The sequence below is a fragment of the Hyperoodon ampullatus genome (assembly GCF_949752795.1).
Source record: "Hyperoodon ampullatus genome assembly, chromosome: 7".
In the NCBI taxonomy this organism is placed as follows: Eukaryota; Metazoa; Chordata; class Mammalia; order Artiodactyla; family Ziphiidae; genus Hyperoodon; species Hyperoodon ampullatus.
In genome coordinates, this window is record NC_136920.1 from 110,519,275 (window position 1) to 110,580,476 (window position 61,202).

Sequence of the window (61,202 nt, forward strand, 5' to 3'; positions counted from 1 at the left end):
AGAGTTTCTGATTCAGTAGGTCTTGATGGGGCCCAGGAATTTACAAATCCCCAAATAATGCTAATGCTGCTGGTCTAGGGGCCACACTTTGAGAACCCCAGTCTTACCACCATCACCTCTTGCCTGGACACCAAGCAGCCCAGCTGGTCTCCCTGCTCGCACTCACACATGTCCACAGCAGCCAGTTTTCCTTTTAGACACGTTGGATGCACTGTGGTGCGTATGCTCCATCCCCCCACTCCCAGCGCCTCCCATCACATGGGGAGTCTGGTGCAGGAATCCAAGCCCAGCCGAGATTCCCCCTGCTGCCGCTCTGACCCCTCCACCACGCTCCCCACGCTCACTCTGCTCTGGCCTCCTACTCGCTCCTGGCTCCTCCCCAGACACGCCAGACTCTACACCACCTAAAGGCTTTGGTAGCTACTGTTCCCTCTGCCTGGAATATTCTTCCCCCTAAATACTGATGAGACCCACTTTCTCCTTACATTTAAATCTCTGCTCAAATGCCGCCTTCTCACTTCTGCATTCCCTGCACCCAGATCAGTGCCTGGAACACATAGAGGACACTCAAAAAACATTTTCAAACATATGTAAAAGAAAATAGAAGAGGAGGAAGTGGTGGGGCTGTGGTAGATCCTTCAAAGTGATTGAATTTATTTTACATGAAGACAAAACTCTAGAGGAAAAAAATGGAGATTTCAAAAGAAACTACTGGGCAAGCTATCAATTTCCAGAAATTGCTGATTCCTATACTGAAATAGGTCTATAATTTAGAGAATTGACTCATTAAAATGATTGGGCAAGTGGAATGTGTTCTAATGGGACTTTTGACATCCCACCCCTTACAGAGACTGCTGTAAACACATTTACTATCCAACCTCAAAAGCTCACGTTAGTGATCATTGCGTTACAGGCCTGGGATTTTACAAGAATAAACAAAATGCTAACTATATTGACACGTTTGTCTCTCATGGTATGTGATCTAAGATAAACATAACTGTTAGCCCTCTGACCCCAGCTTCCTACAACTCACCCCTCGGTGACCCCTTCCAGTCTACACTGTGTGCTTGCTCCTTTCAGAGCAGTCTTTCTGTAAATGCAAACCCAGTCATGTCATTCCTGGGAAAGAAACGCTCTAGTGGTTTCCCATCACAAACCCTTAATGTCTAGATGCCTTAGCCTGGCACACAAGGTTCCATGACGTTGCCCAGTCCACTCCTCTCCGTGCCCCTTAAATAAACCCAGCAAGCCCTCAAAAGCCCTTGTTGCTACTGTGGCTGCTCCAGACTTGCTCTGGGCATTCGGCTCACCTTCTGCCTTCTTTGTTTTGCCAACATGTTCCAGCTCTGTGCCCTGGAACCTCATTTCATTCCTGCTCTTGGACCTCAGCTTGGGGTAGGACTTGTTCTCCTGGCTTTCACCATTGCCCATGGCTCACCCAGCAAATGATTCCTGGCCTCTGCCTTGCTGATTCAGTCATCGGAACTGTGGGTGAGACGTGTCCTCCAACAGACAGGTCTCTGCCTACATTTTCTGCCGCATCTCCTGGTTCTGCCCCCAGATAGACTTGTGCATAGAAATACCTTCAATTTCCTAGGAATAGATGCCTTTCAATATCTCCTCACCCCATAATCCCTCAGCTTGGAAGTCTCCCCTCCACTTCCCTTGCCCAGTCCCCCTTCTGGCCTCACCCACCTTGCTGGTGAACTCAGCTAAAGCTCCTCTCTACCGAAAGCCAGCCCTGACCCCGCCTTTCCTCCATCCCACTCCCACTCTCAACAGCCCAGGAAGAAACAGGCTGGCCCTCTTCTGCCCTCATCTAGACTCCGAAATACCTCTGTTACTCCACTAATTACACTGCGGGACACTTTGAGTTTACATCTGAGTCTCTCCCTGGAGACTCTGAGACCATGGTAGTTAGGAACAGGTTTTTATTTACCTTTTGTACCTCAGCACTAAGCCTAGTACCAGCACATAGACTAAACGCAAGAGTTTTCGACTGAGTAAATAAATGAAGAGTGGGCAAACAAATGAATCAGTAAAATATGCCATTGAGTTCATCATACAGATTTTCTCAAATACAAACTTAAAGGGTACATGGATATAGTCTCTCAAAGTTTCACTGCTCTTTTTTGTGGCGCAAATGTCATACTTTTTTTAAGCATAGTTGATGTACATTATCATATAAGTATAGGTGTACAATATAGTGATTCACAATTTGTAAATTTATAGTTATTATAAAATATTGGCTACATTCCCTGTGTTGTACAATATATCCTTGTAGCTTATTTTATACCTAATAGTTTGTACCTCTTAGTCCCCTACCCCTATCCTTCCCTTCCCCCTTTCTCTCTCCCCTCTGATAACCACTAGTTTGTTCTCTATATCTGAAATTTTCACTGTTTTTAAAAAAATGTATGGTAGCATTAGAGGAAGATTTACAGATATGGTTAGGTATAAGGCCTTACCACCTTAACACTATTGTTGTCATTTCCCCAGGTTTTCTTTTTTGCCTTTATACTTTTCTTTAGCAGAAAGAAACAAATTTGCCCAATTTTGTGTTTTCCTTTTTTGGTTAAAATTGTTCTTTTAATATTTTATGCACTGCTATTTCCTTTCTAATGACTAAATTATATAACATTGAATTGTCATCACTTACATAACCACTTCCCTATTTTTAGACATTTAGGTTGTTTCCAAATTTTTGCTCTTATAACTAAGAATAAGATAAACACTTTGGCTTTTATTCTTTTAAATTGATTTCTCACTGAAAATTCTTAGGAATATGCAATATGTCCAAAAAAGTATGAACCCTTTTATGGTTCTTGGTATATAGTGCCTTTTAGAAGGATTCTATCAATTTGCAATGTAAAGGCATTTTTTGTCACAAAGATTCAGGCCATTTCTAATATCTTACTCCAAGTTCTCAATCTTATTACAGGAGAAAACTTTAAGCTCCTAAAGTATAAAAACAATGTCTCATATCTCTGTACTTCCAGTGCCTAAAAAATGATTGATGCTCAATAAATATTTATTGAATATGTGAATGAATGTAGGTATTCATATATATATATATATATATATATATATATATATATATATATATATATATTCCCTTTTTCTTTCTCTCCTCTCCTCTCCTCTCTTTTCCTGTTCTTGGTGAAGATAAACAAGTTGGATTCTGCTTCTGGAAGGGGCTGGCAGGCCCTCTTTGAGCTTCTCAATTCTCACAAGTGATGCCAGATCATTTGATTATTTTCTGTATGGTGTTCTGAGGGTAGTCTTTGGTTTCAAATACACTTTTTCTTCCTTCTATTTTTATTCCACCTGATTCTAAAATATTTGTTTACCTAGAAATTCAGAATATCAGTTAATATTATTCTCTATTCTTTTTTTTTTTCAATGTAACTGTCTGATTTAATGTAAAAGTCGGGGTAATAAGAAAGGTATTAGAAGGCACAAAAGTTAGAAACAAAAGTTAGATCTCTGGTATCAGATAGCCTAATAATTCACATAGATTATTCTAACTAATCTACAAAAATGTTAAAGCTAATAACTGCATTTAGCAAATTTGGAGAATATAGTCAACATTTAAAACTCAAGGAAGAACTATACAAGTAAATTTAAAAGTACCAGAAAGTAAAGCAAAAGTGTTTAGGGATAAGTTCAACAAAACTTATAGAATAACTCTGCACTAAAACTTACAGAACATTGCTAAGATAAATGCCAGAGGACCAAAATAAATACATGTTCATCAAATAAAAAACCTATTATTTAGATAACCATTCTTCCATAATAGACATTTTTATTAACATCTTTATTGGAGTATATAATTGCTTTACAGTGGTGTGTTACTTTCTGCTGTATAACAAAGTGAATCAGCTATACGTATACATATATCCCCATATCCCCTCCTTCTTGCATCTCCTTCCCACCCTCCCTATCCCACCCCTCTAGGTGGTCACAAAGCACTGAGCTGATCTCCCTGTGCTATGCAGCTGCTTCCCACTAGCTATCTATTTTACATTTGGTAGTGTATATATGGCCATGCCACTCTCTCACTTCGTCCCAGCTTACCCTTCCCCCTCCCCATGTCTCAAGTCCATTCTCTCCACCTGTGTCTTTATTCCTGTCCTGCCCCTAGGTTCTGCAGAAAACTTTTTTTTTTTTTTTTAGATTCCATATATATGTGTTAGCATATGGTAATTGTTTTTCTCTTTCTGACTTAACTTCACTCTGTATGACAGTCTCTAGGTCCATCCACCTCACTACAAATAACTCAGTTTCATTTCTTTTTATGGCTGAGTGATATCCCATTGTATATATGTGCCACATCTTCTTTATCTATTCATCTGTCGATGGACACTCAGGTTGCTTCCATGTCCTGGTTATTATAAATAGTGTTGCAATGAACATTGTGGTACATGACTCTTTTTGAATTACGGTTTTCTCAGGGTATATGACCAGTAGTGGGATTGCTAGGTCATACGGTAGTTCTATTTTGAGTTTTTTAAGGAACCTCCATACTGTTCTTCATAGTGGCTCTTTCAATTTACATTCCCACCAACAGTGCAAGAGGGTTCCCTTTTCTCCACACCCTCTCCAATATTTATTGTTTGTAGATTTTTTGTTGATGGCCATTCTGACCTGTGAGGTGATACCTCATTGTAGTTTTGACTTGCATTTCTCTAATGATTAGTGATGTTGAGCATCCTTTCATGTATTTGTTGGCAATCTGTATATCTTCTTTGGAGAAATGCCTGTTTAGGTCTTCTGCCCATTTTTGGACTGGGTTGTTTGTTTTTGTGTTACTGAGCTGCATGAGTTGCTTTATATTTTGGAGATTAATCCTTTGTCAGTTGCTTCATTTGCAAATATTTTCTCCCATTCTGAGTGCTATCTTTTGGTCTTGTTTATGGTTTCCTTTGCTGTGCAAAAGCTTTTAAGTTTCATTAGGTCCCATTTGTTTATTTTCATTTTTATTTCCATTTCTCTAGGAGGTGGGTCAAAAAGGATCTTGCTGTGATTTATGTCATAGAGTGTTCTGCCTATGTTTTCCTCTAAGAGTTTTATAGTGTCTGGCCTTACATTTAGGTCTTTAATCCATTTTGAGTTTATTTTTGTGTATGGTGTTAGGGAGTGTTCTAATTTCATTCTTTTACATGTAGCTGTCTAGTTTTCCCAGCACCACTTATTGAAGAGGCTGTCGTTTCTCCACTGTATATTCTTGCCTCCTATATCAAAGATAAGGTGACCATATGTACGTGGGTTTATCTCTGGGCTTTCTATCCTGTTCCATTCATCTATATTTCTGTTTTTGTGCCAGTATATTACTGTCTTGATCACTATAGCTTTGTATTATATTCCAAAGAAAGACCTTCTAAACTAAAAAATATATATATCATTAAAAAATGGAGTATGATATGATTTATGGGTTAAAGAAAACATTTTTACAAGTCAGGCATTCAAAGTGGAGTATATTTACTGGGGAAGTCTGAAAGAAAGACAGTGATATGGCTGGCTGTGGGCTAGAAGGCCAGCTGGTGGCTGATTGTTAGTAACCTGCCTCACTGGAGGCATTCATCCAGCCTGGGGCTGAACTCCTTGCACGTCAAGAAATCTAATCATTTATGAAAGCTAAACTCACTATAGATTGAGATGTAGAAAGCAGAGAAAGAGCTGAATCATTTGCAATGAGAAATAGCATCAGTCAGGGAGCTTGGGCAGGTTGGCTGGCCCCCCTTCAGTGTTGGCAAGACTCGTGGGAGTACTAGGGAGCTGCCTGGCCACCGGGGTCAGCCAAGTGGTCCAACTCCAGCCAACTCTGAGCCCAGTGTTCCCTAGGACACTGCGTGGCACATGCATCAATGTATGTATTCCTGTAACTGTCAAGAACACAGATTTTTGAGCTCTGACAGATTTGGGTTAAAATCATGGAGCCACCACTTAATATCTACATGCAGTTCAACTAATTATTCACCTTCCCTAAGCCCAAGTTTCTTCATTTGTAAAATGAGGTGTTCTATAGTTTTGTGGAAAATGTACATAAGGTGCTTGGCTCAATGTCTGGCATATAATAAGTGTTTAATAAAAGTTTCAATACCTTAGGGTAATGCTACACACCTTTGTTTGATTCATTACATGGGTTAAGGAAAAATTCCTCTCCCTGAGGGCAATCTTATTTTTCTTATTCCTAACTTTAATCATTCAATCACTCATTCATACATTCATTTATTCAACAGCTGTTTATTGAAAACCTATTTTGTGCCAGACACTGTTTTATGCACTAGGGATATTGCTGCAGACAAAAGATAGAGTACTTATCCTTATGGAGCTTATATTCTAGAAGTGAAAGACAGACAAAAAACACTTGAACAATATATAGCATGTCAGTGTATACATTTAATGATGTAATGCTTTATTTTTTCCCCACAACTATTATTTTAATCAATGGTCAATTCAATAACCGATGGTATCTTAGAAGTAAGAAAATGTCATATATTCATTTTTTATTAATCCTTCACAATATTTCTGTGGAATTTTTGAAAATCATGGCAAAAAACAATTCTGTAGTCTCCTATTTATGAACTGTACTGAACACTAAGCATCCATTTAATCCTCTCAACATCCCTTGACATAGGTATTATCCCCACATAGCCACCCCACCATTTGACAATGCAGGAGTAGTTTAGGAGGTTTCACAGATTGTGGTAGACATTTTCTGGGTTTGGTTTTGATTTGTTCTTTGGTTGCCCAGCACCAATTTTCTCTCTGGGGGTATTCCCATCATATATATATATAATTGGTGGTCTCTATGGAAGCTGTCCTGCCTCTTAGTATGGAGGCCTGCTTCTTGCCTCTGGACATCAGGGTGAGGGCACATGACCCAGGCCCAACCAATAGAATTTCTCATTAAAGACTCTGAATGCTGAGGGAGTGAGAAAAAGACATAGAAACAAGAGCAGCAGTGGCCTTGACTGTCCATCTGGAACATTGTCCAGTAGTAAGAGGCAAGGGTCCCGACAACTGATCACTCCTTGGCTCTGGTTTCTTCTGCCCTTAGTCATGTTGGTTCTTCCAGCCTGATGCTCAAGGCTTCCTGGCAGTTCTCTAAGCTACCTGATATCCTTTTTAAAAAAAATGTTTTCTCTTAAGTTATCCAAAACTGGTTTTCATAGCTTGAAACATAATAACACTGACTAGTAATATATCTAGAAAGTGACCAAGTCAATATTTAATTCTAGGTCTGTCTAAATACAGAGCCCTTTAAAGTCAACTGGGCAATCAGTAATTTATTCAACAATTATTCATCAATTCATAACATGCACAGCAGGCACCATCTCAGCAACTTCAATGTTGAGGATTTACTAAAACCCCTATGGAATCAAATTCAGCTAGGGTCTAGAATAAAGGAGTTCTTTGCAGTAAACTTGATTCTGTAATTTAAAATGCTTATCCTCTTACATTAGTGGTACATGGAAACTTTAGTTCTATGTAAAGTTCTACAAAGTCTGCAGGACCCCAAAACATCAACCCTGCCCAGAGGCTACCAACCTCCTGTTTCATGTATATTATTTTTATAATCTGATTTTTCTACAGATACTATGCTTTCCACATTTCTCTGTGATACGGGCTCTCATTCCATTCCCTTTTAGTCATTGACTTGCTTTGATATGATCTTTTTAGGTTAGAATGATTTGGATTTAGTTTAGATTTGACACAAGAATGATAGAAAGAAAGGAAACTTTTGCTCCCCTGTGAAGAGAGAAAGTCAGGACAAAAAAAACACCTAGTGAGAAATTACCAGCTTGAGTTTGTCTCTTTGGAAGGGTCAAGGGTGTTGCCTAGCACTGGCCTTGAGGTAATACCTACTCATATTAATGTGTAAATGACTTATAAGAACATAAATTGCTACTCCTCTTCAGTTTTTGCGCTTAACAATCGAAGTGTCATACTTGGGAATATTGGGATTGATTGCATTCACGCAAATGAAGAGTGGCTACTGGAATCTTCTAGAAATATCTAGATCATACCTTATAAGCAGTTATTTACTTCAGTCTACTTCCAAAAATGGGACTTAGCAAATTCTTTGGAGTTCTGGAGGTGAGAGTATTTTCTCTCTATAGGCCCCAGAATTTCTTGCTATTGTTCCTTCACTCCCTGCCTGCATTGGGGCCATCACGATGAAATGCAACAGTGGTTTGGGGAGAAATTGGGGGAATGAGATGATCAAATAGAGGGAAATTTCAAGGACTCATTCTTTGTTCTTCAATTGTGGCAGCTGCTGTGAAAGTGAAGCAGTAGTAGCACTGCAGAGGACAGAGAACATATAAATGCAAATTTTAAAAGATTGTTTTCATAGTATTTTCCTTTACTTAGACCAAAAAGAGACAATGAGTATATGTTTGTACATTCATTCATTCATTTATAAAATGAAATTATGTGACTTTTATATCAGTCATTCTTCAAGGAACTTATAATTCAGTTAGTTGAATTAGTCTACTAGATCTGTGGTTTTCTTCCTTTTTTCTTCTGAGGATCATGTTTTGTGTGCCTCACAGCATATAACAGAGATGATGTTCACATGTGTGACAAACTCTCATTGAGTACCTGGGGTTATTCACTAGACACCATACGTGGCCATAACCCCACTGTTTTCTCTTCATGCAGGAAAATGTGTCAGCATGCAAACAGAGCAAGAGAGAGAGAGATCACTATAGCAATAACTTTGAATCTAGCCTAAGTGCGAAAGTAAGACATTTATGTATTTTTATCATTTAACAAATAATAGTATTAAATTATTTGCAACAGACTTCACAAATGACTTTAAATACCAGGTATGTCACCACTAAGACACACTGCTGTAGACGGCAAGGGCAATACTGAATACTTTCTGTGACCAGGATGTTCTTGGCACTTTGTATGTATTTTCGTTTCATCCCATACTTCATAATCCTGTCTGCTCATCTAACTCCAGTGGTTTTCCAACTTTAGCATGCACCAGAATGACCTGGAAGGCTTGTTAAAATGCATCTGCTGGGCCCCATTCCCCCAGTTTCTGATTCAGTAAGTCTGGGTGGGGCTGGAGAATTTGTATTTACAACAAGTTCCCTGGTAATAGTAATGCTGCTAGTCCAGGGACTACACTTTGAGAATCATTGAGTCATCCACTCATCCGTTCAAAAAACATTAATTAAAAGCCTACCTGGTGGGACTTCCCTGGGGGCGCAGAGGTTAAGAATCCGCCTGCCAATGCAGGGGACATGGTTTCGAGCCCCGGTCCGGGAAGATCCCACATGCCACGGAGGATCCCACATGCCGCGGAGCACCTAAGCCCATGCACCACAACTACTGAGCCTGTCCTCTAGAGCCCGCGAGCCATAACTCCTGAGCCCGCATGCCACAACTACTGAAGCCCTCACACCTAGAGCCCGTGCTCCGCAACGAGAAGCCACTGCAATGAGAAGCCTGCACACCATGACGGAGAGTAGCCCCCGCTCGCCGCAACTAGAGAAAGCCCACGCGTAGCAACAAAGACCCAACGCAGCCATGAATAAATAAATAAATTAAATAAATTTCGAAAATTAAAAAAAAACTCCAGAGTGAAATAATTTAAGAACAATTAATTCATTAAAAAAAAAAAGCATGCCTGGTGTCTGGTAATAAAGTAAAAAGATAAATTGAACATTATTCTGTAAGAGCTGACGTCTACTGAGCACTCTGCTGAGGGCTTTGTTATGACCTGATTTACTCCTTTATGACAATTCTTCAAAGTAGGTACCTTTTTCCCTATTTTTCAGGCAAAATTACCACAGCTGAAAGAGATTAAGTAACCTGCTCAGCCATATGCACAAGTGTCAGAACTAAGACTTGAACCCAGGTCTACTGGATGCAAGTGACACCCACAGACACCATGTCACATGCTATGCTACCTCTGTAACATGAGGGGCTTACACACAGTATTACTGTCAGTCTTTTGCAGATTAAAAAAAAAAAATCATGTTCAGAGAGGTTACATAACTTGCCCAAAGTCACCCAGCTAGGAAGTATCCTAAACAAAATTTAATCTCAGTTTGTCCGATGCCAAAGTACTTTTTCCACCATACAACACCATTTCTCCATGCTATCTCTAAATCAGGATCCATCCAAATCAGAGCCAGGAACAAGAGTATGACTCCGGCTAACCAGAGTGCACAGAGAATGGGGAATTGACGGTTTCGGTTGCTGAAGAACACCTCTCTTATGTTAACTTATTCAAAAGCTTTCTAACAATTACCAGTGCACCTTCCACCCTAAGTCAGCATGGTATAATGTAATGCTTCCTTGTTGATTCAGGATCTTACGTGTCCCAGAACCATCATTATAAACAGCATTTGTTTCTGAGAAATGTCCAAGTGGTAACAGAAGAAGGTGAATGGGGTAGATGTGTGGGGAGTCCAGAGGTAGAGGACAAGTTAAAGTATATTCTACTCATTTACCTTCTCTGCCAGCAGAATGGAAAAGCCCTAAACTGAGACTCATCAAATGTTTCAGTTGAGGTGGGTTCAAATTAATCCAATTCATGTAAGTAGCTGACAAACTGCATTAAAAGTGACTGTTTTTCTCCTTTTGCCACTTGGTAAATTGCAAAGAGTGAAGGTTCCCTGACTCCTGTGCACCGCTGTGTTACGCCGTCATCAGGGGAGAAAGGAGCTGTATAATTACCTTTTGAGACATGAATCATCCTTGCTCTGAGGGCCCAGACCTGTTTGACTCTATAAAAGCAGCTCAAGGTCCAAGTGCAAACGTGCACTGTCTGCCATCCCCCGGGCTGCTATAATTACCAAGCCACCAGGAGGAGATGAAGGTGCTCCCTGTATCTGGCCTTGCTGTCCTCCTCGTCACGACTCTGAAGTTTTCCACTGCAGCCCCCTCCCTATTTGCAGCCACCCCCAGGACCTCAAGGAACAGCTACCACCTCGCACAGGTTTGTGAATCTTTGCACAATTCCCTCTTCTCCCTCCTGCCCCAGAAAACCTAAAGGGGATAATGAGAAAATAAGGAAAATCTGTTATGGCTTTGAATTCATCTTCTAAGTCCACTGAAGTCTAATGGATACGATCCCCTGTACAGCTAAGTCTGGTGTCTGGTACACACTGAGTGCCTGTGTTGCATGATTGCATAAATAAATGAATGAATGTCTATGCAGGTATCTTGCTGCACACAGAATTTGAGGCGGCTTGCAAAAATACATGCATTCCAAAAAAAGACAAAAGAAGTATTTGAGGAGCAACGTAGGAGGAAAAATAAGGGCAGAAAAATAAAAACCAAAGTGTAAGATTTGCACAGTAGAGGCGGGTCGGAAACTTAGTGCTAAGATTCCTAACAGTCACAACAGAAAGATTTCCTGTGTTCACTTTTTAGAAAAATGGCTCTTGTACTCAGGGCAAACTTGATCAAAATTTGAAGTGAACCAAATTTTTGCTGGGTGGCTACCTGCTTCTCATGTGAGGGTCTCTCCTCTCTAAAGCATATTCCCCAAGTACCTTATTTACTTACAATTTCTGTACCTTCCCCTCCTTTAAAATCTCTCCTGACTGTCAGAGAGAATCTGATAAAATGATACATATCAGAATTTCTTCAAAGACTAAGTGTGACTCAAAGTGATTCAATGTATATTTGCTTCCAAGTGTTTTGTCTTTAACATTTAAAGGGAAGTGGTGAACTTTAACCTTAAGAAACAAGTCTTCAATGAAGGAATTTCCAACATTCATGAAAGGTGTGTAAGTGAGATGTTTTTGCACCAGGGCCTCTGTTTCAAGCCTCTGTCAAAATGATAGCGCATCTGTGATTGCCAACCCTGCCTCAGGGTTGCTTTCCTACCTGCCAGGCTACAGCTGTGTACACATTGCAGAGCTGAGTGTCCCCTGTACACACCGGCGCATCCCTACTGATTGTTTACACCACTCTTCCATTCTAATTGGTCCGTCCCCCTGCCACACCAGTCGTTAAACATTTTGAACATCAGCCCTGCATATAAACAGCACAGTGGATGCCGAGCACAGACCTGTTGAACTTCCTCTGACCTGAGCCCACTTTCAGACAAACTAAATTCCAAATAACATATCTCACAATACTGGGGGTCTATTTCAAATTGTATTTTGCTGGTGCCACCAAGCTTTGAATCCCTTCTCCCCAAATGTAATCTTCCATCACCCAGCCTCATGCCACCCTGATTCAGAAACTAGAGGCTTTGGGACCTCCAGAAGGAGGGTCATGCTGAGGCCAGAACTGATCTGGTGGCTGAAGACTGTGGTTTTGTCCACATTCAGACAAACTATGTTCATTGGGCCCAAACCAGCCATGCCTGTTCATTTACAAATCATCAATTACTGCTTTTGTACCACAATGGCAGAAACCACACGATGAAACCAAAAATATTAATTACCAGACCTTTGCAGAAAACAATTAGCTGACCCCATAGTGGTCTATGCAGGAATAAGGCCAGCAAGCCTTGGAAAAAGCTAACCTTGCTATAGGAGGATTTAGAAATACTTAGGTGTTCTTGGACTGCAGTGACCCCTTACTCCTTCCTCTCCAAAGCAAGTCAGCCCTCCTCAGTCTCCCTCATGGCATACTTTCTGAAAGACCTTCGACCAAGGATCAAGGAAACTTGTGAACACCTGGCAAACAGACCTTCTCCTGCCTGCAATGGCCTCAGTCATCAGCTCTGGGCAGGAACAGGTATTACTCTGCAGCAAGCTGGAATGATCTGGGCAAACCTCTCAAGTGGATCCCAGTGCCTAGAAAGAATTACTGTTCCATCTTATAGTTCATAGAAATATTTAACAACTTAGGCAGCCTTACAATACAACAAATGAAAGGACATGAAAATAGACTTATTTCATAAAAATAGCTTAAGTTCATTCATTCGGCGATTATTTATTGAAAGTTTACTGTATGCTATGTGCCAGGACCTGTTCTAAGCACTGGACAAACATCAGTGAACAAAACAAGTCAAATCCCTGTTCTTATGGCGCTGGCATGGGGATGATGGAGGAGTGGGAAGATGCTGGGAGGAGACAAACAAGTCAATCAATAAGTCCCCAAGTGATATCAAAAAATAAATTAGGATGATAGCGAGTTACTGGGACCCTGGGGGACATTTTCACTTGAGTAGTCCAGGAAGGATTCTCTGAGGAAGTGATATTTGAGATAAAGAGCTATGTGAACCTGAACTTCACAGTCGTGTGAAGATCTGGAGACAGAGCAGTCCAGGCAGAGAAAAGAGCAAGTGCAGCAGCCGGGGGCTGAAGGAGCTTGGATTGGAGCATCGGGCCAGCGTGGCAAGAAGATACTGGCTGAGTCCCAGAGTCAGGCCAGGCCAGCACACACCTGGGGCCTGGGGGTCCAGGTCAGGTTAAGCCCCTTCTACACTACTCTCTTCTTTCTAGATCGCTCACTAAGAGATAACAAATGGTTTCCTGTGCCTGGAAACTCCAGGCAGGAAACGTTTCCAAATACTATTCGCTTCTTCCTAAACCCATGAATACGATAATCTATGCTTGAAAAGATAAACAGGTTTTTAGTTGATTTAATGCCCACTTGTATCTTTTAAATTCTGTTTGGCTAATTATCATAAAGGCTTGGAAAATGATGAAATACTTAGTCTCATAATCCAGAGTTTTATTCTACTTTTTGTTTGTTTTTTTAAAAAATAATAATATCAATACAACATTTAATACAGGCTGTTAAATTGTCCTTAAAATAATATAAGCTTTTATAATCACATTATTATGAGCTTATAATTAAAGAAAATAAACAAAAATCCTTCCAAATACAAACTGTTAAATTCAGGTACTTTTACTACCATTTTACTTTCTGTGCATAAAGATAGTTTTTAATTGTCATTACACTCAAAATTTGGTTCCTACCTTTCTTATTATTATAACATAAAAAATTTTGATTTTATACTATGTTCATAAAGATCATGTTAAAAAGTTACAAATATTTCAGAATATAAGTGATTTATAATTTATTTAGCCATTTCCTTTGTTGGATACATGGAATATTTCCATATGAATAATGTTTCTATGAACATCTTTGTACATCAGCCTAATCTAAAGGATTATTTTTTTCAGGATAGATTTCCAGAAGTGTAATTAATGAGTAAAAAGGTATATACATTTTAAAGTCTTTTGATACATTTCAAAGTATTTTCACACTAAGGATCTCATTGGATCCTCATACTGGTGTGGGTAGGATAGACACCAACCCCATCTTATAGATGAGAAACCTGACACCAAAAGGAATTGCCCAAGCTTTTTAGAACCTAGGATTTGTCACACAACAAAAAGTTCCCACAGTTCCATTCCTGTGACTTAGCCAAAACAGAAAGAAATATTGAAGAACCGTATCTTGAACTTCATCTTGTCCTGAAGCACACTTAAATCTGAGCTTTAAGCTCTTCACTCTCAGGAAGGACACTAGGAAAGTGCACTGAAAGAAGAGTCGGGAGGGGGACCTGGGCCACCAGCTTCTGGGACTGCCCTCTAGGCCTCTGCTATTCTTACCTGTCAAACATTGTTAGAGACACGGAGAGGGGACCACCATATTGCCAACCCTAGACTCCTGTGGTTTCAACAATGGGGGAGTACAGAGGGTGGGGAGGCACATAGGACAATTCTGGTGAGTCCTGAAATCTTTGACCCAGGCCTACAATTATGTGTTGAGCCAACAGCACACAAGTGTTAGAATAGAACACAAACACAGTTCTAAGTGGGCATCTTTGTGCCTAACTGAACATTTTGACTCTGAAAAGTATACTAAAACCTCATCAATAACTTTGGCAAGAAAGTGTACAGAATAATTTGGGCTCTCTGTACCTCAGAGAGTTTGATAATTCTTCAAAGAAGCATATTTTCTATATTTTACCTAAAGAAAAATAGCTCAAATGGTAACTGAACATCTGAACCTAGAACTGGGTCAGGCCAGGGCCATATCTGTGAAGGCATCACGATCCCCAGCTTGAGACCCCACAGGTGAGAGTGATGACAAGCTGGTGGACTGTGGTACAAGGTGGCAGGTGTTCACTAGTCTAAGAACCACATTCCGTGGGAGCACCCAGTAGGGAGCAACTCACCTGTGTCACTGCAGTAACCAATCCTTGTGGTCTCTTTAAGTAGAAATAGTTTTTGATTTTATCTTTACTTCATTAAAGATATTTTTAATCCTATTTACTATGACTTGCCTTAAACCTTTTGAGCTGCAGGTCTAGCATCTTAAGCATATTTTGAAGAAAAAATATTTTATTATAAAAATTATATATGTTCACAGCAAAACAATATATAAAACATATATAACTAAAAATGAATTATTCTCAATTCCATCACTAAAATATAACCACTGTTAATCCTTTAGTCTACATTTTTCAAAACCCTTTCTATGACTCAGTGCTGGGACTAACGTGAAGGCGTGACACAAGCTTGGACCTTGACTTTGTTTAAAATTTTGATATTTTGTCCATCATGGATTTTATGCAATAATTTTTATTTTTTCCAAAAATATTGCATTAAACATTATTTTTCTTGATCATTGATTATTTGGCAACCCCCCACCCACTTCCTCATCCTAGTCCTAGTTTATGACTATATATCTGTGTGTATTAATACGCACAGACTTCTGTTTACAAAGGTGGCTTGTACTATAATAATAGTTGTAAACCTCTTTTCACTTAATATATCAGAAGCATCTTCTTATATGACCATATTTCATAAAACCAAAATTAGAATTTAGAGTGTAAGTGTAACACATAGCCTAACAAGGGAATAAAATGTTTGAAATCAAAACGGCCTCAGAAAATATGGAGCATCTGGCCTTCTGCACAGAGCTCACCTTTGAAGAGCATAATTCAGACTTACCATGAGCGTCGCGTTATCACAGCATCAGCTTGAGCAAACAGAATGGCTCAGAGAATCAACGTCATTCTGCCAAAAAGATCAGGAACATAAAATGTTGATTTAAGATGGCCTAACCAGACATGGAAATGAAAGCAAATAGTTACACCTTTGTTTCAGGGCTCCATCGCCCTTTTCCTCCTCTTGGGTTCTCATCTCAGTAAGATTTTTACAAAGAACGACCACCAGGGAAGTGAGCTCCTCTCATAAGCAGGGCAAGGAGTAAGGATTGGTTGACCCCACAGTAAGGACACAGAGCACCTTGTCCAAACAAGTGAGCAAGTCTTACTCCTTTTCTTTTTTTCCTTAATAATTACAGTTCATGTTCATAGCAGAAAACTTTGGGATATAGGAAAGGATAAAGAATAAACTGTCACCCATAATTTTAAAACCCAGAGATAAACAAGATTAATATTCAGACTTATTTCCTTCCATTATTTATGTTACTTATGTTCATTATAAATTATATATATGTTAATTATCAATGTCTTGATTAATGTCTTAATTTTAAGTGTTAATATAGATGTTAACATTATTATATTAATATACAGATATAATAAACATGAATATAATCTATTTACATTATATGATTTTGTTTATTCATGAAATTATGTATAAATATTTCACTTCTACCTTTCTCAGTATATTGCCATTATATTGACTTCATTACTCCATGCCATTAAATATTTTTCAAAAATATATAAATAATATTATTTATATACAACAAATAAGTACCTTATAATAATATACAAATATAAAATTTTATATTTAATAAAATATAGATATAAAGATTTAGCTGCTTTTTGTTTTCCTGAAATAAGTTGGGTGGGTGAAATTCCTGGGCCAAGAGCAGGCTCTGACCCTGCATTTTCACGACCCTGTCTCACTCACTTCACCCAAGAAGTCATACAGAGCGTTTTGAGTGGTACATTAGGGTTTTAAGCCTTTAAGCCCAAGTAAAAGCCTTATAATTTATGGCTAATTTCATTTGCTTCAAGGGACAAAGAGCCAGTCCTAGGAAACATGTCCCTTGGAAACAATTTGCACTCCATGTATTGAACACACCTGAATTAATTAAAAGTCTCAGCTGGGAAACAGATTGACTTGCTGCCTTTGTATAAGATGAGAGGCTGCAATATAGGCCACAGAGAGTTAAGAACATACTGATCTTGCATAATGTATACTGAAAATACGACACTAATAACTGCTTACTAGAAAAATAGGAGAGTCTTTGTTTTGCAAATTGGTAAAGACCTCAATGACAAATAAATGGTCCGTGGGGAAAATGTTCACATTATTCTCCTTCCATTATTTTTTTCTCTTCAAATAACTATTCATTGTAGAAAAAGTATAAAAGGCACGCACATAATAAAATCCCACCGCCCAAAGATAATTGTTGTTAATAACTTGGCATATATCTGTCTAAGCTTCATCTACGCAAATATATCTAATTTTTTCAAAAGTGGGAATATGCTCTGCACACTATCTTTAGCATATCAAGAATACCGTCCCTGTCTTACCTGAGCGTAAGTGTTGCCCAGAGATTGTGCTGTGGACGTCAGCCTGCCTCTCCATTTCAGGCATACCTTGACAAATATTACACAAAGAAAGGAGGGCACCAGATTGGTGAGATGATTGCAAGAGGAGGCAATTCCACGGTTAAAAACATTAAGGAGCTGCAGGCTTTCTTCGGCCTCCAAGTCACTGGGAAGTTAGACCGGGCCACCATGGATGTGATCAAGAGGCCTCGCTGTGGAGTTCCTGATGTGGCAAACTATCGCCTCTTCCCAGGTGAACCCAAATGGAAAAAAAATACTTTGACATACAGGTAATGAGATCGAATCTTTTCAAATTCAGAGAGAAAGAGCCTTTCTTTCTTTTCCTTTAAAAATATCTTCCTTCTGGGCTTCCCTGGTGGCGCAGTGGTTGAGAGTCCGCCTGCCCATGCAGGGGACACGGGTTCGTGCCCCGGTCCGGTAAGATCCCACATGCCGCGGAGCGGCTGGGCCCGTGAGCCATGGCCGCTGAGCCTGCGCGTCCGGAGCCTGTGCTCCGCAACGGGAGAGGCCACAACAGTGAGAGGCCCGCGTACCGCAAAAAAAAAAAACAAAACAAACAAACAAAAAAATCTTCCTTCTGATCTGTATAAAAATCATGACTCATCACAATCATAAGAGTGCATAAGAACCTTTTAGGTCTAATCTTTAGAAAATGACAGTGGAGAGTTCACTAGAAAATATGATCTCAAGAGTATCATAATGGCTGGCCGTTTTAGCCATTACAATTTTACCTATTAGAGACAACACATTTTTCTCTAAAGAAAAATAAACTAGTCTAGGATTAATAACCTGATGGTACCAACGAGTTTTCTTAAAACAATCTTCTAAATCAGACGTAAATAAACTCACCTACTAATAAATTAATTTTTTATTAATTCCAAAAATAATTTATTGACAATTTATTAAATGTCTACCATAGGCATTCAATTTTGGAGATGTAAAGGTGAGTAGATCACCTTTCCTCTCCTTTGGGGGAGACACGCGTACAAAGAGTCGCAGCTCCGGGTGAGAAGTGTGAAACTACGGGTCTAAGCAGAGAACTGTGGCAGCACATGGAGGGAGCTACCAAGTCACCCAGGGACTGGCCAGTGACATCTGAGCCTGACTTGTAGGCAAAGCGGGAGCCGGTCAGCCCCTAGCCCCAGGCTCCCCCATCTCCCACCTTAACCCCCCTCCACCTCCACAGTTGAGCCTGGCCCCCACCTGGCCATCCTCTGGCTTCCTCCTGTCCCAGGCGGAACAAGGATTCCGCATGATCCAAGAGGACTCATTCACCCAACCAGAATCTACACCCTCACTGTACTCTGGGTTCTGCAGCCTGCATCCATTTGTGGGGCCAGACAGGCCTCCTTCCCAGGTTGGTCCACCCTCTTCCATTGGACCGTCCATGGTGCTTCCTAATTATTATACTACATTTTACTATTATCTATATTCACGAGGTCATTTACATCTCTTATCTGTATGATGGAAAAGATGTGTTGCTGCTCATCTCCTCCCAGCTTTTCGTTCACTCATGGCAAGTTGGTTGTTGAAATTAGCCATAGTGAGGGTACTTACAGTATGGAAACCAGCAAACCCTACAGACAAGGAGTTTTGGTCACAGAACTGGTTGTTAAACTGTAGCAGCACACCAGTGATTCCCTGTGATCAAATGGGGGCTCAAACCCAAAGAGAGATCAGATGATTCCTCTAGGCCACTTGTTGGTTGCTATGAGCCCAAGAGTCCATTAAGGTGGTGCTGAACACAATTATTAGCCTCTGCTCCAGCATAAGAATTCCACAAAAATCAAAGCATTTGGGGAAGAAACACCCTATAAGGAATTTTAAACACCCAAGAGATTATGAGATGATTAACGGTAAGACAGAAATATTTTATATAAACTCACAAAATTTTTTCCGTCATTTCTTAAAATAAACTGTATCACAGAATTTTAGTCAGTGATTATGCACAGCAAAGACAAGGGGATAGATCAAGCTAATTTGGGACTTAAAGAAGTATAATATTCTTGTGATAATATTTTGGGCAGTCCCCAAAGCACCCTCCACACTGCCCATCCAGTTGCTCCCAAACAACTCTCCTTCTCCCCCGCCCCACCCAAAAAGGAACTAGAGACTATCTTATACTCTGTCTATATAGCTACTGGATCTCAGAATAACTCTTTTAACATAGCCCGAAGGACTGCAAAAGACAAAATATAGCATAGTGCTGATGTGCATAGGCTTTGGAGTCGTAAAGAACTGGGCTCAAGTCCTGACTAGTCATAAAACGTAGAGTGTTACTATTATCTCTGAAGGTTGCTGTGAGGGTTAGAGGGCGTACCACATTTAAAAGTGCCTAGAACAAGTCCCAGCACATAGTGTGTATTCACAGAACATTAACTGTCATCACTGCTGCTGTGTCAGTCTCCAGACCCTGGGTCAGGACCTCTGTCCACGTGCTCTTCCTTTCTGGTGTTGTGCCTTCTCCGTCCCTGTCTTCTCCAGCCCAACACACAGGCAGCTCTTTGGGGATGGATAGCTTGTCTATAATGTAAGCGAATTTCGAGATACCAACTACACAGAGCCATGATAAATCACAGATTCATATTATGCAGTGAGCACGGCATATTCTGAAAACACTAAATGGTCCCTTCAAGGGTCCTTCTGGTTTCCCCCCAGACACTCTACCTCCCTCCTCTTGGCCCCAGTCCCCGGAGTTAGAGATCTCCTTGATCCTTCCCTCTCCATTACTGAGGTTTCCCATCCTCTCTGTGGGACATGGTCCCTTCCTTTTGGGCCCCCAGGATATACTGCTGGTTTCTGGCTGAGAATGCACAACCTGCATCAGAATAACCTAGAATACTTGTTAAATGAAGATTTCTGGATCATACATGTGTGTTTATCAAGTTTCCTAAGTACTTATCACAAGTCCTAAGCTTTGAGAACTACTGAGTAGGCCCTAAAAAACACTAGCTTTTATTCATTAGTTCATCCACTTAGCAAGTGTTTGCTAAGTGCCTACTATGTGCAAGGGTCTGGACTAGGAGCTGCAGAAAGAGAAAGTTGGCTAGGTGTCTGCTCTCAAGATTGGCTCTCACAGAATTCACTTCTAACTCTGCACCCGTGATTCCATCTGAGCCCAAGGTTCTGGGTGGGAGTTTCCTTCTCCCGCCCTTCCTTTACATGCTGCCAAGAACCCCCAGCCCCTGGCCTCCAGCATGGCAGGTCCTAGAAAAACACCAACTGTCTCCACCCACTGTTTGTCCAAAATGCTCTGTACTTTTCTGCCTTCTGATGTCATTGCCAGGCCAGGACTTGATGAAAGACTCAAGCCTTTTTCAGTTCAAGTGAGCATCCTTGTGAGGAGCTAGCACTTCCCCTTTAAGATACATATTATTTTAAGAAAAAACATTCCCCCATGGCCCTGGGGAAATCCTGATGGCCTTTGAACAAGAATTTGAAAAACCTCAAAACTCTGTGTTTTTAGTTTTTACAATTGAAAATTTTCAGTACCTTTTGGGGAAAGAGGTCCCTTCTCAATTAAAACTACTTTAGGGAAAATGGACTTCCAGCTACTCGTAAAGTTACACAAGGTATTATTCTTTAAAGTTAGTGATATATAATAACAATGAAAGCCAAACTGTTTCAGCACCAGATTATCTCAACTCTTTCATTTCTTCCCTTCATTTTTCTTACTGTTTAACATGTTTCAGTAACAAATATGAAAACAAAATAAGAATTATTATTTTGGAGAAAAAAATCTAAATTGTAGATTTATGTTCAATATTTTTATTTTTAATACAACCTTGATGTAATTCTTGCTTTCTTCACTTAGGAGCACTTACTGAAAGCAAAACATGTTCCTTCTGTTTTCACAGAATATCCAAATACACACCTTCCATGACTTCTGCAGAAGTGGACAAAGCAGTGGAGATGGCCCTGCAGGCCTGGAGTAGCGCCGTCCCTCTGAGCTTTGTCAGAATAAACTCAGGAGAAGCAGATATTATGATATCTTTTGAAACTGGAGGTACTGTGGTGCTTCTTAGATTTTGTCTACTGATCAGAGGAGAAATGTTTCAACACTTTTCCTCCTACAGTGTTTAATCCATGTGATCAGCACAATCCTCCTTCACACAGTTGTGAAGAGCAGAGGCCAAGATCATGGCAAAGTCACAGTCTTCATCTGGCCAGAATATACCAGAGGAGTTCTCAGCATTTCTTGTCATCATTAGACTGAGCTGCAGAATGGACTCAGCATAATCAGCTTTCATAGTGGTATTGCCCCATCAGGGACAAATGTTGTCAGATTTAGCTTTCCCATTGGCTAGGAGGTCATCTGTCCTCATCCCATTCCCATGATGATGCCCATCGCCATATACTCCCTCCCATATTAGCCAAGGATTCCCCACCTTGAATCCTCACTGAGGATTAATTTCACGGGAGCCCTGACAGCTTTCCCGTGCAGCAATATTTAGGAGAGTGACTGGCACTGCCGTCTTGTCCACACTTGCATACCATCTTTTGGAGATGCCAGGCCTGCCTCCAACCTGCCCACTTCTTCTCCATACCCCAACTCCCCCCAGCGAGAAGTGGAGCCCTTTTCAGAGAAGCATGTCTAGTAGTAGATGATGGAAAGGCCATGTAATTCCTTTCTCCTCTCAGTTTCCTCAGAGTCAAGGTGAGTATCACTGTCTCTTCCCCTCCACAGATAACATTTCTAAGTGTCCTATTTCAAGTCCTCATCTTAATTTTAATCTAATGTCACTGGGAAAATACATGCTTAGAAGCTGGGAGAGAGAAGATCAAGTAAGTCCTGAGTGTGACCCCTTGAGAGGTGGCCCTGGGTGTGGCCTGGTCCATGGCAGATCCTGTTCCACCCCCAGTGAACTGGCAGGGCAGTGGGCTCAGGGCAGCTCTGGAGGTGATGGAGTTAACATCTGACTGTCTCTTGATCTTCCAAGCTTGTGCTCTGTTCCCTAAAACAGAGTTGACTAGGGACTGTGCTGCCATTTAACCAGGCCTTCAGGGCATGTAATCTGATTAAACAACACTGCACTGAAACCCGGGGAATGGCACACCAGAATTAGTTTTGTTGGTTTTTAATAAGACAAGGTATCCTCACGAAAATCCTGAAAAACTGTGAAATGTAGTTTCTATAATATCCCTCGTTTTATTCTTCCTCCTTTCCTATTATATTTGTAATGAACTTTTTTTTTTTTTTTTTTTTTTTTTTTTTTGCGGTAGGCGGGCCTCTCACTGTTGTGGCCTCTCCCGTTGTGGAGCACAGGCTCCGGAGCACAGGCTCAGTGGCCATGGCTCACGGGCCTAGCCGCTCTGCGGCATGTGGGATCTTCCCGGACCGGGGCACGAACCCGTGTCCCCTGCATCGGCAGGCGGACTCTCAACCACTGCGCCACCAGGGAAGCCCTGTAATGAACTTTTAATTAAATGTAGATAATAATACAAAAGCATATTAAGCTTTGAAAGTTGTAATTTTATAAACACCTTTATTGCTTTCATGAGTTTTATGCATGGAAGTATATCAAAATTACAGAGAAATTTTCTTTTTATTTTTCTTTTTTTGACACTTCCTTAAATTATATTGTGCTCTAGAAACAGAAAGCACACACTTGTTCAATTTACTATAATTGTCTTAGTCAAATCATATTTTTGTTTGGTTTTTTGTTTTTCTTATTAATTGAAGTATAGTTGATTTACAATGTTGTGTTAGTTTTAGGTGTACAACAAAGTGATTCAGTTATATATATATGTGTGTGTGTGTGTGTGTGTGTATATATATATATCTATTCTTTTTCAGATTCTTTTCCCTTATAGGTTATTACAAAATATTGAGTATAGTTCCCTGTGCTATACAGTAGGTCCTTGTTGGTTATATTTTATATATAGTCGTGTGTATATGTCAATCCCAATCTCCTAATTTATCCCTCCCCCACAACCCCGAATCATACATTGAAAGCACTCTGCCAACACGTTAACAGTCCAGTCAGTGGACGAGGTTGTGATTGAATGACCATCCACTCTTTCTCCTTTTGTAATCTGTGGCATGGTCATAGTCTACAGTATGCCTTGTGCCAATTAATAGACATTGCAACAAATACAATATCAAAAGAACATTTTTTATTTTTAATGCTTACTATCTTTAAAATACAAAATATCCCTTTTATTTTTTAATGGATAGGTTACTCATTGGCATGTGAGCTTCTTCTTATAAAAAAATGAATATTGAAAAGTAAACCTATTTGTATGAGAAGTGTCAATACTACTGAAAAAGTTTTCTGTTCACTGTGATATTAGGTACCCTTCAAAAATTGCTAGAAAGACTAAATCCTGTTGGTGTTTCTCCCCACTCGTTTAGATCATGGGGATTCCTATCCATTCGATGGGCCTCGGGGGACTCTAGCCCATGCATTTGCACCTGGAGAAGGCCTGGGAGGAGATACACATTTCGACAATGCTGAGAAGTGGACTATGGGAATGAATGGTATATATGCACAATTCACCATAACCTGGAAAATATTGTACCTTCTTCTGGGCTTCCATCATGAAACCTTGAGGTTCAACGTCCCAAGCCACCCTTTAACTAGGGGGGCTGGCTAGGAAAAACAAGTAAGCCAAAAATCCAAAAGGGAACACCATAAGGGAAAAAGATCCACCCTCAAACGTGCTGCAGACTTTTCTGATCTCTGGTTCATAGTGTATAATCTCAAGAAGCAGCAATCCCCTACTCAACACACAGCTCAATTTTTCTTCAACTACATAATATTTTTTGATTCTTACTTGTACTTGGAAATAGGCTATATTCAGAAATGACCTGAGGGGAGTCAGTACTTTCCTGAGAAGTACGATGGGGATGGGTATAAAAGTTCTAGAACATCATGCATGTCATCTAGAAATCTTCAGTGTGAAACTTGTGTGGATAAGAGGGAGTAGGCAGGGAACTAGTAAGGCATATGTGGCCTAAATCTAGGTATTATTGCCACTGTTAGCCCTTCTTTATCAATCTACCGAGCACCACTGACAATGAACAAAATGAATTGATTTACATTTCCAGCTTCTCCCACCCCCACGCCCCTCCTAGCCAAGGTGGGGAGAACTGGACTAAAGTCAGCAAAGCTAAGTGCCAGGACAACCTACCAACCTTTGAATAACCCAGTTATGAAAAGAAGACGAATAAACTGTGATTTGGGCATAAATTCTCCTGTGAAGACAGGAAATGTTGAAAATAAAACCTTGTGCTGATGCTGTCTTTTTCTCTCTCATATTGTCTAGGTTTCAATTTATTCACTGTTGCTGCTCATGAATTTGGCCACGCACTGGGCCTGGCCCATTCCACAGACCCATCAGCACTGATGTACCCAACTTATAAGTATCAGCATCCTTATGGATTCCACCTTCCCAAGGATGATGTGAAAGGGATCCAGGCACTGTACGGTACAATCACTACACTTTTTTTGACCACAAACCCTGCAAGTGACAGGCATTTGGTCTCCAACTTAAAGAAAGTATACTTTGTCAGGAGTTACCTACATAAGTGAAGATTAAGCTAGAAACTACAGCCCCAGCTATGCCCTCTTATGAAGAGCTTATTTACCAGATATGAGTATTGCTTTCTTTTGTAAGATGTACAATTAAATTTTACATCTTTCCTCCAGAGCATATTGGTCCCTTGATGGCCATAGAAAATACAATCATTTGTGTGTATTTTGAGTGTCGATCAGGAGTCAGACATTGGGAGAGGATGGATATTTTTTATAGTTCATATATATGGTGCTTATCCATTTGCAGATAAGTGACCTTATCTTTCTAAAAATAGCAATGATGATGGTAATAACTGTACCATTCAGTCATATAGGCAATCTGAAGTTTGTAAATCATGTTCATATGAGTCATCTCCATACCATCCTCATGATCAGCCTGTGGGGTGTGAAATGTTTTCCTCACTCGATAGTTGAGAAAGCTGAGGCTCAAAGACAGTAACTATCCCAAAATATTCAAAATTATCAAGTGTTAACATTCTTTCAAAGGTAATAAAGGATTATTAGGAACTCTATATCCAATTTTGCTTAACAGAAAGAAAAATCTGTTAATCCATGAGATGAAATCTTGAAACAGCATTAGACCTTGACATTTTTTTGTGTTTGATGGATAAAAGCTGAAGAATCTAGGAAACTGACTTTTCCTTAAGCCTCAGAGCCTGGTTATTCAGGCTTTAGTTATAGGAGTCCCTCCTCTTCCTCTCAGCCTAGAAAAGGGTCTGTAGAGCCCAGCTTGCCCATGTTTCCTGCATGCCAGCCAGCCCATCTGCTGGTTAGAAATGGGCACACACTTCTGCAGTCAGATTTTACCTGAGGCATAAGAGACAAATTTCATCCCAAAAAGTGTTCGGCCAGCTCTATCCCTTCAGAGAGGGGTATATGCCAGTCCTGCTCCCCCCTTGATTGACAGGAAGAAAAAATACTGTGAATCTCTCCATATAACACATTTGGCCCTAGGACTCCAATGTGAAACACTTCCTGTGGCCACCAAGAAGAACCCACACCAAATCCATGCCTGCCCTTTATGGGTCCTTGTGCACTAGAGAGTCACCACCATTCTGATGGCCACTCTTACTCGGCCAGGAGATGCAGCATATATTTTGACATGGTCATTTTTACACAGGTGAACAAAATGCAGAAACATGGTTTTATATTGCCAAGGAGCACACACATCAGCCACCCCTGACCATCTGAGCACCCTGATCTTTGGTAGAGTGCCTGGCAGCACACTTCTGATCTGACCAATTTCCAGTTTCTGATCTTTTCCCAAAGCTGCACCCCACCTCTGATCTTCACCCCATTGCTGACCCTTCTCCACCCTGATCTCACCCATCTCTCACTCTTAGTGGACACTTCTCTGTGCCTCACTCCTTCCCTGATCCTCAGCTCTGGTCACAACAAGACTCCATCAAGCACAGAGACCTGTGGGGGGCAGTGGCTCAGGCAGCGCCAGCTCACTCTTCTGTAGCTGGCAGACAGTGCTCAGGAACAGAATGGGGGATGAAAACTCACCAGCACCTCTCCCAAAGGGCAAGTCCTACATTCCAAGAGTGTCCACCGGAAGATAACTTTAAATGGCAAACAATTCCAAGGTACTTCAGTGCCCCAAGAATTTGCTCAGTCTCTTCTGGGTGCCTAAGAAAAGGCTTGTGCACAGGGAAGGACACCCAGAAGTTGTTTGAAAATAATAAGAAAACTCACAAGAAAGTTATAATCTTACTGAGAAAAAGAGTACTTAATTATCAAAAAGAAAAAAATCAGAGGCAATTTTCAAAATAGATTCCTAATTTGAAACACCCATAGCTATCAAAGAAATTATGCATAGTAATGAAATAATAGTTACCATTTTTGGAACTTTTATTATATGCACAGCACTGCACTAAGTGCTTTTTAGGCATTATTTAATTCTCACAAAAACCTTCTGAGATAGGTACCATTATTGCCCCATTTTACTATGAGGAAACGGAGGCTTAGGGAGGTTCACCTGTATCACACAATTCAGCAACTAATGAAGCCGGGATTCAAACCCAGGTCTGCCTGTCATCGACAGCCATGCTCCTTATTACTCTGTCATATACAGTGAAAGCGGGTCCCTGGAGCAGAAGTGCACAGACTCTACATTCCTGGTACCATTTTGACCAAGTTGCTTTGAATCCTAGGACCTCGGAAGACATTCCCAGGGAAGCCCGCTGTGCCCCACAGCCCTCCTTCTATCCCCGACCTCTGTGACTCCAGCTCAGCCTTTGATGCTGTCACAATGCTGGGAAAGGAGCTCCTGTTCTTCAGGGACTGGTAAGCATTAAGACACGCCACCAACTCTTATCAGGCTTCAGCTCTGTATCCAGACACACGTCACTCTAGAGGACCTTGCTGCTGCTATGGGTGGCGATCATGCAGAAGTGCTGTCCTGTGTGGCATCTGGATGGGAGGCAGGAGTCTTTGGGGAGATATGGAACTGCCAAAACCCAAAGAGCACCTACTATGCTCTTGCCACTGTACTGTTTTCGGTATGAGTACAGTGTTTCTTCTAATCTTTTTCACTGTGAAGCAGAGTTAGAATCCCAAATTTACAGATGAAGACAGAAGCTCAGGAGAATATGTAACTTCACAAGGTAACACAGTTGTATTAAGTGGCTGAGTTATGACACCAGCCCAGATTTATCTGATGTCTGTTTTGTCCACCACTGTATCCCTAGCGAGAGCACATAGTATATTCTCAATAAATATTTGTTAATGGGGGTTGGATAGATGGAAAGATGGACAGAGAGGTTGTCGCAAGAATGCATGGATTCATGGATAGATGGATGGATAGTCAGGTGGATAGATAGATGGGTGGATGGTTCTAAAGTTAGTATTCTTCCTAAACCCCTCTTTCTCAAGCCCTCCTGACTTTTCAACTATCAGCTGTCAGAAAGCACAGAGAAAAAGGGAATATTGGTGGGGTTTTGTTATACTACAGTTTTAGTTACTCAAGAATACCCTGAGGTTTGAGTTTCTATTACTGTTGTTTTAGGAATGTTTCTTTTGGGCTTACTAATAGAAGTTTCAGTAGTTCTGTGAGTTGTAAAGAATGATGAGATAGCATTGGTATTTAACTTTAATAGCATAGGAGATTGAGCAATTTATGATACTAGAGATCCTGGGTTTTTAGTGAAGATACTATAGGAGCTATAGGAGTAGCTATAGTATCAGATACAGCTATGACTAGTGGTGGTAGGTGGTTGATCTTTATTTTTTAGTATTTTTATTGTTATGGAGATTATTCATCAAAATTAAAATAAGTAAGTTTAACATTAGTGTAATAAGGAAAAAGAGGAAAATTAAACGTTTTTGGTTTGAAATTGATGTGGAAATTTTTTTTTAATATTTATTTATTTATTTATTTGGTTGTGCCGGGTCTCAGTTACGGCAGGCTGGCTCCTTAGTTGCAGCTTGCCAGCTCCTTAGTTGTGCCATGCAAACTCTTAGCTGCGGCCGGCATATGGGATCTAGTTCCCTGACCAGGAATCGAATCCAGACCCCCTGCATTGTGAGCACGGAGTCTTAACCACTGCACCACCAGGGAAGTCCCAATGTGGAAGTTTTTATCTGAAGATAAGAAGAAGTTTTTTGAATAAAGTTTTGTAGCAGAATTAAATGTAATATTAATGATGCTAGCTTTTTGGCTTGCTGAAGTGTTGATGAATGGTGACAGGCAGTGAGTAATAATCAGAAAAAACCTGAAGAGGTTGGAAAATTTATACAGGTGCAAAGGGGAATTAAATTTTAGGTTTTGTGTTACAAAGTTAAGTTCAAGTACTAGAATAAAACCTGAAACAGCTACAGGGAGAGCTGCTCATTTTAGGTCGCAGGGCATAGTTGTTGGGGTAATCTTGTTGGAAGTAAAAAATCTAGTGAAAATGCTTCCGATTGAAAGATGTTTGATAGAATCGATTAGGGGAGGATTATTTTCATTCATTAGAATTAGTGTTGAAAAATGAGGTTGTGCTAGACAAGTGAAGAAAATAATTTGAACGCTATAGGCAACTGCTAGGGAAGTAGCAACGAGAGTAAATAATAGGGCTCAGGCATTGGTATACAGTGTGTTAGCAGTTTGATAATTAAGGCTTTGGAGTAAAAGCCTGTAAGGGAAGGCCTACCTGTGAGCTCTAGGCTTCTGATAATAAGTGAGGTTGAAGTAAAGGGTAAAGCTCTAAATAAGCTGCCTATTTTTCAGGTGTCTCATTCATTAAGTTATGAATAATAGATCCAGAGCATATAAATAACATGGAATTTAAAAATACATGTGTGCAGATGTGAAGGATGCTAAGTATGGTTGGGTAATACCAATGATAACTATTAGGCCTAACTGGCTTGAAGTAGAGAAGACAACAGTCTGTTTAATGTCATTTTGCTGTGAATAGTTAGTGTGGTGATAGCACCTAGACAGAGTGTCAGTGTTTTGAATAGTTTTATTATTTTCTATCAATGGTAAAAGCAAATTAGTAAAAAGACACCTGTTTCAACTCTTGTGCTTGAATGATGCTGAGGCTGTTGCTGGGCTTCCTGGGGCTGAGGGAAGTCGTGGGCGAGGCCAAGCTGGAAGCCCCATTAGTAGAAGCAGATAATGACCAAGGTTAAGCATGAAGATTTGTTGGAAATCTCATGAGTTTAAGTTAACTTGTTCCTTGTTTCCTCGTTCTGTGGTTTCTCAGGGAGCATAATTACTTCTCTCCTTGGACAACAAGAGAAACATCCCAACTCTCACCTCCACTCCTCCCCTTACTGGGGACTGAATTCAACCACATCAGAATAGGCAGAGATGGCTCAGGCATATGCATGTGTGACATTATTTTTTATTCTTTTTTCTTCATTGGAAAAGTGGTCGTTGAGCTCATTCAGAGTGTTAAAAACTGTTGTAGTGACTGGAGCTATAAAGACGGATCAATAGTCCCCTTGCTTTTGTACACTTCAGGGTTAGATGAGGGAGAGGGACATTCAAAAAGCGCTGCCTTCTCGCTGTGTGCTCATGTGCGCATTTAGACAGAGAGAAAACGCTCTGGCGTCTTTTTTACAAGAGCACTAATCCCATCAGCCCCACCCTCATGACCTCATCAAGCCCTAATTACCTCCCACTGGTACCATCCAAATACCATCACACCATCACATTGGGGGTTGGGATGAATTATGGGGAGACACAAACATTCAGCTAATAACACAGAGTAATCACATTGTTAAACATGTTATTGGATGTCCATCCAGACTTCTTCTCTGGGTAGAGATTTATTGAAAATATGAGAGGGAGACGGATGTCCACAAAAGTGGGATTTTGTAATGTGCTGGATGTGCTGATTTGTACATTTTTTCACTCAATAATCTCTCAGTGTTCAATGAATTTTAATTTTCATCTTTATTTTATGTATGTATATATTATCCTAATATATAGATCTGTCCTAACTTATTTAACCAATCCCAAATTAATGAACATCTGGATTATTTCTGATTTTTAAAAATTAGGAACAGCTTCAATAATGAATGGGCATCTGATTTTCAAAGGCAGATGAGAGGAAAGCCCAGGAACTCAGGCTTTAGACTTAGACTAAGTTGGTTTAAATCTGGCCATGCTTCTTACTGATCAGGTGGCACTGGGCAAGTAATGTGCCAGACACGTAGTAAGCACTCAGTAAAAGGCAGTTACTATATTTAGGAGTGGAAATCAAAAAACATGTACAACAGATTAGGGATAGGAAACAACCTGAGGTATTTTTAATTATTATCTTTTTTATTAAGCCTTATTGATTATTTACTTTATTTTTATTGTTTATAACCAAAAAGTAAACCAAAGGGGAATCGGTAAACGTTGACCCAGGAGTGATAGGCAAGGTGCAGAGTAGGAAGCCTGGACACCGTGCAAGGTGACATAAGCTTCATCTGAGGGATAACCTTGTCAGACTCTGCTGCCCATACAAGTGCATGTAGCACTTGTGCCCCAGTGCAGCACACAGCTTACTCTTTTGGTAATATCAATGTTTGTGATAGAGTCAAAGGAGACAGTGCAGTCAAAGATATTATGCTCTTTCATGCAATTATAATTGTTTTCTTAAAAAAGCAAAAGAAATTTTTTTAACCTTCTGTTTATCAAACTGTGAGCATTCAAAAATTGCCATGACTAAGTGAAGATAATACGTCCTTTGACAAAATCTTGACTATAAATACTGAGGGTGGTAACAGAATAGAAAGGGAGGAATAGATATAAGGGACATTTAGAAAGGAGTGGTTAGGAAATTAAAGAAAGCCAACTTGTATCTGCTCAGCCATCACCTTGTCATGTTCTCCCATTTCTGATCTGATGAGCTATTGTGGTAGGGCAGGTAATACCAAAGGTCTAAGAGGAGTTAGAAGGAGCCAGCAGTGGTACCCTTCCAACACTGGAATTGACACACTGACCCAACTTGGGACTTTGAACCTCTCTTTCTCCTCTTTAAAATGAGGTGTTGTCTGATATTCATAGCGACTTCAGTGTGTCCAGTACTTACTATGCTAAGCTCTTTGTTATCAACTCCTTACAACACCCCTGTGAGGTATGGATTATTATTCCTTTTTTATTAGACATAGAAAAGATAACTGGTTCAAGCTCACGTCGCTAGTGAGGGGTGGAGCTGGGGCCCACACCCACACTGTCCTCTGCCAGAGCCCATGCTCCTAACCTCCCTGCCTAACCACCTCCTAAGGTGCTGTCCAGAGCTAGAATCCCATGGCTCTGATCTCCTACCAGCTGTCACCAAAAGTCCCCAAGTGCTTGTTAAGCCTGGACAAAGAACAAAGAATTCTTTCAAGCCACAGCCATCATGGTAACCTGGGGGCCATGATGAAAGAGTTCCCAGTCTGTTCTCTCCCACCTGCCAGCCTGGAATTCCCCATCACCAACAATAACCTGTTGATGAGACATTTCAGGCTGTGGATGTAATAACCACACAGTTTGTTTCCAAAGCAAGATGGAATGCAGTGCCTTTTAAAGTCACCGTGAGATTGTTGCAGTGTATAAAGGTACATTGGTACATTCAAATGTTCTGTTTGAAGAGAAATAAACTTCAGCTATAATAAGTTGAAAGTCATAAGTATATATGACTTTCATATATATATAAATATATGTATATATTTAATTCATGTAGACTTCTCTTTATAATAGATGACAAAATATTAAAGTTATCCCAGATTTCCTCGAGGTGACTGGAACTCCAGTCATACCCAAATGATATTTGCATCTCTCTGATTATTCTGGGTTTTACATGATATAATTTAATGATAAAATCAAGGATATCACAATCAGCTATAGACCTTAGAAGAATAATAGCATTTTACATATGGAATAAACATAAAGCTTGATCATGTCCTAATCCTTCATTATGGAGATAAGAAAGCTAGGCCTGGGTCTCTCAGCCCAGCAGACCCTCCACTGCAACCCGGGTCTGCTGACTCATGATGCTGAGTCTATCCTATCACGCACATAGATAACCTCTGACTGTGCAATGGAACTACAAAGAGAACTCTGAATTTTGACTTGAATGAATGAATGCATTTGGAGTGAGTAGGAGAAGCACTTTGGGGCGGCTCCTGTGCTCCTGGGCCCTTGGCCTGCGGGTTGGGTAAAGAGCCACAACCTTCACCCGACCTGCAGGGTAAAGAAGGAGGAGGTTCTAGACTATCCAGGTTTCCCAAAAATGTTTGCTAGGCTTCTCCACATTCTGTTTTATTCTCAAAATAGGATTCTTTATTTAAAAACATCTGTCAATCACTAATTGTCACATTTGAAAGACGTTATGTATAGTAGATTCGAATGGAAAGAAAAATATGGTTAAGGGTCATGCAAGTAGGGACTGAAGAGAAGGGCAAATGTAAGAGGCATCCTGAAGGAGTCACCAGCAGGACTTGGACACTGATTTGGTGAGAACAATGGAAAAGGAAGCAGCATGGCCCACACAGATAGGAAAATCCAAAAGACTTATGGGACAAATGAAGAAAAACTCAATTTTAGGTGTGTCGAATTTAAGGTGATGACAATCCTAGTGGGGTTTTATAGAAATAAGCCAGTGCTCAGGGGAGAGGTCACATCTGGAGGCTTCATTGGTTATAGAATCTCCCACATGGAGGAGACATTAAAAGATTTGAAAATAAACTCTAATAATTATAATAACAATAGCTGACATTTTATGATCATTTACAATGTGCTGTGTGTTCTGCTAAGCATTTTATAGACATCTGCTCATTTAATCCACACTGTTCTTTTTCCCAGCTAGAATTTTTAACCTAGGTCTGCTTGACTTCAGAGACAGAATCCCTATAATGGAGCCCCAGATAAACCAGGGAAAAGAGAATTATCTTTTTTATAAGTGATCAATAGTGGACAATGCTGCTGAGGTCACCAGACTGAGGACTGAAGAACAGGAGTGACTGGCCAGGATGATGAAGGGATGTAGTTTCAGCGGCGTAGTAAGGAATGAACCCAGATCCCAAGGAGTGAAAAGGCAAATGGTGTGGAGCAAAGGGTAATGGTAGATGTAGGTCATTCATTTGAGAATCTTGTTAATGACAAAGAGTTAAGATAAGAGCTGGAAGAGGCAGCAGGGTCAAATTAGGATTTTTTTCAAGATGAGAAATACCTGGGCGCATTTGAAGACATGAAAAGGAGCCAATGAAGAAAAAGAAACGCAAAGCACTTTGGGAAGGAGGGACAATAAAATCAGTAACCTCTGCTATTAGATGGCACCATTGGAACCTAGCATCTCCCAGGGTTCCATGGGCTTAAGGAAAGCCTGCACAACTAAAGAGGAAGTCTTCCTCCTTCAGTCTCCCTGGGGATCTTTCTTTTCCGGCTATAAGGTTGCATCCCTGAAAGTCAACACAGGCATTGTGTTTACTTAGACTGATTCTCTGTTATGTACTACAAATTCAGACAAAGAGGCAGAAGGTGTACTAAGATTGCTGATTCATTGCCATTTCTTCTGAACACCCTCCTTCTGACTAAGGACGAGGTTCTTTACATCTTCACAGGTTACGGCTTATAAATATGGATCTCTGTAGGCTCCTCAGATGGATATAAACACTTAAGTTAAGGACACTGTGCACAGCTTTGGCTATTTTAACCACTGTCTACATGTGGGTTTTTAATTTTATAAGCTCTGTTTCTCTTGGGTTCAGTGAGATGGATGATGCATGCCTGATTTTTGGCCTCTGAAACATCCTGATATAAACAGCCCTGGTTAGTGAGCTACCCTCAAATGAATGGCTTCTTGGCCAATGATGTGACTGTCTGTACTTCAAATTTTCCAGTGACAAAATTTTATATCAGCGAGACAAATTTAGAAGGAAACTTAGCTCTACTGATAAACTCTAAGTTTTACATAATTAATAAATTTGTAGAGTAAAAACATGTCTCTTTAAAGTATTTACAAATAATTGTAAGAGTAGTCCAGAGTTTATAAAATGCTTTAATATGCATTGTCTCAATTGATCCTTTGAAATATTAGCGCAGGTTTATTATTATTATCATTCTTATTTGACAGAAAGAAACTGACTCCAAGAAAAATTAAGTGACCCATACAAGGTCACACATCCAATAATAAAACAAGGTCTCCAGCACCCCTTTCTTCTTTCACTGTACCACAGTGTCCAGTCTCAGGGGAGAGAAGCATCAGTTCAGCTGAGAGCATCAAAATGATAAAAAGAAGAAAGACACCTATTCCCCTGAAACTAGGGAACAGGGTGACAGAGAAGAAGAGAGTCAAGGAGAGTAAGGGGTGAAGACAGTAGAAAATGAAAGCACCCATCAGCCCCTGCTGGATTACCTTGACAGTCAGCAAAGAAGAGGTGAATGTCTCTCCTGAAAATGAAAGACTGAGGGGATGTTTAGGCAGATGGGGAGTGAAGACAGTGAGGTAAAACAAAAAAAGAAAAGTTCAACAAATATGAATCAAGTCCCAGATGTGCCAGGCACTTGCTAAGCCTGAGAATACATAGATGAATAATACATGACCTTGCCCCAAGGAGGTCACAGGACTGGCAAAGAGGTTCAAGAATGTTACCAGTGACTTCATCTCAAACTTGATGATTTAATTGCTGTTCTTTAGTAAAAGAGAAAGAAAATTTCCGAGAATATGAAAACTGATGATTAGATGAGTTCCACACAACCCTCTGACACCCATTTATCTAGCCAACAGATATTTATTGAGCCCTATCTGCCAGGCACAGCAGTGGCTCCTGGCTACACAAAGATAACCAGTGCAGTTAAATATTTATCAGCAGGTCTATAATATCAATAAACTCCATTGTTTTGCCCTCCTTATCAAAGAGCAGGTTACAGACTGTTGATATGATCTGTTTATTTTCATTCCCAGTTCCAATACATCCTGCAGCTGTTTTTTTTTCAATTGATGTATAGTTGATTTACAATGTTGTGTTAGTTTCGGGTGTACAGCATGTGATTCAGTTATACACACATGTATACCTATTATTTTTCAGATTCTTTTCTCTTACAGGTTATTATAAAAATTTGAGTATAGCTCCCTGTGCTATACAGTAGGTCCTTGTTGGTTATCTGTTTTATATATAGTAGTGTGTATATGTTAATCTAAAACTCTTAATTTATCCCTCCTCACCTTCCCCTTTGATAACCATGAGTTTGTTTTCTGTGTCTGTGGGTCTATTTCTATTTTGTATATAAGTTCATTTGTATCATTTTTTTTAGATTCCACATATAAATGATATCATATGATATTTGTCTTTATCCATCTGGCTTACTTCACTTAGTGTGATAATCTCTGGGTTCATCCATGTTGCTGCAAATGGCATTATTTCATTCTTTTTTATGGCTGGGTAATATTCCATTGTATATATATACAACATCTTCTTTATACATTCATCTGTCCATTGACATTTACACTGCTTCAGTGTCTTGGCTATTGAAAATGGTGCTGCAATGAACACTGGGTGCATGTATCATTTCAAATCATGGATTTCTCCAGATATATGCCCAGGAGTGGGATTGCAGGATCACACGTAGCTCTATTTTTAGTATTTTAAGGAACCTCCATACTATTCTCCATAGTGGCTATACCAGTTTATATTCCCACCAGCAGAGTAGGAGGGTTTCTTTTCTCAAAACCTTCTCCAGCATTTATTATTTGTAGACTTTTTGATGATGGCCATTCTGACCAGTGTGAGGTGATACCACATTGTAGTTTTGATTTACATTTCTCTAATTATTAGCAAAGTTGAGCATCTTTTCATGTGTCTTTTGGCCATCTATATGTCTTCTTTGGAGAAATGTCTATTTAGATCTTCTGCCCATTTTTTGATTGTGTTTTTTTTTTAATATTGAAATACTTGTATATTTTGGAGGTTAATCCCTTGTCGGTCACATCACTTGCAAATATTTTCTCCCATTCCGTAGGTTGTCTTTTCATTTTGTTTATGGTTTTCTTTGCTGTGCAAAAGCTTTTCTTTGCTGTGCAAAAGGATTTTTGCATCTATGTTAATCAATGATATTGGTCTATAATTTTCTTTTTTGTGTGGTATCTTTTACTCGTTTTGGTATCAGGGTGATTGTGGCCTCATAGAATAAGTTCAGAAGTGTTCCTTCCTCTGCAATTATTTGGAATAGTTTCAGGATAGGTGTTAACTCTTCTCTAAATGTTTGGTAGAATTCACCTGTGAAGTCATTCACCTGTGATCCTGGACTTCTATTTGTTGAGAGTTTTAAAATCACAGATTCAATTTCAGTACTTGTGATTGATCTGTGATCATTTGTATTTCTGTGGTGTCAGTTCTAACGTCTCCTTTTTCATTTCTAATTTTATTGATCTGGGCCCTCTCCCTTTTTTTTCTTGATGAGTCTGGCTAAAGGGTTATCAATTTTGTTTATCTTTTCAAAGAACAAGATTTTAGTTTCATTGATCTTTGCTATTGTTTTCTTCCTTTCTATTTCATTTATTTCTGCTCTGATCTTTATAATTTCTTTCCTTCTACTAACTTTGGGCTTTGTTTGTTCTTCTTTCTATAGTTGCTTTAGGTATAAGTTTAGGTTGTTTATTTGAGATTTTTCTCATTTCCTGAGGTAAGCTTGTATCACTATAAACCTCCCTCTTAGAACTGCTTTTGCTGAGTCCCACAGGGTTTGGATAATCATGTTTTCATTTTCATTTGTCTCTAGGTATTTTTTGATTTCCTCTTTGATTTCTTCAATGATCCGTTGGTTGTTTAGTAGCATATTGTTTAGCCTCCACGTGTTTGTGTTTTTTTAGTTGATTTCTAATCTCATAGCATTGTGGTAGGAAAAGATGCTTGATATGATTTCAATTTTCTTAAATTTACTGAGGTTTGCTTTGTGGCCCAGCATGTGATATGTTCTGGAGGATGTTCCATGTGCACTGGAAAAGAATGTGTATTCTGATGCTTTTGGATAGAATGCTCTATAAATATCAATTAAGTTAATCTGTCATTAATGTGTCATTTAAGGCCTGTGTTTCATCATGGGTTTCTGTCTGGATGATCTGTCCATTGACATAAATGGGGCATTAAAGTCCCCCACTATTATTGTGTTATTGTCAATTTCTCCTTTTATGTCTGTTAACATTTGCCTTATATATTGAGGTGCTCCCATGTTGGGTTCATATATATTTACAATTGTTATATCTTCTTCTTGGATTGATCCCTTGATCATTACATAGTGTCTTCTTTGTCTCTTGTAACAGTCTTTATTTTAAAGTCTATTTTTTCTCATATGAGTATTGCTACTCCAGCTTTCTTTTGATTTCCATTTGCATAGAATACCTTTTTACATCCCCCTTCAGCTGTTCCTTTCCAACAGTTTTATAGATTTTCATTTTGCTTATATTTTAAATCCATTTACAGCTGTATTAGGAGGTTACTTGTTATACATTTTTTGTCGATTTTAATTTATTAATTAAAATTTTAAATTATTAATTAAATTATTAATTTATTAATTATTGTAATCTATAGCTCTAAGTTTGTAAATCCTCTGAATATGTGTTCTATTGCTTTATTACCCAGCAGACATAATTTTACTTCATTAATGTACTGAAATTTTTCATGAGTACAGATTCTTTTGGAATTTGTGATACTTTACACAAGTATCACATATAGGTAGTGTTTATTACTACCTTATACATACAGTGTATACATTATAATATGTCATAAGTGTTTTAACTAAGGTTTCTTAGACCTAGCAAAGGCTAGGTCTCATTGGGTAAGGGGTCAAGTTATAAACAGAGAAAAACCGGAGGTCACAGACTGAGAAGGAGCAAGTAGATTAGTTAGGGCATGTGATGAAAATCAACATAGCTGGAGTCAAATCGGCTCTGTTTGCCCCTAACCACTGCTGACATTTGGGCCCATCAGCTTTTCTGGGTCTCAGTTTTCCATCTGTTAATACATATGGTCTAGATAAGGCTGTGATGTGTAGAGCTTGGGGAGAGGAAGTGTACCCTCAATGGCCTCCTGCCACACTGAGTATTGTCTATGGTAGATGCCCAAATAATTTTAAAAATGGACAATATCCAGCCAAGTGGCACTTTACAGTTTATAATGTACTTTCATATGCTTTATCTCAATTGATCCTCATAAGGATCTCAGGAGATAGGTCAGTCATTATTTGCATTTACGAGATTATGAAACAGGGATGAAGAGGCACAGTGGCATAGGGATGGTAGCCTTGCCTGGCTACTGCAGCACTAGGGTGTCAGTTGGTCCTGCCCAGAACACTTCAGTTCTGCCCTGCAAGGATATATTTAATAATAGATTGGCGTGTCTCTTTAATATAAGAAAATGGAAACTGAGCAGCCAGAGGAAACCTTTCCCAACACCAAAACCAATGGCAAATTTGGTAAAAGCCCTGCTGAAGATATGGAAGAGGAACAAGCTTTTAAAAGATCTAGAAGCACTGATGAGATGGTTGAATTACGCATTCTGCTTCAGAGCAAGAATGCTAGGGCAGTGATTGGAAAAGGAGGCAAGAATATCAAGGCTCTCTGTACAGACTACAATGCCAGTGTTTCAGTCCCAGACAGCAGTGGCCCCGAGCACATATTGAGTATCAGTGCTGATATTGAAACAATTGGAAAAATTCTGAAGAAAATCATCCCTACCTTGGAAGAGGGCCTGCAGTTGCCATCACCCACTGCAACCAGCCAGCTCCCGCTTGAATCTGATGCTGTGGAATGCTTAAATTACCAACACTATAAAGGAAGTGACTTTGACTGTGAGTTGAGACTGTTGATTCATCAGAGTCTGGCTGGAGAAATTATTGGAGTCAAAGGTGCTAAAATCAAAGAACTTCGAGAGAACACTCAGACAACAATCAAGCTTTTCCAGGAATGTTGTCCTCAATCCACTGACAGAGTCATTCTTATTGGAGGAAAACCTGATAGGGTTGTAGAGTGCATAAAGATCATCCTTGATCTTATATCAGAGTCTCCCATCAAAGGACATGCTCAGCCTTATGATCCCAATTTTTACGATGAAACGTATGATTATGGTGGTTTTACAGTGATGTTCAGTGACCGCCGGATGTCCCGTGGGATTTCCCATGTGGGGAAGAGGTGGTTTTGACAGAATGCCTCCTGGTCGGGGTGGGTGTTCCATGCCTCCATCCAGAAGAGATTATGATGATAGGAGCCCTCGTCGAGGACCTAATCCTGGACGAGGGAGCCGGGGTGGTGGCAGAGCTCGGAATCTTCCTCTTCCTCCACCACCACCTAGAGGAGGAGATCTAATGGCCTATGACAGAAGAGGAAGACCTGGAGACCGTTATGATGGCATGGTTGGTTTCAGTGCTGATGAAACCTGGGGCTCTGCAATAGATACATGGAGCCCATCAGAGTGGCAGATGACTTATGAACCACAGGGTGGCTCTGCGTATGATTATTCCTATGCAGGGGGTCGTGGCTCATATGGTGCTCTTGGTGGACCTATTATTACTACACAAGTAACTATTCCCAAATATATAGTTGGATCTATGGCTGGATCTATTATTGGCAAAATTGGTAAGTGGATTAAACAAATCCGTCATGGCTCAGGAGCTTCAATCAAAATTGATGAGCCTTTAGAAGGGTCCAAAGATCAGATCATTACCATTATAGGAACACAGGACCAGATACAGAATGCACAATATTTGCTGCAGGACAGTGTGAAGCAGTATACAGATGCTGAAGGATTCTAACGCAAGATATTTTTTTTTTCTTTTTTATAGTGCGAAGCAGTATTCTGGAAAGCTTATCTAAGACTAGTGAAGAACTGAATGAGTCCTGCATCTTTTTTTTTTTAATCTGCTTCTGTTTAAAAAGCCAACATTCCTCTGCTTCATAGGTGTTCTGCATTTGAGATGCAGTGAAATCTTTGCTGTTCACCAGATGTAATGTTTTAGTTCCTTACAAACAGGGGTGGGGGTGGGGGAGGGTGTGCAGAAACTAACATTGACATTTTGAAACAGCAGCAGAGTGAGTGAATATTAATTTTTGTTCATTGTTGGTGGTTTAAAAAAATCCCCCCATGTAATTATTGTGAACACTTTGCTTTGTGGTCACTGTAACATTTGGGCGGGGGGTGGGGAGGGGGGACAGGGAGGAAAAGTAACAATAGTCCATATGTCCCTGGCATCTATTCAGAGCAGTGTGCAGAATGTAATACTCTTTTGTAGGAAACATTTTATGATTTAAAAAATAAGTTTAGTGAACCTACAAAAAAAAAAGAAAAAAGAGAGATTATGAAACAGGCTTGGAGATACCGGTCAGCATTGGACTTTCAACTCCAGCTTACAGCCTTCTAAAACATGATGTGCTTTTCCTTTTGCCTCTTGATGTTGCTTAGGAACATCAAGTATTTCTCTCTCTCAATACAGCTCTCCTTTAGATTTTGTCATCAGCTTAAAGTGCCTCACCTGGATGGCTTCGCCAGCCCCCCCCCCCCTCAATGGAATGGCACATCCCTCCTGTGGGATACACTCTATGTTCTCAGAGCATCATGAGCTTGACTCTTCATTGCACGAATTGCTCTGAATTATAATTGTCTAATCACTTATCTGCCTCTACTACTAGATTATAGCTTCTTGAGGGCAGAGCCTGAGTCTTGTTCAGTGTTTCATCCTTGATGTCTACCTCAGTGCCTGCTGATAGGTGCTCCACAAATATTTGTTAAATTAACTAAAACTCAACATAAGATTTGAGGAGTGCCTAAACTTACTACATGGAAAATTAAATGTCAGAACTTTATTACAAGTTCCCTGTCTGCAAATAATTTTATGTGTCGATTCTAGCTTCTGTGGAGTCAAGTAAACTATTCGTATTTTATAAGAATGATTTTCATCTCCAAAATTCAAAGTGGACTTCATTTACATTGAAGGTTTCAGCCCAGTACCCTCTTGTATACTCCCACAATTTTATGTAAATAATACTGGATAGATGGGTGGTTGAGTTGATAAATCTTAAGTTAATGTGTGTGTACCAGAGTTTCTCTGAAGTAGCCATTAGGCCCAAAGATATAAACATTTTCAATAGATAAGTACATAGGCAACATCATTTATAATTGTTAATGTTTTTGCTGTTTTTACAGGAAATAATTAGCCTCTTCCAACCACAAAAGTTTGGCTCATTTATATAATATCCATAAAGTGCACCTGGATGGTATTTATCTTTATGAGATTTTAATTTTTAAAAGATCAGAAGTGGAAAGGGAAATTTGTAGCAAATGATACTAGGAACAGGAAGGTGCACAGCTTAAGTGTATAAATTATTGATGTCAACCCTTGCTATCCTTCCATGTTTTGAACATCCTTAAAAAAATGAAGGAAAGAGGATTACAGAGATGCTAAAAGAATGAAAAGGGAGAAGAAATTGTTTACTAAAGTCAAAAAAGGATATGGGAAGGGGGAAGGGTAAGCTGTGACAAAGTGAGAGAGTGGCATGAACATATATACACTACCAAACGTAAAATAGATAGCGAGTGGGAAGCAGCCGCATAGCACAGGGAGATCAGCTCGGTGCTTTGTGGCCACCTAGAGGGGTGGGATAGGGAGGGTGGGAGGAAGGGAGACGCAAGAGGGAAGAGATATGGGAACATATGTATATGTATAGCTGATTCACTTTGTTATGAAGCAGAAACTAACACACCATTGTAAAGCAATTATACTCCAATAAAGAAGTTAAAAAAAATCAAAAATAAATAAATACATAAATAAATAAATAAAATAAACTTGGTTAGACTATGACTGTCCCAGATATGTTTAAAAAAAAATTATGTTCTTAAAAACAAGGCAAGAGCAAGAGGCATTTAGAAATGGCCTCTGAAGTGTGGTTTGCAGTATATTTCAGCCCAGGTTCAACTGAAGATCTAAGTCAACCCTTGATCTTGATTTCTTTTCTATTGCCCAATAGGATTTTCTGGCGTCGGCAGGTTCACTTGATGTCAGGGATCCGGCCCAGCACCATCACCAGCTCCTTTCCCCAGCTTATGTCCAATGTGGATGCAGCTTATGAAGTGGCTGAGAGGGGCACAGCTTACTTCTTTAAAGGTACCCTAAAGAACCCTCAAAGAAAGAAGTGGCAGGGTACAGTGACTGGTGTGTTTGGAACACCTAGTACTGTCAGCATTTGTTAGCTACCACAGAGCATGTTCCAGTCACTTCTCCTCAGATTGGGGAAGAAAAACCCCTCTACTGTACTGTGACCATGACAGGAGTGACAGTGACTATCAGAGCCAAAGATGTCGTCTAGTGAGGCATTGTGCTAAGTGACAGTGTCCAGGGAGGTAGAAACCTAGTCCCTGTCCCCTGGACCTCTGCTCTGAGTGACATGGTATACTCTTCTGAGAGCCTCTAATTCACAAAAATCAGCATGGAACCCTCAGGAGAACAATACAAGCAGCTGGGAGTGGAGAGACACCTGCAACTTCAGGAGGTGGACACACACAATATGTCTCTGGCTCCAGACCTTTACTATTTGAGTGACTTTGGGAAGTTATCTAATTGCTCTCAGTCTTCATTTCTTTCTGTGCAAAATAATTATAATAATAACAACCTTAAAGATATGACAATGGCTAGCCAATGGAAGTTGTCCAATAAGTGGTAACTATCAGTTTTAGCTTGTATTTTCTTGATGCTGAGGGCTAAGGGTAGAAGGTTAGTGCCAATTTAAGCAAGAATCAGCTTTTGTGAGTTGCTTGCCCCTTGTCTCTCATACATATATGAGACTGAAATGAGATTATACAGATGAAAGTTATCTTGAAAAAATTGAATGTGTTAAATTTAAAACATAATTGTATCAATATTATTGCTTTCTTAAGGCATCACCAGGGATTTTGCCTCCAGAGCAAGTTTTAAGTCTTTTACTGAATTGAATAGAGGCTTTTATCTCCTACTAGGTTTTAGCCATGGTAAATATCCGATAAACTAGCCCTATTTGTGATCCTGCATAGAAATCGTCATGAGTGAAGAGCATCACTAAATGGTACAGAGTTTTTGTAAATTTTATTTTCTGTTTCCAGGACCCCACTACTGGATAACAAGAGGATTCCACATGCAAGGTACTCCTCGGACTATTTATGACTTTCGGTTCCCAAGATACGTGCAGCAAATAGATGCTGCCGTCTATCTCAAGGATGCACAGAAGACCCTTTTCTTTGTGGGAGATGAATACTACAGGTATGGCTTTTCTCCTTTTGATTATCCAGATGTATTCAGTGAGAAGGAAAAATCCTTTTACAGAAAAGAATGCAAGGCAAGTTTGCTATAGGCCCATTGACTCTTCTCAGCCACTGGGGTGTCATTTACTGATGTTTGATACTGTCTTCAAGATACTGAACCATCCAAATAAGTGAAACATTCATTCAATAATCCCGTTGTTTGGTCTTTAGCATATGAATCATCCAAAGCTTTCAAATCACTCATTAACTGGACCCCCAGTGGCCTAAAAGAGTGGATGTAGCACTCCCAGTATATAATTACCCACTGGGAATGCCTGAAAGAACTGATTTCCTCTTGAGTAGCTACGCATTCCAGCATAGTCTGTGATTTTGTGCAAAATGAATGTGGTCATGACTATGGGGCTCTTTGAAGGAAATTTTTGCTGAAAGGCAAAGGCCTTATTGCTAAGTCCTTTAACCCAGAACATGAAGATTCTTCTTATCCAAGGAGGATTACATATCACTTCCATGCCCATCTTGCAGGAGGTTATTGTAAGCAGATCCAATCACTGCACACAGGGTCACACCTCATCTCTCCCGCCTCATCTTACCACTTTAACTGACTCATGTTAGCTCTTTGTCGAGTGCTGCCTCTGCACCTTTTTATTCACAGTTCTCACTTTAGCATTGCTTGTTTTTCTGAACGTTAAGAAAGAAACCAAAACAGACTCTAAACAGGTGACTGTGCTAAATGCTTTAGGTCCCTGTTAGGGTCTGGACCCTGGCAGAGGACCCAACTTTGGTCCAAGGGTTTTAATTCTATTTTCTATTATCTATTTTTAATAACCATTTCTGTGGCATAAAATAAATTTATAAATAAATATCTGTCATCTTCCTCAATTTAGAGCTGAGAAAGTAATATAACTGAAGCACAGATATACTTCATGAAAAGAAAAATTTGTTTCATAAAAATGAATGTCAAAATGTGGACCCTGCTGACTTTTCTGGGCCACTGAGAGCCCTGGTAGCATTGCTCAAAGTATCACGTGCTGTCATGAGTTGTCACTTCCAGTCCAATGTTTAAACCACTAAGCCAGCTAATTTTCTTTCAGAACTTCCTTTATGAAATAGCAATAGTTATTCCTTTATTAAGTCCCTAATATCTGCTGGGCATATTTTCCAAAGTCTTTCTTTAAGGTAAGGTGGCTGTAATCACCGTGTTGACATACAGGAAGATAGATATTGAGAAATCCAACTCCCATTTTAGGTTTTCAGAGAATGGCATCCAGAGATGCGTGTATAAAGCAGGTGTGTGAGAGTATGAGTTACGATTATTTGGTTATTTGTCAAAGCCTGTTCATAGCCCGATTCTCCTTGGGGGGAATTATCCACTCTCTTATTATTTCTATTCTCCATTCATTGCCTGGTCTTTGGACTAATCTACCACCCACCAGCACCCGCAGTAAAGCATGGACCTCCAAGCAGGCAGGACTGAGGCTTAACGGCTAACACAAGGGGCTTGGTGAGAGGTTTTTAATACTCCATAAGTTTAGCGATGGGGAGGGGAGGGTCCCTGATTTTAACGATGCCTTATCCCCCTGAGGAAATAATTTTGAACCTTTCCAGCTGAACCTCTGTGAGTGTCTATTAAGGAAAAGTCTTTAGTGATCTAGATAAAACAGATTCATTAAAAAGTTGGCCTAGGGCACTAATACAAATATTAAAGAGCTCCTTTTGCTGGAAAGGAAAAGAAACTGCAGTAGGCACTTTTGATATTAATCTCCCCAGGTTATTGAGAGCATTAAGTGATATAATGCATGTATATACCTAGCACAGTGCCTGGCATATATAATAGGTGCTCAAAAAGAGTGACTGTTCAGTAATAGTAGGAACTTATATGGTAATTAGCAAATAATTGCTTTAAAAGTTGTGATAATTAACAAATGATTGCTTAAACTTCAGTATTCCTATAAATAGCAATCCAGTCAAAGAGCTGGTCAAAGGGGATTTCCTTTTTAAATACTGAAGGGCCCGGAAATTGCACTGAAATCTCTGCTTTTGGCAAGGCAGAGACAGTCATTTCAGCAATCGGAGTCTTCTACTTCATACTCTCCAACACAGACACTGGTTTACATACTAAGGAATAAGACAAATAACCTTGAAAAGGTTATTTTCAAATAACCTCAAAAGTTCAGGAAAAGCTAACATATCATCTTTATTAATAAATCCCCCTGAATTCCACACATTTTGTGCATGAGTATGACATCTTATTGTCTTGTAAAGCCTATATTGGTTAGAAATTATGTTCAGCTGCTAGTAAGAGAGACCCAGTAATAACTGTGGCTTAAACACATAAGGGTCTTTTTTTCTCATATATGTAAAATGTCTGAAGTTTATCAGATTTAGAGCTGGTAAGGTGGGTCCATGGCCATTAGGGACCCAAGTTCCTTCTGACATTTTGTTCTAGTATTAACAGGTAGCTTCCATTCTCATGGTTACCACAGGATTCAAGGTGGCCAATGGCGCCTCAGCCATTACATCTTATTCTAAATAGGAAGAGAGAGGGCTGGAAGGAAAAAGCAAAGGAGGCAATGAAGTTCTATAGGTAAAGCACATGGACACACTCAAAAAATACAGAAGCCTCAAGTTACAGACCAATAATTTTACTATTGACACCCACTGACATTGTGTTAGGATTTATTTTCCTTAGTCATTCCTCAGGTTCTTCTTTGGTCCTCAAGCTCGTTCAGTCTGTGACACAAATAATGTGCCAAGGGAAGAAAAGTCTCTGGATATGCAGGTTGTCAGGGAAATTCTCCATGAACCCCTAGGGCTGGGGACCCGTTTTAGTGAATGAAATGGCATGAGAAAACTACTGAAGAATTCCTCCGCTGAGGTTTGAGTGTTGGCTTGGGGCTAGGTTGATTCAGGCTGTAAGAGTAAGAACCCACGTGTCAGTGTAATATTGATAGTAACTTACAGAGGAGCAGCCCACAGAACTACAAAGTGAAGTCCAAAAGGGGGTTCTGCCATGCTGATGCCGTCACACGCTACATTACCAAAAGACATACTGGTTAAACTTTACTAACAAGCGCTACTTCCCCATACATTTGTTTGCTTTCATTCCTTCCTTTTCTTTTCCTAGAAGGCCTAAATGATCCAGCCAGTTTTTTTCTTTACATTACTTCCACTACCTATGGTTAATTTCTCCCTATAGATGTTCTCCCTTGCCTACTAACACCAGAGCAGTGATTACACTAAGGAGTTTCTGAGAACTGGGCGGGGGGACGGGGAGGTGCTATCAACTCCATCATTCTTTGACATGGTCAGTGTTTTCTAAATTTTGTGTAAAGTGACTTACAAATCTACAGGTTCCAGCCTTTTTCCACTCCTAAATCACTCTTTCTAAAAATATGGAGGCATGATTGATGCAAAATAGGATACAGTCTTCTAAATTCTTTCCTTCCTAGATACCCCAAGAATACTGGAACTGGAGCTGTTTATTTAAGGATTTTATAGTTAGTCACCATAGAGAAATAAATAATAAGTAATAAAAATTTAAAAGATGGGTGGAGTTCAAAATCTTGGTTTTTTAATCTTATTTTTTTTAATGTATTGCCAAACTACCACATTCAACATACATATATTGGGCATGATTACATGTCAGGATCTGTACTAGGACCTTGACACATGAGAAGGCACAAAGTTTCCTGTTTATAAGAGTGTAGACAAGAGTAAGAGAGTGTTAATGTCAACTCTAACAGCAGTCATCTGGCAACCTGGATCACCTTTCTGTTTTAGTTTAATCATCTTCAAAATGAAGACAGAAATAGTAACTACTTCATTGAGTTGTGGAAATGAATGAGAAAAATGTGAAATGCCTGTCCTATAGTAAGTACTCAGTTCGTATTGGGTGTTATTAATGCCCTCATCAAGTCTTACAGTTGAGGGTAAATGTATAGATAAGTAATTAAGAGCAATCCAGGTGCCACAAGTGGCCTCGTAAAAGACTGCACAGGGATCAGTGGGGCAAAACAAAGAGGAAATGGCCAATTCTAGCAAAATTGTCAAGAAAGAGTTCTTAGAGGAAGCAGCGACTGAGCTTCATCTTGAGAGTTGAGTAGGAGTTTCCCAAACAGGAGGGGCAGGGTGCTTCCAGGCAGAGAGAGCAGTTGAAGCAAAAGCACTGATGCATAAAAAAGCCTGTGTATAGGAGGAAAACCTCAAGCAATTCAGTATGATTAGAACGTGGGCTAGAATGAGAGATTTGGACCAAGGATGGAGATCATGGAGGGCCTATGCCTTTCTAGGGAGATCAGTGTTAATTTATAGAAAAGAGGGATATCTTTAAATGTCTTAAACAAGGAAGTAACCCATTAAGATTTGTGTTATTAAAATATCACTCTGGCAGCAGTGTGACTGGATTAGAGGGGGACAAGACTGGAAGTCAGCCAAACTAGTTAGGCCAGAAAGTAGTGGGAAACATCTTCAGAGTGCTTAAAGAAAAAACTCTCAACCAAGAACCCTATATTGCACAAAGCTATCTTTCAAAAATGAAGGCAAAATAAAGACATTCCCAGATAAACAAAAACAGAGAATTTGTCATTAGCATCTTCCTTACAAGAAGTACTAAAGAAAATTCTTCAGGCTTCAGCAAGTAACCCCAGACAGTTATTTGAAATTTTGAATCCACATAAAAAAACAGAGTACCAGTAAATGTAATTATGTAATTATAAAAGATAGTATAAATGTGTATTTGTTCTCTTAACTGATTTTTAAATTAATTAAAATTAACTGTATAAAGCTGTGTGTGTATATATATATATATATATATGTGTATATATATATATATATATATAATTGTATGGTTGGGCCTATAACATATAGAAAGATAATATACATTTATATATAAACTTTGAAGCAGATTATGTTAAGTTAAAATATATATATGGTATGCTCTATAGCAACCACTAAGGAAATAACTTTATTAAGTGAAGTAAAAAACTCATTAAAGAAATTTAAATGGTACACTGGAAATTCTTCACTAAAGCAAAAGAAAGCATTAAAGAGGAAAAAAGGAACTAAAAAAGATATGAGACCTGTAGAAAATAAAAGCAAAATGGCAGATATAAATCTAATTATATCAATAATATTAAATGTGAATAGATTAAACAATCTAATCAAATTGCAAAGGTTGTCAGACTGGATAAAAAAACAAGATGTCACTGTGTACTCAAAGATACAAATAGACTGAAAGTAAAAGGATGGAAAATATATACATCATGCAAACAATGACCATAAGAAAGCCAGGGTGGCTATGCTAATACCAGGCAACAAAACATATTAAAATAATACTTTTAAAATAAAAAGTATTACTAGGAATGGAGAGAGATAATTTATAGTGATAGAAGGGTTACTCTACCAGGACTATAAGACAACCTAACAGCAGGGCCCCAAAATGGATGAAGCAAAAAAACTGACAAAAATGCAGGGAGAAAACCACAACTGAAATAAGCATAGTTGGAGACTTCAATACTTCACTTTCAATAATGGACAGAACGACTGGACAACAAGAGCAATTAGGAAAGGAAGACATGAACAGCATTATAAGCCAACTAGACCTAACAGATATCTATGGAACACTTCACTCAACAAAAGAAGACTACACATACTTCTCAGGTGCATGTGGAACATTGTCCAGTACAGATGATATGTTAGACAAAAACACAAGCCTCAGTAAATTTAAAGCCATTAAAATCATACAAAATATCTTCTCTGATCACATTGGAATAAAGCTAGAGATCTATACCAGAAGGAAAACTGGAAAATGTACAAATAAGTGGAAATTATACTTCATGCTCTTCAACAACCAATGGGACTAGAAGAAATCACAAGAGAAATGAGAAAATAGTTAAAGGTGAATGAAAATTAAAATACAACATATGAGAACTTATTGATGAAGTTAAAGCAGTGCTCAAAGGGAAATTTCTAGCTGTAAATACCCATATTAAAAAAGAAGAAAAAACTCAAATCAATAACCTAACTTTCCACCTAAGACACTGGAAAAAAGAGCAAATTAATCCTAAAATAAGCAGGAAAAAGGGAAATAATAAAGATTACAGTGAAAATGAATGAAGTAGAGAATATATAAACAATTTGAGAAAATCAACAAAACTAAATTTGCTTCTTTGAAAAGGTCAAGAAAATTGACAAGCTGTTCACTAAATTGACCTAGTAAAAAAAAAACCAAAATTACTAAAATCAGAAATGAAAGAGGGAACATTACTAGAAACCTTACAGAAATAAAATGGGTTATAAAGGAATGAACAATTATGTGCCAATCAATTAGAAAATTTGGATGTAACAGACAAATTCCTAGAAAGATACAAAGTGATGAAACTGAGTCAAGAAGAAATAGACAGCCTGAATACACCTATAACCAGTGAAGAGATTTAATTCATAATTTAAAAAATTATCCACAAAGAAAAACCTAGGCCTAAATGTTTCACTGGTGAATTCTACCAAAACATTTAAAGAATTATTGCCAATTTTTCACAAACTCCTCCAAAAAATAGAAGAGGAAGGAATACTTCCCAAATTATTGTATGAGGCCAGCATTGCACTTATATGGAAACCAAACAAAGGCATCACAAGAAAATAAAACTTCAGACCAATATATTGTGAATGTGGATGCAAAAATCCTCCAAAAGTACTAGCAAACCAAATCCAGAAACATAAAAAGAATTACACACCATGACCAAGGGGAAATTCCTTTTCCCAGGAATGCAACTTTGGTTTAACATCTGAAAATCAATTAATATAATACACCATACCAATAGAATAAAAAAATTAAAAACCATATGATCATCTCAATAGATGTAGAAAAAGCATTTGACAAAATCAAACACAATTGCATGATAAAAACATTCAACAAACTAGGAATAGAAGGAAATTTTTCAATTGAATAGAAGGCATCTATGAAAACCCACAGCTGATATCATACTCAGTGGTGAATGATTGGATGCTTTCCCCCTAATATCAGGAACAAGACAAAAATTTCCATTCTCACCACTTCTGTTCAACATTTTACTGGAGGTTCTAGTGGGGCAATTAAGCAAGAATGAATGATATAAAAAATTAATGATAGAAAAGAAAGTAAAATTATCTTTATTTGTATGTCATATAATCTTTTACACAGAAAAGCCTAAATAATCCTCAAAAGAAAAAAACTGTTATAACTAATAAATTAGTTCATCAAGTTTGCAGAGTATGTGTTCAATATGAAAAAAATCTATTGTATTTCTATACACTTCAATGAACAATGCAAAAATAAAATTAAGAAAACAATTCCACTTACAATAGCATCAAGAAGAAAAACATACTGAGAAATAAATGTTAACAGAACAAGTAGAAAACTTGTAATATGAAAACTACAAAACATTGTTGGAAGAAATTAAACGAGATCTAAGTGGAAAGATACCTTATGTTCATGGGTCAGGCTTCATGTTTTTAAGATGGCAGTTTCTCCCCAAATTGATCTGCAGACTCAACACAATCCCTATCAGAATATCACTGGCTTCTTCAGGGAAACTGACAAGCTGATCTTAAAATCTATATAGAAACTCATAAGACCCAGAATAGCCAAAATATTTTGAAAAAGAAGAACAAAGTTGGAGAGCTCAAACTTCTCAATCTCAGAACTTACTAGACAGCAAAAGTAATCATGACAATGTGATACTAACATGAGAATAGACATATAGGTAAATGGAATAAAATTGACAGTCCAGAAATAAACCCATATATCTATGCTTGGTTGATTTTTTACAAGGAAGCTAAGGCCATTCAATAGGGAAAGAATAAAATTAAGAAGTAAAGCAAAATTAAAGGAGTAAACAGGAATTCCAGTTTGTACATATGTAATTTGAAATGCTAGTGAGACAGATGAATGGATATGTCTGGAAGGCAGTTGGAAATACAGGTCTTGAATTCAGAGAATTCAGGCTGGAGATATAAATTTGCATTTCATCATACAGTAAGATAGTAACTGAGACCATCAATACATTTCAACATTGTTATTAATTCTTTGTTCCAGAATTTTCTCACAGTCACTTTCCTCATGGGGACCTGGTTCCTAACCCTTATCTAGGATGGTACACGGCAGCTTCTTACTCTTCTTCCTTCTCTTCATTCCTGACCATTCTCCCCCCTGCCCTCTCTAGTGAGATCACAAAGGTCCCTTCCTCCATGAAAGCCATGTGATTCCTGGCTAGAAGTGGATTATTAACTTCAAAGGGGATTCCACTAGAAATTCCACTAGATTTCACTAGAAAGGTCTCCTTGAAGAAACTTCCTGAAACATATACCATAAATACTTATCAATAAATTCCTCTTTTTGCCATCCTTTCTCACATTTTCTTTAAGCATCTTTTAGCAGACTGAACTCCCTATTCAGTACTTCAAAGAAGGCAGAATGGCATTAAGTTTTGCCACTGACATAAGTTAGAAATCATCACAATGAAAACACCAGAAATTCCTAACAAATCTAAGGTCTGAGCATACAGTTAAACAATATGCAAGTACTTTACCAATATAGTCCCCAAATTCTTAGATTACAAAGGTAGAGAGTAAGATAATATATATGAAAAACCACATCAGATATCTATGGCAATATCGCTAGTAAAGTGTCACTGTCAGTAATGATTTAGTTAATATCTATACCCATTGATCAATATTAAATGATGAAACAAATACCCTTAAAGGAAATAAACATAGTTACTGGTCACTCATTTTTAGTTGGTATTTAGGTTTCACAAAAAAGACCTCAGTAATGAGAAAACGTATGCAATGATTTTAGCAGGTTTCTAGTATATTCAATAAATATTTTCTTAGTACTCAAATATTGATGGTTTATTATGTGTTAGGAATCACACTATTTTCTCATATTCTCTCATTTTCCCATCTGCCTTCTCAACAATCTTGAGAAGTAGGCACTGCTATCTCGATTTCATAGTTGAAAATATTGCATCTAAGAGATTAAGTGATTAGATCAAGGTCACACAGCTAAAAATAGTCCATCTGAGGCTATATTTTATGCCCTCTGAATCCAAATACAGAGATCCGTCCCATCTACCATACGTTGTCCCCTTTTATTCTCTTCACCATTGATTTATTTATTTACTGTCAATTAAAATACCCATGCCCATAATTCTCATCCTGTCATATAATTTTATTTTCTTTTACCCTCAGCCAAATCCTCAACATACTAGTAGACTTCCTAACCCCTTTTCTGCTGAGGTCTCTGGACTACCTCCAACATTCTCTAGACCTCCTTTCTCCTCTTCTCAACCTTGCCTACTATTGCATGTTATCTTAATGAAGTGTGTTTAAAAAGTTAGGTAAAGACTAAACTCTTTGGTGACTTAGGATCCCATACCAAATGGCAACATTCACTAAACGTCATACTAGCCAGTCAGTTATTGGTTCTTGGGGCCAAAATAAACTATGAAGTCTTATAGCTTGGGCCAGACCTTGATTTTGACATGTACCAGGCACGTGCGTGCGTGTGCATGTGTGTGTGTGTGTGTGTGTGTGTGTGTGTGTGTGTGTGTGATTTCTCTCATCCTCATGACTACTGTATTGCAGATAAGGAAACCAGGGCTCAGAGCTCAGAACACTTTCCCCTGATCACAGAGCCAGCAGGTAACAGAGTCAGAACTCAAACCCAGAACCATCTGACTATACACTCTTTGCTCTATAACAGAAATCCTCAAATATCTGTCAAAAAACCAAGGGCTAGATCATCACAAAGTTTTCAGCAGTCCACAGAAAAATAAAAATAGCACAATATAATAAACACAGGGGGGTGTGATCTGGGTCAGTATTATTGGCAAGAACCATCTTTTATTCTGAAATTATGTCCTTTCTGCCTTTTTTAGTATTAAAGTTTCTTTTCTTTGTGAAATGATAATGAAAATAGGTGGTAATTTTTATTTTGAGCATTGATGGTAATGTTCTTACTTGGTAAAATGAAAAGTAGGTAACCCTATGTTAATTATGTAGGCCCATCTACACAGTGAGTACGTAAAAGGTCCAAATGAAATATACATGTTATCAGCTAATCTTAAAATGGTGACTTATGTGTCAGACTGATACTTTGAGATAGCTTTTATTGAGAGTAATACTCTTTGGAAAGCAGTTATAGGATAAGAGGCAAGAGGGCAGAGAGGGGGTTGGCAGAAAGGGAGAGGGACTATTAAATACATAAGTGGTAGAAGGGATGGAGAAAAAAAATGATTTCATAGTTTTGCCAAAATTTTTGCCTACGTTTTTATAAATGCAATTGAAAATTAAAATTCTCAGCCAGACATTACATCTCTAAAATTTCTTCTGAAATTGTATTTACATATAATATTATTATTACCTCCATTATATATAATAATATTATTACCTCCATTATCCTCTGAACATATATATATATATATAAGATTTTAGATGTCACCATCACCCACATTAGCAAACTAAGCAGACAGATAAAAAGAGAAAGATTTCCTTTTCAGATCTTTCTATTGGATTAATAGTCATCATTTTCTCTTTAAAACTTATTCCTGTATTATTTAAACAGTTTTTCTAGTCTCAGAAAAGATCTTTACCCTCTCCTTTCATACTTTTCAGATTTCTCAATCCAATTTAAATATAATACAAGCAGATCCCAACTTGTAATAGGTTTCCCTATAGATATTCTTTAGTCACTTGTTTGGAACTGAGAACACATTTTGCCATAAAACAATATAAATGGTGATTAGTTCTCAAAATCACTCATAAATGTTTAATGAACACAAAGGTAAGGCATAGCTCTAATTATGATAGCTCAGCTTCTAATCCTCTATTCAGAGCAGACAAAAGAGGATAAAGACATGAAAGGCATTTCACCATTTTCCCTGAGCAACATTAAGCAAAGAATTCAAAATGTCATGTTCTCTGGCATCCCCCCACCACATTTCCCTCTGTATCTACAGACACCAAATGTCTCTTGGTCACTTCTTTGTTCTTCCTTTTGCATCCCTCTCCCCAAATATTTTAAGCTTTGGAATTATCTTCCTCACTCCCTTCACTCAAAGCATCCATTTTCCCAGTATAACTGCCTCAGGGAATTGAGAGCAGAAAACCTAGTGAACAAAGATTAATATGTAAACAACCTGTACTTTCAGTGTCTGACTCTAGATTTCAGACACTGGAACAAAGTGAACAAAAGAAGTCCAAGCCATGGGAGAGACAATATGCCTGGCTGTTCTTTCTCTCTAGTCTTTCCCTCATTACAGTCCTGATACCTTGCAACCACTCCTTCTAATACCACACAGGTGTCCTGTCTCCACACTTTACTGGCACTTCTGATGACAACAAAATATGGTAAATGGCTTCCATGTTTATTTGTGCTTACAGTAACTCATATAGCTTGGTTTTCCCCTTGGCCTACTTGGAAGATTCTAATAGCTCTCCTGGAAAGGGAGTTTGGATTCCTATTGATACTTCTAGGATTTAGCTTCCACTCCTATCCTCAACACCCCATAAAGCACCTCAGCCCACTAGTCAGTTTCAGCCTGAATACTTCTTTCCCAACGTTTGATCCACTCAGTATCATGAGAGATCTGTCCCCTGGCCTGTGCAGTCATAGTTACAAGAAAGGCACATTTCAGGAGAAGGTGGTTGTAATCTGCTGCTGCAGGAAACTCTCAGTGGCCCAGACACAGGAGAAATTGACCTTTGGGTGGGAAAGGAGTGGCGTGTCCACCTTGGGAATGTCCGCATTGGGAGCTCTATGCTAATGAAGAAGGGACTTTCTCACACTTTAAATGAAATCTTCTTGAAGGGAAAAGAGTCTGCCCTGCCTACATGCTGAACTCATACAAGTCATACTGATTCATACAAGTCACAGTCTTTTCTACAAGGGGTAATTTAGATCACAAAGAGATGTATTAACCAATCTTCAGAGTTATCATTGCACGGTAGTTGTGGATTCAGAAAAAAAAACCTAATCTACTCTTTGGACAGTTGTATAATCTTTCTAGGAAACGAAACAATTTAATTCAATTAAAACAATTTAAAAGGCAAAGACTCCATTATTCCATATTTTCTCATTTCTTATCTTTATCTATTGAGCATTCACACATTTATTTATTCATTCACTGTGCATTATTTGTTCAATCCCTCCTCTATGGGTACACAGCAAGAAGCTCATTAATGAAAGCCTCTGTGAAGGGCTTTTAACCGTTTGGTAAGCCAAGAAATTCATACATAGAGAACATAAGAGAGATAGAAATTGCAACAGTAAATAAAGCACTAAAAATATATGCAGAGTTCCCATTGAAAGGCAGTATTTTTTTTTAATTATAGAAATATGATCTTATAATTCTATACAATATATCTGGCAATTTTTTAAGCAGAATGTTTAGAGCAAATGACTCCCAAACTAGTGTTCCCAGAATCTCTGGAAACTGGGAGAGAAATGGCAGAATGTGTGTGTGTGTGTGTGTGTGTGTGTGTGTGTGTGTGTGTGTGTGTGTGTGAAAGACAGAGAGACAGAGAGAGATCTAAAGTAAATCATAAATCAGCCCTGGTTAAATATGCCTGACTAACACAGTGTCTTCTACAATCGATAAATACTTCTTGTTTATATTATTTATGAAATAATATTTCTTCCAGCTATGATGAACGAAAAAGGAAAATGGAAAAAGACTATCCAAAGAATACTGAAGAAGAATTTTCAGGAGTTAATGGCCAAATAGATGCTGCTGTGGAGTTAAATGGTGAGTGCTTCCACTGTAAAGTTTCTTTGTAGAAATTGTAACAAGAAATCTGGTCTCTGCTTTAACATAGAAGAAGATGGATTTCCAAATGGGAGTCCTTGGTTCTTATTTTTTTGTCCCTGAGTCCCTTATAAATTTAGCTAACAAGATTAACCACCAGAAAGAGTATAAAAAGTCTGTCATTATGGTTCTCTCTTTACAAATGGAAAGTTTTAAAAGTATAGCTTCAGTGCATTAGTCAGCTACATCATAAAGGCCATTCTGTCAAAATTACCTCTTTCATCTTTAAAATGCACATACTCTCAACCTTCCCAGGGCCTTTCCCCACTCCATCACCCAACTCCTGAAATTTAACACATAGCTGGGAAAGTTGAATTGAATTGAACTGGGTTCAATAAGTTTAATTGGATCTTTTGAATCAGTCAAAACATTCCTCTTGAGTACATAGCACAGAGCTGGACACCGTTCAGAAATGCAAAGACAGTTTGATATGGTCTCTGCATTTGTGGAATGGTTATTCTCTTTGGGAAATGACCCTCCATCCAACACAGATGAAATTACTAGAAAACAAGACAATCTATAATTTAGTATTGAATTGTGTGGTAGTCTTCACAATAATTGCAAGAGGTGATCTGAGGAAGAAGAGATCAAAACAGGCATCAGGTGCTGTAGATTTCATGGTGGGACTTCAGCTGGGTTTTAAAGAATGGTTAGAGGTTTGACTAGGGAAAGAAAACAGCGGGGGCTGGATTTCCTGGAGGGGAACAGCCTGAGTAGAAGCAAAAAGCACCTCTGGCATGAGCAGAGAGATGAGAGATGATCAACATGTTAGGGGTGTCAAGTTCTAGGGCTCAGAGAGAGCTGTGCAGAGGATTACCTAACTGCCACCTGACACGTTCTCAGTCCCCCTTTGGTGCTACCTCAAGAAAGTTACAACTATAAGACAATCCCATTTATAAATTTGCAAGTAATTTTCAGTAACCATAATTTCAACTTTGTCTCTTTTAGGCTACATTTACTTCTTTTCAGGACCCAAAGCATACAAGTATGATACAGAGAAGGAAGATGTGGTTAGTGTGCTGAAATCTAGTTCCTGGATTGGTTGCTAAATAGAAGAGTCTAGTCTTTCCTAAGGAATGAAGATGACCGAGAGCAGCTGGTAACCGGATCTTAAGGACTAAATCAGAACTCAGGTTACGTATTCTTCCCATGGCCTTCAATTCTAAGGGTAATTTAGAATTTGTTGAAAACAATTATGCTTCTAAACTGTTTCTTAGTTTTGGATTCAGAATTTTAATCCAAATGGAAAATTCCTATATGGTCAGTTTTACACAAAATCAGAATCAACACAATGCACGCTTCAGTTAGACACCCGTCATTTTTTTCTTACCTAATACACTGAGGCAAATTGATAAGTTTGGTTTTTATTTCCAGGAAGAAGCCTACTTGTGGACTCCCTGACATGTATTATAATTCTTTTAATAGGAAATAGCATTACTATACAAATTATAATAATTCTTTACAAGCAGTGGCTTTTTTGGCCTTAACATTTGTTATGATGAATATAAATATATCTGCCTTTACTTTAAACATATCACAGACAACATACTGTATAAGTTTTGTTTCTCATTGTTTTTGTGTTTGTTTGTTTGTTTGTTTGACTCTATGTGTGCTCACTGGTCTTTGAAGTAGGTTACAGTGGGCAAACCTACTAAAATGGATTTTCATACTAGGTAAGAGGTGGGCACTTTGCAACAGGAAGACTTTTAACAAAAGCCAATAAAAACGTTGTATAAGGATAGTTCCTCATTTCTCTTTTGTTAATGTTTACTAGCTTCTATCACACTTTGGCAACAAATTCTGTGTACCTATAGAAAACTCAAACCTTGATATAGTATCATGAGTATGCAGACCCAGAAAAAATACTCGTAAGTCACTCTTTTTCCTTCTTCCCAAAAATAAAATGCCCTCAATGAAACTATCTTTAACCCATCTAAGTGGGTCTCTTCTGAACAGCTTTCCATTTAGGGAAGTTTGTCTTTTGTTTTAGTTTTTCTCACTTCAAGCTAAACCATTTTTTTCGTACCTAGTCATTAGTACAGATAAAATACAGCTGTCTGTCATTCTTATTTTTTTTAATCTTACATTTTAGTAGTTCTACTATAAAACATTGATAAAGGAAGTTGAAGATGATTCAAAGAAATAGAAAGATATCCCATGTTCTTAGATTGGAAAAATTAATATTGTTAAAATGGCCATACTATCCAAAGCAATCTACAGATATAACACTATCCCTATCAAATTGCCCATGACATTTTTCACAGAACTAGAACAAATAATCCTAAAATTTATATGGAACCATAAAAGACACAGAATTGCCAAAGCAATCTGAGGAAAAAGAACAAAGTTGGATACATAACCCTCCCAAACTTCAGAAAATTCTACAAAGCTACAGGAATCATGGTATTGGCACAAAATAGATGTATGGTTCAATGGAAGGGAAAAGAGAGCCCAGAAATAAACCCACACACCTACAGTCAATTAATCTTTGACAAAGGAGGCAAAAATATACAATGGAGAAAAGACAGTCTCTTCAGCAAGTGGTGTTGGGAAAGCTGGACAGCCACATATAAATCAATGAAGTTAGAACACTCCCTCACACCCTACACAGAAATAAACTCAAAATGGCCTCAAGATTTAAATATAAGACATGACACCATCAAACTCATAGAAGAGAACATAGGCAAAATATTCTCTGACATAAATCATACCAACGTTTGCTTAAGTCAGTCTCCCAAAGCAATAGAAGTAAAAGCAAAAATAAACAAATCAGATTTAATCAAACTTATAACTTTTGCACACCAAAGGAAACCATAAACAAAACAAAAAGACAACATACAGACTGGGAGAAAATATTTGCAAACAATGAGACTGGACTTCCGGGTAAGATGGCGGAAGAGTAAGACGCGGAGATCACCTTCCTCCCCACGGATACACCAGAAATACAGCTACACGTGGAACAACTCCTACAGAACACCTACTGAACGCTGGCAGAAGACCCCAGACCTCCCAAAAGGCAAGAAACTCCCCACATACCTGGGTAGGGCAAAGCGGAGAGATTCCCGCACACAGGATCGGTGCCGAGCGGCACTCACCAGCCCGAGAGGCTTGTCTGCTCGGACGCCGGGGCGGGCGGCGCTGGAAGCTGAGGCTCGGGCTTCGGTCAGAGCGCAGGGAGAGGACTGGGGCTGGCGGCGAGAACTCAGCCTAAAGGGGGCTAATGCGCCACAGCTAGCCGGGAGGGAGTCGGGGAAAACTCTGGAGCTGCCGAAGAGGCAAGAGACTTTTTCTTCCCTCTTGGTTTCCTGGTGCGCGAGGAGAGGGGATTAAGAGCGCTGCTTAAAGGAGCTCCACAGACGGGCGCGAGTCACGACTGAAAGCGCGGAGCCCAGTGACGGGCGTGGGACGCTGGGGCTGCTGCTGCCGCCGCCAAGAAGCCTGTGTGCGAGCGCAGGTCACTGTCCACACCGCCCTTCCGGGAGCCTGTGCAGCCCGCCACTGCCGGGGTCCCGGGATCCAGGGGCGGCTTCCCTGGGAGAACGCACGGCGCGCCTCGGGCTGGTGCAACGTCACGCCGACCTCTGCCGCTGCAGGCTCGCCCCGCACTACGTGCCCCTCCCTCCCGCCCGGCCTGAGTGAGCCAGAGTCCCCGAAGAGGCTGCTCCTTTAACCCTGTCCTGTCTGAGCGAAGAACAGACGCCCTCCGGCGACCTACACGCAGAGGCGGGGCCAAATCCAAAGCTGAGACGCAGGAGCTGTGAGAACAAAGAAGAGAAAGGGAAACCTCTCCCAGCAGCCTCAGAAGCAGCGGATTAAAGCTCCACAATCAACTTGATGTACCCTGCATCTGTGGAATACATGAATAGACAACAAATCATCCCAAATTGAGGAGCCAGGAGTCAGTGCTGTGCCTCTGAGGTGGGAGAGCCAACTTCAGGACACTGGTCCACAAGAGACCTCCCAGCTCCACATAATATCAAACGGCGAAAATCTTCCAGAGATCTCCATCTCAACACCAGCACCCAGCTTCACTCAACGACCAGCAAGCTACAGTGCTGGACACCCTATGCCAAACAACTAGCAAGACAGGAACACAACGCCACCCATTAGCAGAGACGCTGCCTAAAATCATAAAAAGTCCACAGACACCCCAAAACACACCACCAGACGTGGACCTGCCCACCAGAAAGACAAGATCCAGCCTCATCCACCAGAACACAGGCACTAGTCCCCTCCACCAGGAAGCCTACACAACCCACTAAACCAACCTTAGCCACTGGGGACAGACACCAAATACAACGGGAACTACGAACCTGCAGCCTGCAAAAAGGAGACCCCAAACACAGTAACATAAGCAAAATGAGAAGACAGAAAAACACACAGCAGGAGAAGGAGGAAGATAAAAACCCACCAGACCTAACAAATGAAGAGGTAATAGGCAGTCTGCCTGAAAAAGAATTCAGAATAATGATGGTAAAGATGATCCAAGATTCTATTTCCCAGATCCAAAATCTTGGAAATAGAATAGACAAAATGCAAGAAACAGTTAACAAGGACCTAGAAGAACTAAACATGAATCAAGCATCGATTAAAAACACAATAAATGAAATAAAAAATACTCTAGATGGGATCAATAGCAGA

The 61,202-nt window shown here is 39.3% G+C and overlaps 2 protein-coding genes across 2 annotated transcripts; both read left to right on the forward strand.

Moving 5' to 3' along the window:
• Window positions 1-10,840: 10,840 nt before the first annotated feature.
• Window positions 10,841-57,610, forward strand: MMP20 (matrix metallopeptidase 20; the record flags this gene model as incomplete). Its single annotated transcript, XM_079709119.1, has 10 exons — window positions 10,841-10,966; window positions 17,516-17,763; window positions 21,352-21,500; window positions 23,850-23,975; window positions 24,764-24,925; window positions 27,189-27,321; window positions 42,453-42,589; window positions 43,561-43,717; window positions 56,398-56,501; window positions 57,510-57,610. 10 exons carry the CDS (start codon window positions 10,841-10,843, stop codon window positions 57,608-57,610), a joined length of 1,443 nt encoding a protein of 480 aa, XP_079565245.1.
• Window positions 38,851-40,389, forward strand: LOC307055797 (heterogeneous nuclear ribonucleoprotein K-like; the record flags this gene model as incomplete). Its single annotated transcript, XM_079708046.1, is given in 2 exon segments — window positions 38,851-39,587; window positions 39,589-40,389. Coding segments are annotated over 2 exon segments (1,392 nt in total). The 3' UTR covers window positions 40,244-40,389.
• Window positions 57,611-61,202: the final 3,592 nt, after the last annotated feature.